General features: G+C 40.8%; 1 pseudogene; it reads right to left on the bottom strand.

Moving 5' to 3' along the window:
* Nucleotides 1-44,198: 44,198 nt before the first annotated feature.
* On the bottom strand, nt 44,199-45,689 carry LOC144226269 (glutamate-rich protein 2-like; annotated as a pseudogene).
* Nucleotides 45,690-60,798: the final 15,109 nt, after the last annotated feature.

Genomic DNA, 60,798 nt, shown 5'->3' with positions numbered 1-60,798 from the left:
CAAAGCGAATCTTGAAGTGGAAAATGGACATTTGTTTCTTAGCCAAGTGGGCCGGTGGACCCAATTACCAGTGGGCCGGAACTGCAGGTAGCAACGCCAGAGACCTGGGTGGTGTTAAATATTCAGGAATTCTGTAAGCACATCGACCATTGGTAGCTGGAAACTTGCCATAGGCAGAGTATTTACACCATGAAAATTGGGTAATATTACAAACTGGCCCTCCTCCTTATTTTTTAGTTCCAAAGAGCCAGTTTACCAGCACACCATTGTCTAGCTCCATGTGGGCAAAATTTACAATCAGCATAGACACCATATTTCATATAAGATAAGGCAACCTGAATTTGCAGTTTCCCCGGTAGCTGTCTTCCTAACCCCTACCGTTAGCGAATTGCCCTGGGGCTGGCAGCTAGGATTCACCTTGTATATGCAGTCCCTCAGACGCGTCTCCTGACAAATTTCCCATTGACACTTGTGCCCAAAATAAGCCCACTGTCTCATTGACCGTGTGTTGCTCTTGTCCCCAGATTCAAAGCTGGCTCCATCCTGACTGCCAAATCGCAGAACTTTAGTATCACAAATGTAAGACAAGCCTGAACAAGTGCATATGAAACCAACAGAAGGGGCACCTGGGTGGCTCAGTCGGTTGAGCGGCTGCTTTTGACTCAGGTCATGATCTCACGGTTTGTGGGTTCGAGGCCCGCATTGGGCTCTGTGCTGACAGCTCAGAGTCTGGAGACTGCTTCGGATTCTGTGTCTCCCTCTCTCTCTGATCCTCCCCTGCTCATGCTCTCTCTCTCTCTCTCTCAGAAATAAATTTAAAAAAAAACCAACAGAAGAGTCTTGAAGAGATTTGCATTAAAGAAAAGAATGCAATAAGGCAGCCAATGAACAAATGCCCTCAGGGATATTGACTTACTGTGTGGTTATTTAAAGAAGGAAACTCTTGTGCAAATTGCCCAAGACGTCTTTCTCCAGGCTCCCGTTATGCGGCTTGGCTGCCGGCTGCCTCATTCCCATCAGTGCACAAAGGCTGGGAGAGAAAGAAACCTCCGTGACTGTAAGTGATTCCCCAGTCCCCTGGCCTCTGCCACCTGTCATAGAGCCGGCTGACGCACCTCCACTGTCCCTTGGCAGCACTCCACCCAGCCTCCTGTCCCATATTTCTTAAGAGGCACAAACTGCATGTGCCTCACTGACCACAAGACAGCACTGGGGGCTGAGTGGGGGTGGGGTACAGTGTTTCCATCCAATAATGCTTCCTGGGCCAGAGAGCCTAAAACAACACAAAGCAAAACTCCGGCTTTCCATAAGGAATTTCGGCATGAAGAGATTTGCTGCTGTTGCGACTACAGCATGATTTCCTGGAACATGATGTCGTCATGAGATCTCACATGCGTCTTCTCCCACGGCAGACCTGGAGTTACTAGTGCACTCACTTAAAATACTAAAAAAACCATATGAGGATGCCAAGATAAATTAAGTCTTGGCACTGACATCTATGGGGATAGAAGCATTTTACAAATTTTAATGCTTTATCTCCTCCTTTTCATTTCCTGTCTTCTTCTTCCTCCTGCCTCCTTGTCCTTCTTTGCCTTACTCAAAATCTGTCTCCTACCCTATTTTATAGCCATTGAACTTCCACTGTCAATTTCCACTGACACTCTAAACTAGGTACTGTGAAAAACACAAAAATGTGTGTTGAGGTGCAAAGCATTTGGCACATGGATACAGCCACTTCCTTCCCTAAGACTAAAGTACTTCATCTTATTCATTGTTCCCTCAACAATCTTGAGCACACTCTTCTTAGCAATGGTGAGTAAAGCCTGCTCCCTTCCTCTGCAGTCTTCCAGGAGAGGAAGATACTTGGGAAACTAATGAGAGCCCGGAAAAATACCTGCTACAAAGTGGTCCATACAACATGCTAAGATCATCGCATGCAGTTTTTTTGAATCACAAGTCACTTTCACTGGGTTAATGCATAATGTCATGTAGTTTTCACAGCGGCCCTAGAAAGGAGGCAGGGGAAAACGTCAGTGTTTTGATCTATTTGTCCCCCTGGACTGAGAACTCCCTGAGGGAGTGTCCTGGTTACAGTTAAGAGAATCTCATAGTTGCAGGAACTATGGAAGGACATCCAGCCTGGCACTTTCCTTATACCAAAAAGGAGACAGAGGTAGGAAGGCACCATGAGATGGTGACAAAAGCAGGGAATTCTACTTGACCCTCTGGTTCCTGTCCCAGCTCTCAGCCATATGCTACACACATTATTTCACATATAACCTCTTTATGCTTTGATATTCTCTTCTGTGAAATAAAATCAACACTATTTCCTCTGCCCATGTTATTGTGCTTTATAAATACTAAATGAGGTGAAGGATGTGAAAACACTTTGTGAAACATTAAACACTATTACAAATATGATAGCTCTTTGTTTCTATCTCACTTAAAGCCTGTCTAATCCTGTTATGCTTGATTGAAAACGTGCTTGCATGTAAGCCCTTTGGAGGCAAGAGACAAATTCCACTGATATTTATATCACCACCTCTGAGTACAGTGGCTGCTAAAATGTTGTTTTAAACATATGTTTTAGATAACAATTACTGGTTGGGTGGATAAAACATAAACACGCTTGCCCAAGGGTAATTCTGAATGTCTCCAGAGCTCTTTCAGGGATAACTCATGAAGATGCCCACTGAGGAATTTCTCTCCCACTTCCATTTCACTTCCTATGATCTGACTACATCAGGGCAAGATAGTCATGGTGTCCCCACTATAGAAGAAAGATCACCTGTGTTTCCCATTGTCCCTTTAGGGTGGTTGAGAGCGAGGGCTTGCCACTCAGATCTCACTTTCAAGAGGGCATGTCTCTTTCCTTTCTTAAACTCCATTCCAATTATTTTGAGGGTTGGCCAAAGACCTTAGGCTGATGTCTTATAGGCAGTGCTGCTGGGATGGATTGGCAGTCGTGGGAAGGGAGCCCTGGGATCTTCAAGATGCAACAGAACCATGGAATGTCTCAGCTACAGGTTATAGTTCCGCTGTTGGGCACACATCCCGATATAGATTCTGCTTGCAATTCTAGCTACCCCAAGAACCACTCCCTGAAAATGATGTGCTCATCCTTATCAGCTATTTGATTAATTCAGGGCTGTTTGTCTATGAAGCACCTGCTCTATCTTGTGCTTTAAATACTGACGTGGGAGTTGTTCTCAGAGGTGGGGGGTTGAAGCCAGGAGAGTGAGTGCCTTCAGGGAGGGTGTCTGAGCAGGCTGGAGTGTTGGAGGAAACTCACTGTTGTTAAGTGGGGCAAGGAAGAGGAACTAGAAAAGGGAGAGGGCAAATTTGAGAGGAGAGTGAGGGAGTGATACTGGGAAAGTGACATGTCATAGAAAGAGAGAGAGGGAGAGGTGAGGTAATAGTGTCATATCCAGTAGAATCATCAAAAGGAACTCTGATGAAAGACCACTAGATGTGGCAATAAAGAGCTCATTAGTAAAATGTAGGAGAAAATGTTCAGCTGTGTGGTGAGTCAAAAGGAACAAGAGAGAGAGGATGTCACTGCCCAGGAAAGTGATGCGGTGGTGGCAATTCATATATTCAAGGGTTTGGACAGGAAAGAATTGTCAACCTGTAGTGAGAAGAGGTATCAGGATCAAATGAAGATCTTGTCAATTTGGGCAAATCTAGGCACACCCGCTATTAAGGAGGGAGTTAGAAGGAAGGGTGGGAAATAATAAATATACATGTCTACCCCCAATTCCTGGTACAGAGCTTCTAAAATCCTTATGATTTCCTAAGTGATAAGACAGTGAGGAGCATCTTTTGTTCTAACATTTGGTCTTTGCCTGGTTTCTGACACAGAGCTCCTAAATCGCTTGGAATGTCTTTTCTTCTAATGAAGCAACTCTGGGTAAGCTTATACATAGCTTCAGGATGAGGGATGGTCACCAGAAAGACAAAGCCATGTTAGAAGCTTGGACCTTTCTGCCATACCTCCCATCCTGCAAGATGGGGAGAGGGACTGGAAACAGTTGATGATCAATCAGCCTATATCATGAATCCTCCACAAATATCCCAAAAGTACTGGATTTGGCAGCTTCTGGCTTGGTGAACAAATGCAGGTACTGGGAGGGTGGGGTGCCTGGAAAGGGCATGGAAGTTTTGTGCCCTTCCCCACATACCTTGTCCTCATCTAGATTTTCCTCTATATCCTTTATTATATCCTTTACAACAAACCAGTAAATGTAAGTGCTTCCCTGAATTCTGTGATCCATCTAGCAAATTAATTAGGGAACCCAAGTAGGCGGTTGTAGGAATCCCAATTTACAGGTGACAACCTAGAATTTGTGATTGGCATATAAATTGGGAGCAGTCTTGTGGGACTGAGCCCTTAGCATGGGGGATCTGAGGCTAACTCCAAGTGGATAATGCCAGAGTTGAGTTGTAGGGTACCCAGCTGGTGTTGCAGAGAATTACTTGATGTGTGGAAAACCCACACATCTGATATTGGAAATATCGTGACTGTGTGGGTAAAGGAAATCATAGAAGTGGCTTCCCGAGACACAGGGGAAGATTCCAAAGGAGAAAATGACTGGAAGAATCCATATTTACAGGAGAGGATGGGCTTCATATGATGGAGGTCAGAAACCTTTTCTTCCTAGACTAAAGCTGTAAAATGAGGGTGCAGATAAAGGATCAGTGAAGTTACATTATCAAAAGCCAACTCCTTCAGAAGACTACAGAAAAACCTGTTAATCAAGTATAGATAAGGGAAGGATTTTATAGGACTTGTGGGTCTGGGTTCACGTGGTTCAATATGGTTCTTTTAAAGGGAGATCTGACTGGAATTGAGCAAAATTCAGGACACGATAGTTAATACTGGTGAACCCAGCAAGGTGAAGGTCAAGTCTCGGATAAGCAAACAGTTGTTTCACAAGTAAACCATCTATTGTCCTGAGAAGAGAACTGTTTGCCCAGATGAGAAATCTATTTGCCCAGACAAAAGCAAGCAGGGTTATTTATTGGTTTATAGCATTTACTTCCTAGACAAGAAATTCCTGGAGAGACTAATTGTCATGTTGACATGACATATATGCTTTAGTGATGTAGGTGGTCCTGATTCTCAACACTGAGGGCCTCCTGAAGTGTAAGCATAAACCAGGAACACTATGGCAGTGGTTTCAAACTTGGCTGAACATCGAAATCATCTGAAGATCTTCAAGTAAGTACTAATGTCTTATTCCCACCCCCAAAATTCTGATTTAGTTGGTATGGGGTGCAACCTGAGCATTAGGCCTTTTAAATGTCCCCACCCACAGGTGATTCAAAATCAAGATTTGGAAACCACTTCACTAGAATTACAGGAGAAAGTAGGGATAAAATCACCATTTTGGTGGTGCTTTGGGGATATAAAAAGAGAACATTGATAAACTACAGCATATTGTAGGTTGAAGTCAGACAGCAGTATTCTAGAATAGGGCTCATCTCTAGCTTCCACCACAGAAGGCAACAGCAGCCCAGGTGTGGCAGCCTCAGTGGGAGGCCAGACAGAGGACACTGAGGCATGGAGCAAGTTCTCTGTGGTGATCAGATTGGGGAGCATGACTTGAACAAGGGGAAGAGCAGACAGCTGAGAAATGTGATCAGAGAGACAGAAGCCTGGTATGGACTTTTCATGAGTGGGGAATCTCTCAAGGGGTTTTGAAAGGGGGAGGCCCAGAGCATGAGGGTGCTGCTTCTCCATTATGTGGAATGAAGGTGGGGGCCTGAGGCCTCATGGAAGAGAAAGAAAAAGACATGTAGTGATGGATGATGATGGGGTGGCCTGCATGGGGAAATAAAAGAACACTGAAGACATGTGGCAGTACCTGCGAGCAGACAGGAGGCCACAACACCACTGATCAGAAGAGCACAATGTGGACAGATGATGTGGAGTTCAAAAGATGAAATAGAAAGGAAGATAGCTGTGTTTGACAGCCGAGAAAAGGCTGTGGGAAGTGAGGGAATCCTGCCTAAGCCCTTTCGCCACTGAGAATGGGTCTCGGGGGAGTTGAAGACTACCCAGGAAAGGGCAGCAGGGGAGACCCAGGAGACTGAGAGACAGGTGAACCGTCGGGCCCAGAGAGGGCAAGAGGAAGGGAAGGGACAAGCTGTCAGTTTAGAATTAAGGTTGGCTTATCTCTGCAAAGCAGGAATTTCACAGAGCACGAAGCACATGGGAGGTGGTAGGAAGGACAGGGTGGTGGGGAGGCAGGCATGAAGCTGGGAGGGAAACAGTGGGAGACAGTGAGGTGAGAGCAGAGCATCAGAATGTCAGGTGGGGAGAGGAAGGAGCAGGTGCAGGGCAGCACTGGGCTGACTGGCAACGGCCTTTGCTTCAGGCCAGGAGGTCAATGAACTCAGAAAAGACGGAAGCATCCACCAGGATATTTTCTCTGGATGTTTTTTCATCTCTTAAAAATTTATTTAATTTTTGAAGAGTTTAAATACCAAGAAAGCTATTAAAAGGGACACCTTTTAGTCCAGCCCCTACCTTTTCAATAGCTACCTTTCCAAAAGCTAACCATTATTTTTAGTTTCTCATTCAGCCTTCACAGAATAAAGGTTGTGTATACATACATAAGCATATAGGAGTACACATTCCTTCTGCCATTTACACACTAATGGCATATCACTGGAGCACCTACTCTTGCACAACTCTAGGGGGTGCCGCTTACATAGAATTCAGTGTGAATAGTGTTCTGGAGTTGTTCAACATGGAAGAATCCCACAATATATGGAGTTATTTTACTTAACAGTATTTTTATATAGCCACTGCTCTGTCTTGGTGTGGATGTATCATAATTTCCTAAATATCCTACCATGGTCATTTTGGTCATTCCCAATTCTATGTTTTATAAACAGTGCTGAGCATTTCATTTTACACACATCTAAGTGCATAAAATGAATTGCTCAAAATGTAGTTACTGGTCAAAGGCTTTCTGCTAGGAGTACATAGGCAAATGTTTTCTGTAAAGAGCCAGATAGTAAATATTTTAGGTTTTGCAGGCCATATGGTCTCTATCTCAATCTCAATTCTGCAGTTGTTGTGCTAGAGTAGCTATAGATAATATATAAATAAATGAGAATGGCTGTATTCCAATAAAACTTTATTTACGGACACTGAAATTTGAATTTCACATCATGCTCATGTGTTATGAAATGCTTTTTTAGGTTGATTTTTGTTTCACCATTTAAAAATGTAAAAATCATTTTTATCTTGTGGACTATCAAAATACAGACAGCAGCCCATGTGGTAACAGCTTTCCCATCTCATTTATGCAATAGAAATGTTGATAAGTATTACCAAATTGACCTTCATATATGTTATCACTTCATACTTCTGCTAACAATGTGTAAGTTGCTATTTTCCCTAAAACCTTATCAACAGAGTGTTATAGTGAGTTTTTGAAATTTTTTGTCAAACAAATGGGTGAAACCAGTATCAGAATAGTTTTAATTTGTGTTTCTCTGAGAATGGAAATATCTTCGTGTATTTCAAAGCCATCTGCTTTTCTGTTAATCATCAGTTTATATCCTTTATTGCATATAAAATTTCAAATATCAAGTTCCTTGTGGGTAAATACTTTTTCTTCTTCTTTTAAAAGTGGAAATGGTTTTATTGTGTTTTCTGATTATAAAAATTATTATGATTATGATTACATTTTCCTGTTATAAAAATTTTAAACAAATATAAAGAAAAGAAAAAGTACTACTCATAATCTCATTCCCAGAAATACCTACTTTTTTTTTACATTTTTTCAGAACATTTTTCAGACATTTGCATATAGGCATGTTTTTAGAAAATATGACTCGTTCAACAAATATTTATGTGTTATGACTATCCCAAGGGTCAGGCTATATACACCATTTTTTAACGTGCCTTTTTCATTTAACAATGGATCATGGAAATTTTATTTTTGGCCTGTCAGCCCAGACAGTTGAGTCAACAAAGTACAAAATATGTTTCAATGAGCAATAATTCAATTCATCTCACCCTCTCTGGACCACTGTGTCTGCCTATTCGGATAGAGATGGCAACTGAACCAATGGCATGGATTGATAGAGTAGGGTTACAAAAAGAGAAAGAACCATTCATTCATCAGATATTTTTTTTTAATTTTTTTAATGTTTTATTTATTTCTAGGAGAGAGAGAGAGACAGCATGAGCAGGGGAGGGTCAGAGAGAGAGGGAATCACAGACTCTGAAACAGGCTCCAGGCTCTGAGCTGGCAGTCAGCACATAGCCCGACGCGGGGCTCGAACCCACTAACCGTGAGATCATGACCCAAGCGAAAGTCGGGCGCTTAACCGACTAAGCCACCCAGGCGCCCCATGGATATTTATTGAGAACCTACTGTGTACAACACTAAATGTTTGGAATATACCAGGAAAAAGATTGAGAAAGTTCCCTGATTTCATGCAGTTCAGTGAAGGAGATAGATAATGTAGGCAAGGGATCCCCATAGTGGGATATGTGTTATGAAGAAAATAAAAAACCAAGTGATGTAACAGAGATCAATGAGGGAGCTGCTTTCAATTGTGTAAACAGAGAATGCCCATCAAGGAGGAGACAAATGAATTGAGGTCTGATGGACAGGAAGGAGCCTGCCAAGTAGAGGTCTGAAAAAAAGAGTTCCAGGCCAAGGAATGGCACATCCAATGAACTTGACTGGGTCTAAGAACAGAAAGAGACTACCAGATGAGCAGAGTCAGAGAATGGTCTAACTAATGATGAAGAGATAGACAATGTCAGTCCATGAAAGCCTTGGCAGACCATGGCAGAGAGTTTGATGTTTTTATTTATTTTTTGATCTTTATTTAGAAAGCAATGGGAAGTCATTGGTAGATTGATGTGATTTGATCTACATTTTTTAAATGTTTATTTATCTTTGAAAGAGAGAGAGAGGGAGAGCAAGCATGAGCCAGGGAAAGGCAGAGAGAGAAGGGGACAGAGGATCCAAAGTGGGCTGTGCTCTGACACCAGTGAGCCCAACATGGGGCTTGAACTCACCAACTGTGAGATCATGACCTGAGCCAAAGTCAGCCACTCAACTGACTAAACCACTCAGGCACCCCAGATTTACATTTTTAAAGAGATGATTCTAGTTTAGAGCTGCCAGAAAAAAATATAGGATATTCAGTTAAATTTTAATTTCAGATAAAAAATCAATAATTTTTTAGCATGAAAAGTAATAATTAATAATATTTTATATAACTAAAAAATTACTCACTGTTGGTCTGAAATGCAAATTTAACTGTGTGTCCTGTATTTTTATTTGCTAATTCTAGCAACCCTACTCTGGCTGTTGTGGAGACTTTTGTGGAAGGTTGGGGGGGTAGGAGCAGGGCAATCCTTAAGAGGCTTTTTGAGAAGTCCAAGGGTCCAGTGGTCTAGAAATGGAGGAAAGTGGATGGATATGCAATCTATTTTGGAAGTAGAGCCCAAAGGACTTACTGACAGATTGCTGCCAGGTAGGAAGGATGGAGAGAGATCAAGGATGATGCCCACCTTTCCAGTACCCGGGTGGATAACTGTAGAGTGATTATGATCTTCTCACTTATTTGTTTGTCTGTTCCACAAAGTCTGCAGATGTGTGACTATTGGATAAATAATAGTAAAACAAAATAAGAAGCAAAGTAGTTTAAGACAACAGTAAAGAAACTCTTTGCTCCACAGAACCAGCAGCCCTCTAATCCCACCTCCTAGAATCAACTGAGATTAGTATACTTAACACCAGTTTATTTATTCTCTCTGTTTCTTTGAAAGACAACTTTAAAATTTTTACTTGGATTAAGGGGAAAAAAGGGAACATAAAATGTTATTCGATAATTAGAATACTCACTAGTTGTATTTTGGCTCTGTTCTGTGGACAGTTTCCCATTATATGGCAAGGGGTAAATGATGCCAGAGAGAAAGTGGGTAAGAGTGGAAGTAGAAAAAACCAAGGCAGGGTAGGAGAGATGCTAAAAAGAACAAGAAGACAGACAAAAGGTGAGAAATTTGATGGGTTTGGCTTCCAAACTGCCTTCTGGAATATTTTCTTATTCAACCAGTTAATTCTAAGGTATTTAAGGCACTTGTTTATATTGCTAACAATCACAGTTTACTAGGCTGAGGAATGGGGTGAGAAGAAATATTTACTGAGCCCTTAACTAGATAACAAGTCCTTTACATAAGTTTTCCGGATTTTCATGGCAATCTGTATTGTAGTTATGTTTATCCCTGTTTTACAAAAGTTAGTAACTTACCCAAGGAGACAGAGTAAATGGTTACCAGGCTTGAGTTTGAACGCAGGTTTGTCATCTGCCTGAATTCCAGGCAGGTAGTGTTTCCTTTATACCATCTTTCTTCAGATGATTTAAAGAGTTTGAATACTATTTATAATAAATTTCTTTGTTGGTTCTTTCCTCCTTCACAGATTCTCTAAATTCCAGAAATAGTCATTCTTTTCACTCCCCTGTTCCCCTGAATGTAAATAAAGATGGTGGAAGCACCAGAGAAGTACATGTTTTAGAATGGCTTTTGTTTTAGGAACAAAAATCTGCCTACAGATTGTGGCTGTTGCTAAGTGGGAGTGGTTGGTTCATTTTTAGAGGGAAATACCTCTTTTTTTAAAGAAGGCTTTAAAGGAATTTTTGGTTGTTTAAGATAAGGCCCAGACTAATTTGAAAAATAGGGAAAGTGGTTAGAAAAAGGTGAACTTCATCTTAATAAAGAAAAAGGGAGTGTTCCTTAACAGAGAGTTGTGGGGTAGGTTTCTGGGGAAGAGAAGTGTTTGTTTTTATAAGTTTGCCTTAATTAGATTTTCACTTTCCTCTGCAGAGTCTGGGACCTGGGGGGTTGGATATGAGTGAAACAATGGATTCCAGCAACCAGCCAGAATCCAAGGAGGAAAGGGAGAGAAAGGACACACTGTGAAAAAGAATCACTAAAGAGGACCATGATATCCAAGAACTTTCTGTGTTCCTTTGTGCTCCGTAATTCACTGTGCTATCTTCATCTTTCGGAAACTGATTGACCACCGCAAAGGAGGAACTGAATACTTGGAGTAAAGCCAGGAGAGAGAAGCAGAAGCCTTCAGAAGCTGTTACTAGGTAGTAAGAAATCACTCTCTGGAGTCCCAGAGGGCAGATATTCTGGACAAGAATGGATTTCCTACTATTGTCCAGGATGCAGACTTGAGTAATTTTGTTTGGTTATTAAAGGAAGCCTGGAAGATGGGGGGTCAGATTATCCTATGTCTGGGAAAATGTTCATGGCACTGTGTGTCTAAGGCAGGAAATTAGACACAAGATGAAATCCAAGAAGGTAGTGTGGTTGGGTTTCTCCCACAGAAGGAGGAGAAAAATCCCTGAATCCCTAGTTATGCAAACAATATGCAAATTGGGGTGATTACATATTTGCTTAGAAAATTTCCGTTACCTCATTTTGGCTTCAAGGGGAGTGGGGACACCAAAAGGGAATGTTTGTCAACAGTCCAGAGTTGTTAGATTTCTCGGAGGGGAAACAAAGGGTAAATTTCGTATCAGACAAATGTCGGGGTTTTAAGCAAGTTTTCCAAATGCCTCAATATCTCCCTTTCACAAAACATACCAAAGAATAATTATGACATGTGATCCATAGACAAAATGAAGCACAAACGGAAAATTCTTTTCTCCCCTATTCATTCTACTGTAAGGGACTTTTTCTCCTTTCTCTTGGCTCAACAATGTGAAGGAAGGGCTTGGATTTTTTCCTGCAGATGAGTTCAGCTATCATTTCTAACCATTTCTCTAAAGCTGGACTTGAATTTGTTGCTTGGGGGTGATGGAGAATGCCTGTTTGATGAGGTGACATATGAGGCTGAGAGCATCCAACAAATGGACCAGCTGCTTCCAGAGATGCAGGTGTGACACCTCCAGTGGGGTCCAGGCAGCACAGCTTAGATCCACCTGGGATGGCTGTCAGCAACAAAAGGTGGGTGTCACTGCCCTAAGGGACTGGCTAGGGAGTCAGAGAGCCACTGTCTCTCCAAGGATCTAAAATTGGGCAAAATGTGCCTCGGGTTGAACTAAAAATCTTTTCTGACCATTAGCTGACCTGATTAGGAGTTAGGCATCTCTCCTTCTCTTAGCCAAAGATGGTGGAATAAGTGTCCTAACAACAGGGATGGTTTACTTTCTGCAGTATGACCGTCTCATTCTGCTGCCCACAGTTCTCCCAATAACTACCAGAAAAGGGTCACGGTCAGAACAAACTTAGCCTTTGGCGTTCAGATTCAATGCATGATTGTAATGAGGTGACAATCCCAAGACCTAGATTAACTAAAGTAAGTTGACCTGATTTTTCTGGATATTTCCCTACTTCTGTTAAAAGTGTTACCATTGCACCAGCAGCTGACTTCAAGACCTTGTGTCTTCCTTCTCTCTCCTCTTTTCTATCTTTGTCTCTCTGTCTCTGTCTCTCTCTCTCTCTCTCTCAGTCCCTGGCCCTGGCTCTGGCTTTCTCTGTCCCTCATCTTTTTCTCTTCCTCTGTCTCTCTGTTCTCCCTAATCTCTCACTCTTTTCCTTCCTTACTTCTCTGCTATTTCCTTTTCAGTATCCTTCAACCTTTCTTCCCTTCTTCACTCCTAGTCCTGCAGCCACACCAGGCAAAGAGCTGTGAGTTGTACTCCTGAAGACTTTAAATATTCTCTCTGCTTCCACCCCATAGCACATATTCTGGGTCCAAGGAGTCCTTTACTCTTCCTGTGGACAACAACACTGGTCTTGGCTTCCAATCTTTTCTAAAAATATTTTATTACACATAGCTACCAAATTATTTTTCCTATAACAAAATTGTAATATTGCCCTGTTTGAAAACTTTCAAGGGTTCCCCATTTCCTGTGAAGGAAAGTCCAAAGTTCTAAGCCTGCACTATTGCAGATCTAACATGGTCTGGTCCTGCCCATTTTTTGCAGCCCTACCTGTCTCTGTCCTCTTTCAGGCATACACTGCTTCTGCCAAAATGTGTGACCTGGGGCGTTTCCTCAAGCTGTATCTTTTGTGTGAAGTTCCACACACAATCCCCCACCCCAGTGCCTGGCCCAATTCCTCCATCTTTACACATCCCAAACCAGCAGGCCCACCTCAATCCTGGACTCCCTGGATATCCCTAGCTAATCTTCTGAGCCCATATACAACTTACTCACATAATGAGGACACCCTAATAGTAGTAAACCAGCTGCTGCTCTTTCTGTCCCACATGCTTACTTACATGGACCTCAGTCTCCCTTTTAAGTCTATCCTATCGATGTTTCCAAAAGTTCCCAGAGTGCTTCATACAGACTCAGCGAACAAGGACACTTCTTCCAGGCTGTCCCATTGCTCTGCCATTTCCCCCCAAGCATCTTCTGGGCATTGCTGCTCCTGCCACAGCAAGGGTGCTGGAGCCCCTACCATGTCAAAGTCATACAGTGTTCTGTGCAAGTTGTAGAAAGGACATGTGGTTTCTCCTTATTGAGGAGCTGGGATCCACTCTATTAGTGAAGTCCCTAAAGAATCTTGTTGATCCCCTAACTGTCTCTGAGACACTGTGAAACAGTTCTGCTTTTAAAAAAATTCTTGATTTCACCATTCTTTTATCATTCTCTCATCATAATTGTAATACTGAGTTATAATTATTCTACCATTAGGATATCTTTCAAATCTACCCATATTTCTCCATCTCCACTACCACTCCCTTATGCAAGCTACTCTTGCATACACCTCTCCCCGAAGCTAATGCATCCATTCTTATTCTATTCCAATCCTTTCTCCTTATAGCAAAGACACAGTCTTATAATGTCAGTCAAATCAGTTTACTCCCCAGATCAAAACCCTTCAACAGATATCACTCATCTGTGGGTAAATGTCTAAGATTAGTAACAAGATTTAGAGGGCATGTAATGGCCTGGCCTCCTCATGCTCCTCCAGCCCCATCTTTTACCCCAGTCGGCTTCCCTCCAATATGTACTCATTTCAACCTCTTTTCATTTTCTCATGGATATCGGCCCCTTTTCTCTTGGGGTGTGTTGTCCAGGCTATTCCTGTGGACTGAAATGCTCTTCTCCCGGCCTCTCCTGGAATTACCATTCTTTACAGCTCAAGTCAAAGGTCACCTTGTCCAAGAGAACAATCCTCATCTACGTCTTTGAAATTTAGTAACTTGTATTTTTTTCTCCAAAGGATTTGTCACAATCTGTACCCATGTATATATGTGTTTATTTGTTCGTCTGTCTCCCCACTCCACTGGGGGAGGAATGTCTCTACTATTCTTTACAGTATCCTCAGTACCTAACATAATGGCTGAGACTCAAAAAACACTACCTGAATGAGTGAATGGAAGAAAAGAGGAAAGAAGGAAGGAATAAATTATTAAAATTTTATAAGAAAATTAAATTTTACTATGAGTCTGAAATCTCTAGCCTCAACCCTATTTTCCCCCATTGAAATAGTTATACAGTGAACACAGCTCTTGCCTTGTGGACATCCAGCCTCTTCCTTCTCATCTCTGTATCCAGCATGTTTTGCCTTCCCTTTCTCTAGCAATGGATACTCAGATTGCCTCCAACTTTTCCATCATCATAAACAATAGCCAGTGTTTAAAATGCTACTTTTAAAATCTCTCAATATGTTTTTAATAAACTTGAATTAGAGTGAGTCATAAACTACCAGCGAGCTTTGAAGGATATCTTTCATGACTTTAATACCTAAATTCAGTATTTCCTGCAATCCTCCAAACATATTTTCAGGTCTTTAAGAAAAATACAAGCATTAAATATGTATATATATAAAATCTCCAATAGGGGGTGACAAAAGAAATCCATTACATATGTATGTGGATTTAGAATATTGACCAACTGAAGAAAAAGCATAACCAAGATGGCCCCTTCTCATCGGATAACCTTCTCTCAAAGAGAAATAAAAGAGGCAGTATAGGCAGTCACACCAAACATTTACCTAATTTCTCAAGTCAGAAACCTAGGGCTTATCCTTGATTCATGCATAATATTATTCTTTCATCATCTGGGGCAAAACCTAGTCATTTAACATTTCTGTCTTGACGTTATTACTACTTTATTCATACAACCTCTGAACTATGACGACTGGCAGGCTCAAAATGAAAACAGCCATAAAATTATCAGAGAATTTTGGCTTTCTGTCAATTCTACAGATATGCAAACATTTCACAAGAGTTGTTTCCAGATTTCACTCAATGCACCCCTCACTTTGCCCATATCCTCTCTCAATCCCTTCTAGCTCATTCCCACACAGCAGCCAGAATAATCATTTTTAAACTTGAATTTGGTTCTGTTGCATTACTGCTTAAGAAGCTCTTGATGGCCTCTTGCCTGAAATCTGTAACCTGCTCACAGGGGCTGGCCCTGCCTGCTGTCCTATCTGCCTCCTACTCTGCTCCTCCATTCATCTCTGCTCTCCCATGGCACACCAGATTCCCAGTTCCTCAAAAGCACTAGAGCCCACGTACTCCCTGCTCTCTCTGCCCGGAAGGTTCTTCTCAATTTCTCATCCCTAACACCCCCACTCCCAGCCTTCTGATCTCAGAGCAAGCATCAGTTCCCCAGGAAAAGACTTCCCTGGGCTCCCATTTACTGTGTGCACAGAGCCTCATTCATCTCCTTTTGGAGCATATAAAATAGATGTAAATTACGGATGTCTCTGCCAGGCTCTTCAGTCTTTGGTCATCCTTGCTAGACTAGAGGATCCAAGATCAAAGGGCGTGGCTAATGTTGCTCACCACTGTGCTCATGGCCCCCAGTAGAAACCAGCACAGAATCAGTACTCAGAAAGCATTTTAAATGGATAAATAAATGAATAATTAGACTACTCCTTTTTTTAAGTAAAATGTTCTATTTACTGTGATGAAAGCCCAATTCCAGTTGAAAAATATTGATGAATTAATCGTAGCTATTCTCTGAGCTTTATGTTTTTTATTGGTTGGGTTCTCTTCTTCTTTACACGCAGACATGGGTTTGTACTATTCTTACTGGATTTGTGTGGAGTGAAACTAGTCAGCAATTGGTGATAAGAGCCAAGCTATAGGACCAGGCAAGAGATTATTGTCTTGGTGATAGTGAATCCCATTGAAGGACAGTGGGTTTTGAGGGAAGATAAGAATTTCAGTCACTGCTATGGTTCATCTAAGTAAGTCTATCATCCAAAAGGCAGAAAATTAGGATTGGATTCAGATTTCAGTGTACAACCATGTGGGCTTCGGTCTAGTTAATGAACACTGGGAACAACCCACCAGACATAGGTGGACCCGAAGTGGTCTCACCTGCATAACATAACTCTGCACCTCTGTCCACATTTGACTGATCCTCCATTAGGTCTCAGTTGGTCAAATTCTCTCTTCCAGAAATTTGATACCAGGAATAGAAAAGCAAGGAGATTGGGAATTAGTGGTTTTAAGTTCACATATTCGCAGTGGACTCTGGAGCCAAATCTGTTCATGATTGTTCAACTCTTGATTCTAGGAGATGTCTTTAACCTTCCGATAAATTTCCCCTTCTTTTTTGCATCCAGTAAAAGCTGGTTTTTGTTATTAGCAACTCAAAGAGCCCCACAACTACAAATATAGAGAAGATACCTCTGTGCAGGTGGTAGGTGAAACTACAAATATGGAAAGGTCATTTTACAAATTGTAGGAGAGAGAATAAGAGGGAAAGAGAGAGAGAGAGAGAGACAGTGAGTATGAAAGAGAAATAGGGAGAGAATGTGAGTAAGAAAGAGAGTAGGCACAAGGGCAACACGAGAGTGAAAGCTACGTGCAGAAAGTGTGAAGAGCAAGTGTGAGAGAGAGAGAAACATGAGTGGGGTGGGGGCAGGAGACAGATTAGAATAAGAGAAAAGTACTGGCATTTGGGGATGTCTAGCAAGGGTGTGGACTGAAAAGTGAAGTTCTGCTGGGACTAAAGTCACATAAAGGTCAAAATTTAAGAAATGTCAGGCTAGATCAATCAATTAATCAAACAGAAAAAAAAAGTCAGTTTAAAAATGGAGGAGAAAATCAGCTTACAATTATTCTGACAGTTATCAGCCATATTCAAAGAACTACGAATAGGGAAATTTCAGATGAGCTTCCTGAGGGGAGTGGGATTTATTTTTTTCTTTAAATATTTGTTTATTTGGGGGGGAGAACACAAGCGGAAGAGAGGCAGACAGATCTGAAGCATACTCTGTGCTGACAGGCTGACAGAAGCAAGCCCGATATGGGGCTCGAACTCACGAACTGCAAGATCATGGCCTGAGCTGAAATTGGACGCTCAACGACTAAGCCACCCAGGTGCCCCGGGATTTATTTTTTTCTGGTGGGGTTTTATTCTCCCCCCCACTTGAGCTTAACCTAGCTTATCATACAGCTTGCAAGGAAATAGGAGGGAGAAAAAGACACATGTGAGGAGGAATCACCTTTAAGAACATAGATCAGAGTACATTTGTTTGAAGATGAAGATGACAGAGGGAAGCTTCATAAATCCTAAGAAGCACAATGTAGGCACCAAACTTGTTTGCTTGTTTTCAAACAATGACATTCTGTCTAGCAATTTCTTCACTGAAAAAACTACTGGATTTACAGAAAGAGATAGCTTTGGGCACATTTATAATATAGACTTACTGGGACACTTCTGGCCTTCCAAGCCAGATTAAATATTTGTAGCAGATATACGCAAAGAAAAAGGTTTTATTGTTTTAGTAATCATCATATACTATAGAATTTCATGGGAAGTGCCTAAAATAACCTCTTGCTCACTTAGGCTGAATAGATTAGCAATCTCTGGCCAGTTTGCTCCACTGACAGAAATGCAGTGCAGAGTTGAGCGTCGCGGTGCTTACAGAATGACAGAGGGGTCTTCTTTCTGCAAGATGCTGCTACCTGTCCAGCCTCTTCTCAAACCTGCTCTCATCTCACCCAGAGTTCCTGCCACACTGGGATTCTTCCATCTCCCAGAGCCCTTGGGAAATGTGTCACCTGTTCTCTCACATGGAATGTTCTTCCACCTGGAGTGCTGTGCTTCAGATCTCCCTCCCCCCCATTCTCAACTTCCCATATATGTTTCATAGCAGGGGAGTTCTTTTCCTTCAGAGCATTCCCCTCAGGTTATAATACACACTTGCTGGTATGATTTATTTGATTGATGCTGTCTGTATCTAGACTAAAAAGCTCTGTGAGGACAAGGGCTGTGTCCTTTTTCACTATTGTATCCCCAGGATCTAGCACAGACTGGAACATAGTAGATGTTCAATAAATACTTGTTAGTGAACAGATAAAGCTAAATAATAAATGCTGCCACCTTTTAACCTTAATATGCTATTTCTAAAAAGACCAGACAGATATTTCTTTCTTCAGGCCTACAAACATACTCAGGAAGGTGGAATCTTTAACATTGTCACCAACTCTTTGCCTGTCTTCCCGCTACGTCTACTCAGGATCCAAGGGCTATCAATGTTGTTTCTGTACTATTCCTCAGTATATTCTCCCCTCTCAGGGTCACTGTCCCAGGAACACCATCACATGGATGACTGCAAATCCTATCCACTAGTCTTGGTTCCCACTTGACCATCACCTCCACAGGTTAGTCTGCTCAAGTTCAGTCTGGGTTTCCATTTGAAATAGTGCCCCACTAATCTCTCCTTCAGCTTCTTCCAACTGCTGATGAAACACTGGTTCTCCACCTTGTATATACTAGAACCACCCATGGAGCTCTGTAGATATACTAGTTCTAATCCAGACACAGATAGATTGAGAATGGCCTTAACCCAGTTTTTACCACAAATCATCTCTCTGAAGACAGACAGGAAGGTACTTCAAGTTTGTCCCTTGTGATAGGCCACTGACTCAGAGAGCCAGCCATATACCCACCAGAAAGCACATCAGTGATTCCCTCACCCACTGGTGTTGCTGTGTGTGGTGGCTATTGTTTCCAGTCCATGTCATCATCTGGCAGACATGGAAAACCCCAGAAAACAACAGTGCCTGAAGTAAAGCAGGAGGTATATCTTGGTGTCAGTGCATAGCTTCCTGAGAAGAGTCCCCACAAGGAAAGCACTGTGGGTGGAAAGTGGAGAAAAAGTATGTAAGAGAGATGTTGCACAAAGTTTTTAAAAGTACATTATGCCAGTGTCTTCTGCCCATTTTTAAATTGGATTTTTTGAGTTTTGGGTGTTGAGTTGTACAGGTTTTTTATATATTTTGGATACCAACACTGTATTGGATGTGTCATTTGCAAACATCTTTCCGCACTCAGTAGGTTGCCTTTCAGTTGTGTTGATCGTTTCCTTTACCGTGTAGAAGTTTCTGTTTTGATGTAGTCCCAATAGTTTATTTTGCTTTTATTTCTCTTCTAGAAAAATGTTGCTATAGCCAATGTTAGGCACATTACTGCCTATGCTCTCTTCCAGTATTTTTATGGTTTCTAATCTCACATTTAGCTCTTCGATCTTTTTGAGTTTATTTTTGTATATAGTCAGTGAGGGACAGACAAATACCATATGATCTCACTCATACATGTTATTTAAGATACGAAACAAATAAGCAAACAAAAAAACAAGAGAAACAAACCAAGAAACTCTTAACTATAGAGAACTCTTAACTATAGAGAACAAACTGATGGTTTCTGAGGGGGAGGTGGATGGGAGGATGGGTTAAATAGGTGATGGGGATTAAGAAGTACACTTGTTGTGACAAGCACCAGGTGTTGTATGGAATTGTTGAATTACTATATTGTACATCTGAAACTAATATAACACTGTATGGTAACTATACTGGAATTAAAATTTTTAAAAAGTACTTTGTGCCCAATTACAGTATGAGAGTGCCTGGCAAAGAGAGGTAAAAGATGTTTCCTCATACAGCAAAACAATGTGCAGAGAAAGCCTCTGTAATTAGGCTTGGAGGTGAGAATGCATAAAAGTACTTAGAAGGGGATTTTTGAAAAGTAATCATCTATCAACCACATCACCTAAGAGTGGGGCCAATACGATTGGTTTTGCCTTATTTGAGATGAGAGGGGAAAAAAAAGAAAGCATGCACCAGCAAAACTACAATAACAATAAAAATAGAGGTCTGACAAAAAAAACAAAAAACAAAACACACACACACACACACACACGCACAACTATGAGGAAAAGGGATAGGGAGCATCATTCATATCATGTAAGAGAAAAACAAGCTTTCAAAAATGATCTCCTGAGGGGCACCTGGGTGGCTCAGTTGGTTGAGTGACCAAGTTAGACTCAGGTCATGATACCACGGTTTATGGGTTCAAGCCCTGCATCGAGCTCTGTGCTGACAGCTCAAGGCCTGGAGCCTGCTTCAGATTCTGTGTGTCTCTGTGCTCTCTGCCCCTCCTCCATTCACTTTCAGCCTCTCTCTCAAAAATGAGTACACATTTAAAAATATATATATATCCTGAAAAATATAAAAAAGAAAATTTCAGAAAACGATTTTGTAAGGTGTAAAATGACTCACTTCATAGCGAAAGAGGGGAAAGCTGTAAGAAAGCTGTTAACTGGCATAAAGAGATTATAGAATCAGATTAAAAGGGAGATGACAAGAAAAGGATTATATAAAAACTCTAAGAATGTGAAAGCAAAATTCAAATCCTCATTGATGGCAATAAAGCATAAAATCAACACTGTTGGAAACTGACAGTGTCGTTGGCAAACTTGAGAATTTCTCATACAAAGCAGAAAAAGTGTGCCGATATCCACTCTTTACTCCCAGAAATTCAGGTTTAATTGACCAAGAGTGGAGCCCAAGCATAGTTTGTTTGTTTTTTTTAATTTTTTTTAATCCTGATGTCCAAGCCACATCTCAGACCAATTACATCAGAATTTCTGGGAATGAAACCCAGCCATCAGTATTTTTCAAAGCTCTTCGGAAATGACAACGTGCAAAGTTGAGAACCACTGCTCTAGAGGTTTGGGAGGAAATATTGTAGCCTGAGGATTTCAGGGTCATTTCTCATTCATGAAGACAATAAGAGACATAGTCAGACTTGCAAGTACTTAAAAAATACCAATATAACTTCTAGAAGAAATAACTTAAAGACATCCTACAACTGACCAAAACATGAAGCTGAAAAGGAACTAAAAACTAGTTACGTTGTATTATAAAAGATGTGTATCTAGTTTGAAATCTCAGTATTGTTCATGAAAAGGAATAATATAATTTTTAAAATATTTTAAAGATAATAAATAAATAAATCCCCATAGATTAATGATGATTGAAAAGTGGGGTTAGTGTAAATACATATATATACATATATATATAATACACATTTACATATATATACATACATTTGTGTGTATTGTGTGTATGTATATGAAAAAGACAATATGAGCAAAAATTTATGAAGGCATTCATACCACTTCATATTCAGAATCCCATAGCATCAGTCAATTTTAATTATTGCTAACTATGATCACTGCTGCAAACTTACATAGTCCATTCAAAAGCTACCATTCATTCTGACAGCTTTCTTCCTCACGTCAAATCTAGCCATATCTCCCAAGGCTATGTCACTTAATTGCTCAGGTCCTCTGCAATTGACAGCCCAAGTCTGGACCACCAATGTAACTTTCCACATTGTAGAATCCAAATACTAGAAACAGGCTATGGCCTTTTTCAATTCTTAAAGTTGTAACCATTTTGGTGAGCCTCTTCCCACAAAGCATAAGTATTAGGGGACTCCAATTCAGGAGTAAAATGTGGTAGGCCACAACAGATTAGAATTCCCATTGGAACAACTAGAAAGAGCCAGACAGACTACAAAAGTTACATTTTTAAGGGTCTCAGAAAATGAGGAAGCAATAAGGGCCACATAAATTACCAGTTGTTTTCTTCTTTGGGGATATTTGACAATTCTGGGCATGGACTGAGAATGAGATTTGTCTTGTAAAGAAGAATTTCTTGAGGAAAGAGAAACCAGAGAGGTTTTTTGGCAGTCACATGGGGCTGGTGAGAGAAACTAAACTTGAGAAGTACTAAACACATAGCTGGTTTTCCCCATGGGATATCTTCTGAGTTCAAGAGCTATGCAAAGGAAGCTGGGAAGTTTGGCTGAATGCTTCCAAAAGGCACAATACAATCTTCCCTAGTTTTATAACACTAAGGATAAAAAGTGGAATTAGAGAAAAAGGTCTTGCCATTCAAACACAGAGCCAGGCACCCCTTAAGGCAACTTCCAGATTTTGAAGTTGTGAGGAGCAAAGAGTGGGAGGATAAAGAGCTCAGTTCAAAACCTCCAAAGTACAGCATTAAATTCCCCAGTCTTTTAGGGCTGAAAAGACAAAGATCCTGCAGGCTTTAATCAAAAGCCCAGAAGAGTTATGTTTGAGGAATAAGGTAAAGAGTGGACTAAGCCTCACTAAAACTGTAACTTAAACCCTATGCATCTCAAAGATAAACCCTTCATCCTATCTGCCTAATGAGGAAAGTGGAAACCCTCTCTAGGGTAAAGCATTATCTGGAGTTTCTGCAGTGTTCTTGTATACAATGCCTGACAAACAAACAAACAAACAAAAATTCAGAGAAACAAGAAAATGTGACTTATAATCATCATCAAGAGAAAAGATAAATAATAGAAGCAGACCTACAGACAATCCATATATTGAAACTAGCAGACAAGGACTTTAACTGATTGATATATTCTAGGAAATAAAAGAAAAAAAGGGGGAATTAATGAAAAGATACGTATTATCAACAGAGAATTGAAATCTATGTAAAAGGATCAAATGGGCATCCTTTAACTGAAATACACAATATCTGAAACTAAGAAAACATTGGCTTCATTAAACCAGACTTAACAGCAGAGAAGACAAGATTACCAGACCCTAAGATAGGACAATAAAAAACATACAAATTCAACCACAAATAGAAAGAATCTATAAAAACAAAACTGAGCAGTAAAGACATATGGAACAAAGTTAAAAGGTCTACCATATTTCACTGGAACACCAAAAGAGGAGAAATAAATTGAAGCAGAAACAACATTTGAAGATATAATGGCCAAAACATTTCCAAAGTTGGTGAGAGATGTTCCACAGATTCAAGAAGCTCAGCAACTTCTAAGCAGGATAAACAAAAAGAAAGACACACAGACATAATTTTGTCAAACTTCTAATAATCAAGGATTGAGAGAAAATCTTAAAACCAGCAAGAGAGAAAACATTAACTTCAAACTAAAGATTGATTTTTCAACATATATTATGGAAGCCAATGGAGATAATGGAATAATGCCTTCAAAGTGCTAAAATAAGAGTATCATTCTAGAACTCTATATTCATTTAAAATATCATTCAAAAGTGAAGGCAAAATAAAGAAATTTTTAGAAAAATAAAAATGAGAGACGTTTTCACCAGCAGACCTACAGTACCATAACAATGACAGGAAATAATCATATGAAAGCATGGAACTGAACGAAGGAATGAAGAGTAGCAGAAAGCATAAATATGTGGGTAAACATAAAATGCTATTGACTATTTCATGCAACAGTAATAATGTGTTGTAGGATTTACAATACATTTAAACCAAATAAATGATAATAGCACAAAGGTTAGGATGAACTATATTAAATCTCTAGAGAAATCCTAAAATAAAAATACAATAATTTATCTAATAATGGAGTCAAGAAATGAAACTTAAAAATATGCCTGATTACAATGAGAAAGGATGAAATCTGGCCATGTGTAGCAACATGGATGGACCTTGAGGGTGTTATGCTGAGCGAAATAAGTCAGACAGAGAAGGACAAATATATGTTTGCACATATAGGAGGATTAGGAGGAACTTGACGGAGGAACAAGGGGGAGAAGAAGGGTGGAAATGGTGGGGGAAAGGGAGAGAGGCAAACCATGAGAGACTCTTGAATGCTGACAAAAACTGAGGACTGATGGATGTGGGGGGGAGGGGGGATGGCATGGAGGAGGGCACTTGTGGGGATGAGCACTGAGTGTTATGTGGAAACTAATTTGACAATAAACTATTTGTAAAAAAAATAAAAAAATAAAATAAAGACATAAAAAAATATGCCTGATTAATCCAAAAAGAGGAACAAATGAACAAAAAACATATGAACAAACAAAAAATAAGTAAGACGGTGGGCTTAAATCCAACTATATCCATTACTCCTTTTAATACCAATAAGCCAAGCAGCTAAATTTTTAAGAAAATGATGCTTAAATTGAATAAATAAAAACACAACTATATGCTGTTGACAATAGAATAACTTTAAATATAGAGATACAGAAAGGGTGAAAGTAAAAGGATAGTAAAAAATATATTGTGCAGACACTCATCAGAAGAGAGCCAATGATAGTACATTCATAGTAGACATTAACAAAATACAGTCTATGCTGGCCTTAAGGGAAGTCTTACATTTTTTTTCATAGAATATAAATATGAAATATGTTCTCTGACTACAATGGAACTAAAATATATATCAATAACAGTAGGTAAGTAGAAAACTCCCCCAAATATTTGGAAGTCATGTAATATGCTTCAAGTTATTTGATCATGTAAGTAACTCAAGGATCAAAGAGTCAAACAAAATTAGAAAACATTATAAACTAAATGATAATACAAGCGACATATTAAACAGTGATGCCAAAAAGGAAGCCTATATTTCCAAATGCATAGTGCATTTTGTGGGTGGGGGTGACGGTGTCAAGAAAGTTAAAAATAATAAACCTAATTCCCATTTCAGACAAATGAAATCCAAAGAAAATAGAAGAAAGGAGATATTAGTGAGCAGAAATCAATGAAATAGATAAGAAACATAGAATAGAGAAAATAAAGCCAAAATTTGGTTCTTTGAAGATATTAATACAATTGATAAACACTTGGTAAAAGTGATCAAGAAAAAAGGATGGGGAAAAACCTAAATGACCAAGATCAGGAAGACAAAGGAGATCATCACTGTAGATATCTAAGAGATAAGGAAATATAATGAACAAGCTTATGTTACTTTATTTTTTAAACTTAGATGAAATGGATAAAACTTTTTTTAATTCACACAACAGACACAAGAAGAAACGTATTTTTGTTGAGTCTGATTAAAGTCAGCTTTACTTAATAATGAGAACCTCTTTTTTTCTTCCTTTATACCAGCACTGGCTAGTAAAACATTTCTTCAAGGATGGAAATGTATTACATCTGCACTGTCAAATAAAGCCCCCAGGATTGGATACGATGGTTTAGGAAGAGAATCTGGACAGAGAGAAGACATCAGGAATAGGAGTTGGTGGAGGAGGAATGGCTGGCTGATGAGGAATAGCCAGTAGAGTAGGAAGACCGCAGATACATGTGTAACACAGAAGCCTGGAAAAGAACATGTCTCAGGAAGGAATAAGTGGTCAGCCTTACCATGTGCAGCTGAGAAATCAAATAAGATGCAGATAGAGAACAGCTGACCCTGATAAGAGCCTGCTGGGTGGTGTGGTGGAGGTGAAAGCCCACTGGACCGGGCTCAGGAGAGAATACGAGATGAAGAACAGATCATGAAGTCAGCTAACTCTTTCAAATAAATTTTCAGTAAAGGGAAACAGAGAGCAGGGCAGTCACTAAATGGTTTGTGGGATCTTTTTTTTTTTTTTTTAAGATGGATTAATTTTGTAATGTTATTTTTATGTGCTAGTGAGAAAGATTCAGTAGAGAGGAAGTCAGTGATACATAAAAGAAAGGAGACAACTGTGGGGTTGACATCCTTGACAGGGGGAGAAGGGACAGACTCCAGAACATGTACGTACATCCCTCCAAGTAAGGCCCTTTGTATTAACACAGAACTGGCTCAGTAACTAAACTGCAATTTGCAAAGGTGGAAACATGAAGCAACATTGTCCTTCCTCCCACCATCTGGTGACTCTAGTACTTCCCTCAGGTTGTACGTCCCTGCTCCTGGATAAAGCTTCTCATGGCTTTACCAGTTACTCAGATAACAACAAAATCCGTCCATTGTGTTTAGAACCCAGTATATTACCAATAGTCCCAGATTTACTGAATTTTAAGTTTCTCCCATCCGCCAGTTCTGGTCTACCACACATATCAAGAAATGGTAAGTGCCAGAGGGAGGAGAGGATATCTCTCCCTTCTTGCCTGCTCATTCCATCTGCCAGGATGACCTGCTAGGTTTTGATTCTTCCAGGGTTCGAGCCACGTAGGAAAAAAAGTTAAGAGGAAAAAAGGCCTTATCTGATTGGTGAGTTATAATTTGGCACCAATGCCCTTTACAGGGTACAGAATTTAAATGCCAGTACTCTCTTCTGAAGCATTTTTACGGATTCTTCAAAGATTTCCCATAGGTAAGAATTTCCCCAATGCAGCAGCTGGACCCCTGTCCTGTGGCTTCTGGTAAATCACCCCCATCTGTTGGGGGACACCTCCAGGCAGTTCTCTTGGGTAAAGTCCATTACAGAATGACCCAGTTTGGTTCCTTCCATGGGGTTATCTGACCAAGGGGAACACCCTTGCCTCACCAAATTCATGGTGAAACTCTCTACTCCATAGCTATAGAGCAACAAGCTAGAGAAAGTCTCTCCTCTGAAAATTTTTAGACGTTCCCTCACATTCCAGAGGACATAATGACAACTTCTCTGTGAACGTCTCTTACCGATCCCCTTAGTGGTTTTGAAATGGCAGAAACACTCCCACTCCCACCCCTAGCTCCCCACTGACAACTCTCTCCAAAGATACCCTCAATCTTAGAATCTCATATCACTCTTATTCTTGCTTGAAGGTAGGCCAAGGACTAATGCCAGCCGAACAGGAGTCATGGTCTCAGCAGACCCTGCATAGGTGGTCCAATCCCTCTCTTTGGGATGCTGGAATATCTGGTTCCCAGATGCGGGGCCTCTACAAAAACTCTGAGAGCAAGAGTCCCATTTTAACAGTTGATTTTGAAATACGTAAAAAGGAGGACAAATATACAGTCAGTGCCCACTGTTGTGGCTGGACTTGGCCCAATTTGCATTTCTTTAATATGTAAAGTTATTTCTTCCAGCACCACACACACCCTTCTTCCTAACTATTGATCTTTCTTTTCTGTTTTATTTTTTTTTAATGTTTTATTTATTTTTAGGAGACAGAGAGAGACAGCGTGAGCAGGGGAGGGTCAGAGAGAGAGGGAGTCACAGGCTGAAACAGGCTCCAGGCTCTGAGCTGGCAGTCAGCACAGAGCCCGACGCGGGGCTCGAACCCACGAACCGCGAGATCATGACCTAAGCGAAAGTCGGACGCTTAACCGACTAAGCCACCCAGGTGCCCCGATTTCTTTTATGTTTTAATGTTTATTTATTTTTGAAAGAGAGAGAAAGCATGAGTGGGGAAGGGGCATAGACAGAGACACAATCTAAAGCAGGCTCCAGGATTTGAGCTGTCAGCACAGAGCCCCACACAGGGCTTGAACCCAGAAGCTGTGAGATCATGACCTGAGCCGAAGTCAGATGCTTAACCCACTGAGCCACCCAGGCGCCCCTAACTATTCATTTTTCTTATACTTCAGAGCAGGAGCAATAGGTGAAAACAGGGTGAGCACATATCATTGCCAAAGCTTCTCACTGCACAAAGGGCACCTGGCTAAGGGGGAAGGAGGTAAGTGAAACAGAACCCACCATGGCCACCAGCTTGGTTGGGGCTGTATTATCCTTGAGGGATATTTGTTTTATTTAATTCACAGAAAGGTGCCTTGGGTTAGCAGAGGCTTTTTGAAAGAAGCTACAGAAGCCTAGGAGTAATCACTAGTACAAACAGAATTATAATGACTCTGGGATAGAAGAGAGAGTGCTCCAATAGTAGTGTGAATTTAACATGATGATGTGACCTAAGAGAGAAAATTCAGGAAAAAAAAAAAACATTGATTGAGGGGGTGAAGGCAAGGAGTGAGCAAAGACAGGGTCAAATAAGAAGGAATGAGTAGTATTTGAACTGAGTTAAAAAGTTAATTAGTTATAGTCAATTTAATGCAAATGGAGGAGATAAGCCATCTAAAGCTATTTTCTTTCATTCTGAAATATTGTTTTGCCTTGGTCTTAAACACTTAAATATGCTACCGAAATGCTTCCAAGCCCCTCTGCACTCACAGGATTCCAGACCCTACCCAGGGGTTTAGCAATGCAATCTGAATATACTTCCCTCCCACTCCTTTCCTGTAATGTTTGACCCGCTGGGGTCAGCCAAAAGACTTGACTCAGGAGGTGGTTCAGTAATGAATTTTATCTGTGTGTACATGAGTGGTAGATCATAGTTGTTTGCATCTCCCTCAGGTTAATACTCAGGAATATAAATCTTAGGAAGGGGGCTTCGGATGTAGCAATGGTAAACTACCATGGTTAGGTGTTTTCTAAGTGTTCTTGGATTGGTACAAGAGAAGGAGGGACTGAGAAAAGGAAGGAGGAAGAGAAAAAGGAAGGGAAAGGAAAAAAGAAGAAAAAAAGAGAAGGAAGAGATATTATGGCATTTAGTCTCCTGAAAATTCTTAGCTACAGTGTTGTCTTCTCTTGGATATAACACAAAACAAATTATTATCCCAAGTGAATATAGAATTTTTTTGCTTTTCATTGTAGATTTTAAAAATTGAGACATAACTGACATATAACAGTGTGTATGTTAAAGGCATACAATGTGTTGATGTGATACTTATATATCATGATTACCACTGTAAGGTTAAACACCTCTGTGAGGAACACAGAATTTTAAAATTCTAATCCATAAGAGAGCAAAAGAAAATACTAAGGTTAATTGACTTATTTGTAGCCTAGAAGATAGGTACATTCTCCCCCGAGTTCTCATGGCATTTAGTGTTCCATGTGTCCCATTATTTACAAAGTTACCCAGTGGCATCCCTGCATTAACCACACCTCTCAGACATGAAAACATTGCTCTCTCGCTACCCTAACTCTAGCACACCAGGGAGGTGCTTTTCTACGATAACTTTCATCTTACCCCATACCTACACAGGATCCTGACAGCTGAGGACAAAACCAGACAGCCTCTGAGCAGATTCATTCCTGATGGGCTCATCCCTAAAAATCTATTCCAGTTGTGAAGACCCAAATCAACTATGAAGAAAGGAGGAATCCGCCCTGGATATAGAAAAGTAGATGTTACCTTCAGTCCTAAGCATAGATTCTCAGTACTGCAGGGACATGAAATATGAAGAGGTCAAGCTCCTTGCCTGATACAGGAATTCCTCTGCAACATACCTGTCAAGTTCTCATCTGTTGATAGAAGAATTTCTTCATAGAAGGGAAAGCCCACTATTATTATTTTTTTAGATCAAAAAAATTGTGGGGTTTTTTAAGTTTATTTATTTTGAAAGAAAGAGCGAGAGCATGCATGTGTGCATGCATGCAAGCGGGGGAGGGGGGGCGGGAGTTGTGGGGCAGAGAGAGGGAGGGAGGGAGAGAATCCCAAGCAGGCTCCCCACTCTCAGCACAGAGCCTAATGCTGGGCTGGATCTCACAACTGTGAGATCATGAGCTGAACCGAAACCAAGAGTCAGACCCTTAACTGACTGAGCTACCCCGGTGGCCCTAAAAAAATTGTTTTAAGTAATCTCTACACCCAAATTGGGTCTTTAACTCACAATCCCAAATTCAACAATCACGAGCTCCACAGACTGAGCCAGTCAGGCATCTCTGAAGGGAAAGCACACAATTATCGTGGAAAGATATTATCAAATTTCCTCTTAAAGTAATCCACTTATGAGAATTACCAATCACTTCCTCCCACTCTCACCAACATTAGACATCAGACATTAGACATTATTGGATTATTTAACTTTGTCAAATGTGATTTACAAAATCAAGTATATGTGAGTATTTGTATAGCTATATCTATACAGATAAAGTTGGTGTTTTAATTTATATTATATTAGCAGGTTTATTGCTCATTAGTATTTCTTTTTTATTTGTTTTTTCCCTTTATTTTTTATACATTAGATATATAAACCCTTTAATCTGCTATATATATGTTGCATATTTTTAAATTTGTCTTTTAACTTATTTAGGACCTGTTTTGCAGTGTAGACATTTTAAGTTTTCGTGTGGTCAAATCTATAGCTCTCTTCTTATAAGACTTGTTGGTTTTATGCTGTGTTTAGAAAGGTCCTTTCTTAGCTCACCTGGTAAAAATACTCATCCTTCTCCGTTGTTGTTATTGACTTTGTGTCAGTCTTTCATTCATTGAAAATTTACTTACCACAGTAAAGGGTGAATATAGGGATCAATCTTTTTTTCTTTTCAAATATTGGAAAAGAGCTCTTAAATACCCCTTCTTCAACCTAAATGACTGAATGAATAACTGAAAAATAGTATTAGCAATTTGTCAGATGGTCTCATTTTCTACCTCTGCTCTGGATCCAGGGCACAGAAGGGATTGAGCGGTTATACCCCTCCCCCATTTTTGTCATATCTTCCCTGAATCCAAATAATAATTAGCTAGCAAAACAGTCTAATGGGAAAAATAGCCTCTCTTTACAGATCTGCAATACTTTTTCAAGTATGGGCTAACTAAGATCTTATCCTAATTTTCTTAAGGAGAAGCTCTTCCCATTCTGAATTCCAAACCAATGATGTGATCTTTGGCAATCTGCTCTGGAAGAAATAAAGTAGCGTTCCATTCCTGGCTGTATTTGGTAGAGGACCTATGGGGTGTGGGTGGATGAAGAAGGCACAGATAATATATTTTCTTTTCCATTCCTGCAGATTTCAGGTGCTCTTCTAAGATAACTGAAAAATCACAGAAATTGTCTGCCCACATGTCCCAAAATACTCTCTTACTGTAACCACACTTGCATTTACACCTATCAAAATGCTTGTAAACAGCTTGGATTAATTCAAATTCCAGGGAAAACAGTGAAGCTAATTTGTGACCAAAAAAAAGAGATATTTGAACTAAAAACATAGTCAATAGTAATTCACAAACTGAAGATAATTTTATGTCAATACTCAATTTGGGAAAAGCAACTCTCTTAGGAATTTCCCTTCTCTCCCCCAATATACAAATAGGCAGCCTATTCGTATGGACTCCACTCTTTACTGTAAATTGAAGACCTTGCATTTTACATCTTAAAATAGATAAGATATTCTGTAAAAGGAAATCTATCTCATAGCAGAGAGTCCCTTTTACTTATGAAAACAGGTATTTATATTTTATATTTAACTATATGGACCCTAAGTACTTATGAGGTTAAAATAAAAAATGTATGTCACTCAGCTCTGTTGGAATTGATCTGCCTTTGATCTTGGACCTTAGACTAAAAGTTCCAAAATTCTAATCCAATTGAAAAATGTTACAATATCAACGCAGCTTTTACCTTTGTAAGCAGATCATTCTGTTTTTTGTTGCAGTGAAAAACTAAAGCCCTTGTGTTCCTTCATGCCCAGAAAAAAGAAAGAAAGAAAGAAAGAAAATGGCTACTTTAAAAAATAATGGTGAATACGCACACCTTGATGGATTTTGTTAGGCCTGGGTCTTTTAGCCATGATTATATATCTTTAAAATGGCCTTTCCTATTTGGTCTAAGTAGTTAAATTCTTAACAGGTTTGGTCCCCAAAATTTGCAAAAAAGAAAATACCAGAATACATCTGAAAATGGGAGTTGGAGAGGAGTAAGTTAAGACTTCGATATTGGAAAAAGCAGTTCTGGTAAAACAAGCAGAAACAAAGAAATATTTGAAGCTAGCGAGCATCTAGTTAACCACAACTAGGGAGCAGGGAGCATGTGGTGCTGAATGAAAAAAACTGTTTGGGAGGTGTCTGACTGGCTCAATCAGTTAAGCGTCTGGCTCTTGATTTCGGCTCAGGTTATGATCTCACGGTTTGGTTCTTGGCTTGTGGGATTAAGCCCTGAGTCGGACTCTGTGATGACGGTGTGGAACCTGCTTGGGATTCTCTCTCCTCTTTGCTCTCTGTCCCTCTGCTACTTGTTCTCTCTCCTTCAAAACAAATAAATAAAATAAAAAAAAAAAAGAAAAGAAAAGAACTGTTTGGTGTATAACTAAAAGTCAGCTAGACTTGCCACCATCTTAAAATAGATTCCAAGCGAAAGAATGAATACCCTTTTTTCAGGAGTTACTGTGTATTCCAAACATTAGTTGTGATAGGCAGAATAATTACCCCTCAAAGATGTCCAGGTCCTACTCCCTAGGACTTGTGAATATGTTACTTTCCATGGCAAAAGGAACTTTGCAAATGTGAGTAAATTGAGGATCTTGAGATATTGAGATTATCCTGGATTAACTGGGTGGGCCCAATATAATCTCGAGAGTCATTACAAGAAGGAGGCTGGACTGTCCAAGTAAGAGCAGAAAATGTGATGAAGGAAGCAGAGAGTCAGAGCCATAGATCTGAAGATGTGACGCCAATAGCTGTGAAGATGGAGGAAGGGACTGCTGAGCCAAGGAATGCAGGCAGAAACTGGAAAAGGTAAGGACTTGGAGTCTCCCCCATCCTTGAGCCTCCAGAGGACGTACAATCCTGCCAACATCTTGATTTCAGCCCAGTGAAACTGACTGTGGACTTCTGACCTCCAGACTGTAAGAAAATGAATTTATGCTGTTTTAAGCCACTAAATTTGGGACCATTTGTAACAGCAGCAGTAGGACACTAATACATTAGTTTAGCCCAAACCAAGTGTAAAATGCATACATTTTCATTCATTTCTAAAGGAGGTCTCCATAGGTGCCTCTTCTCTCTGTGTAAGGAGCTTTGCTAACAGCATTCTGGACAGGTGAATGCTCAGGGCTTGCAGCCTGGAGGAAGCGAGGGGATGGGGGAAGAACAGATGGGCACAAGGGACATATCTGCAGCATCAGAGACCCAAGGTAAAGGGGTCAGGGTCACCACGGTGTATCACTCCCCCAGTAGTGAAAGTTTCAAAGTACTCGAGACCATAGCCAGTAAACAGTGTCAGCTCTAATCCCCGACACGCATTGTTACATTTTTTTTCTTTTTCCTGACCAGACAATAGCAAAAAATTTAAAGAGATTTGCTCTACTCACAAATGTCTCTAGAAATATGTATGGCATGATGTTAAAATGTGCCTGCGGTAGTTTTTTGGGATGTGAAACCATCACAATTAGTCTTGCTCCCATTTCCTAGTGAGATGACCTGCTAGGGATCCCCCAGGGAGGCCTGGCAGACAGCAGACTGTGAACATTCAGTGAGGGCCAGTACCTCCCCACATACCCCATTCCCCAACCCTCACCTCCCCATCCTCCCATCCCCCTAACCTGCCTGACAGGCCTCTGGGTGGCCAGCTCCTGGAGTCCCGGTCTTGGCTGTGTGGAATCTGAAGAATCTGTTGCTCTGCTCAGGTGCACACGTGCTCCAGGGCAGTGTCATTTCTCCCGTGTCTGGTGCTTCCCTTCCTTTCTGGGCTGCACAGAATGCTCCAAGATTTATTTTAGGGAACTTTTTTATTTTAGGCAGCTATGGAGACTTCAGAAGCACAAAAGGGAACTGTTTTCAAAGGGGGTCCTGGGGCAAGGCTGCTTAGCCTCAACTTTTGCTGTGTGGCCTTGAGCAAATTTCCAATCATCTGAGGGTCTCACCTTCTTCATGAATAAAAGAAGACCAACTGCTACTACTATTATAATCTAATTCATTCTAATTCATGTGATTGCCGTGAGGTTCTTAGCCTGAACACTTTCAGGGCTCAATTAATGTTAGCAGCTGGCATTATCATTATTGCTATTGTTCTTACAGCTTTCCTGAGATTTACTTTAACCATTCAGCAGAAGTGTATTCAATTCTCACCTATGCATGGACACCAGAGACATATAGGGGAATAAGCTCCCTTTGCAGCCCAAGAAGAACTCATGTCTAGAGAGAGAAACATACATAAATACATGATGACAGGCTGGCCATACTACCATCATAGAAATACGGTTAAAGAAGACAAGTTAACATGCAAATGACTTGCAGTTCTTTGATCCAAATACATAGGTCACAATCGTAAATTGGGACCCCAGTTGGGTCCACATATTATGTGTGGTCTACTCTACTCAGTAGCTTTGAAAAATTACTTATTAAGGGGAACCTGGGTGGCTCAGTCAGTTAAGCCTCTGACTTTGGTTCAGGTCATGATCTCAGAGTTTGTGAGTTTGAGTCCCGTGTCAGGCTCTGCACTATTAGTGGAGAGCCTGGAGCCAGTTTCGGATTTTCTATCTCCCTCTCTCTCTCTACCCTCCTTCCCTTGCTTATACTCTCTGTCTCTCTCTCTCTCAAAAACAAATAACATTAAAAAATTTCTAAATTACTTATTAGAAAAGATTGCAAAGATGCAGAAAAATACCAGTATTAGTTCAATAAGCACATGTATATTCAGGATCTAGATTAAATCACTGTTAGTGTGCGTGTGTGTGTGTGTGTGTGTGTGTGTTTATGCATAGAGAGAAAGGAATTTTAAGTAAATCACAGACATTCCCACCTATCTCAGCATGCATCTCAAAAAAAATTAAGAACTTCCCTATATATTCACAGCACCATTATCACACCCAAATAAGTTAACTAGAAACTCTTAGTATCATCTAATATACAGTCCATACCCAAATTTCCACAACCGTCCCCAGGATGTCTATTATAATTTTTATGTTCATTACTGATTTTTCAAACCAGGCTCTAAAGACATTCATTGCCCTTGGTCATCAAGTTTGCCAAGTGTCCTCTAATCTTTCTTATCTACAACTGTCCCCTAGCCCTTGTCTTTTATTTTTTTTAATGACTTTGACTTTTTGAAGAAACCAGAATGCTGTGTCTTATAAATAACCCATATTCTGGATATGTTTAATGGTTTCTTTGCAGCACGCTCAATGTTTTTACAAAATATGTTTTTGAATTAGTAACCAACATTTAGAATTCAGGCAATTTTGAGTAAAATTCTGGATTTCTGGCTTCTTTTGAAAAACATCAAAAGATCTGACAGCATTAGGCCAATATTGTTGGCTGGTTACAATTTGTGGCACTGTGTACGAGCGGCTGCCTTTTCAAGAGCAACCATGTTGTCTTCAAGTTAACGCCCAGCACACCTCTTCCATAGGTGTAGCACCTAAAGTCACCTTCGTTTATGACTGCATCAGTTAAGGCTCTCCAGAGAGACAGAACTGGCAGGATATGTATAAAGAGATTTATTTTAAGGGATTGGCTCATGGCATTGTAGAGGCTGGCAAGTTTGAAATCCATAACTTAGGCAGGATTTCAATGCTACAGCCTGGCAATATTCCTTCTTCTCTGGGAAACCTCAGTTTTTGTCCTTAAAGCCTTCAACTGATTGGATGAGGCCACTCATATTATGGAGGGTAGTCTCCTTTACCTAAAGTCAATTGATTATAAATGTCATTGCATCTACAACATACCTTCACAGTAATGTCTATCTAGGGTTTGACCAAACAACTAACTTGGCACCATAGTCTAGTCAAGTTGAAACATATAATTAACCATCACAGTTGATCAGTCACAACTGATCTAAAACCAACCATAAGAATGTTGGTTTTACTTAGCTTTCTTGTCTCAAAGGCTTTCTACTCCTTCATATTAGTTTTCCATTGCTGTGTCGAATGGAAAGTTTAAGCCCCAAATCTAGTGGTTTAAAACAATAAAATTTATTATCTCACAATCTCTACAGGTCAGAAGTCTGGACATGGTGTGGTTAGATTCTCTTCTCAGGGTCTCACCTTGCTGAAATCAAGGTGGGGGGTGAAACTGCATTTTTACCCAGAGCTTTGGGTCCTTTCCCAAGCTCTCTGCATTTTGGTAGTATTCATTCCTTATGGTTGTAGGCTGAGATCTGTCAGCTGGGAACCACATTCATTTCTTAGAAGTCACCCACATCCTTTATCATGTGGCCCTCTCCATTCTCAGATCAGCAAAACACATCAAATCTGAATCCTGCTTCAAATCTCTGCCTTCTTCTGCAACTGGGGACTGTGCCAAGTTCTTCAGCTGGGGAAAACAAACCAACTCTACTTTTAAAAGGTTCATGTAGGGGCCCCTNCTGATTTTTCAAACCAGGCTCTAAAGACATTCATTGCCCTTGGTCATCAAGTTTGCCAAGTGTCCTCTAATCTTTCTTATCTACAACTGTCCCCTAGCCCTTGTCTTTTATTTTTTTTAATGACTTTGACTTTTTGAAGAAACCAGAATGCTGTGTCTTATAAATAACCCATATTCTGGATATGTTTAATGGTTTCTTTGCAGCACGCTCAATGTTTTTACAAAATATGTTTTTGAATTAGTAACCAACATTTAGAATTCAGGCAATTTTGAGTAAAATTCTGGATTTCTGGCTTCTTTTGAAAAACATCAAAAGATCTGACAGCATTAGGCCAATATTGTTGGCTGGTTACAATTTGTGGCACTGTGTACGAGCGGCTGCCTTTTCAAGAGCAACCATGTTGTCTTCAAGTTAACGCCCAGCACACCTCTTCCATAGGTGTAGCACCTAAAGTCACCTTCGTTTATGACTGCATCAGTTAAGGCTCTCCAGAGAGACAGAACTGGCAGGATATGTATAAAGAGATTTATTTTAAGGGATTGGCTCATGGCATTGTAGAGGCTGGCAAGTTTGAAATCCATAACTTAGGCAGGATTTCAATGCTACAGCCTGGCAATATTCCTTCTTCTCTGGGAAACCTCAGTTTTTGTCCTTAAAGCCTTCAACTGATTGGATGAGGCCACTCATATTATGGAGGGTAGTCTCCTTTACCTAAAGTCAATTGATTATAAATGTCATTGCATCTACAACATACCTTCACAGTAATGTCTATCTAGGGTTTGACCAAACAACTAACTTGGCACCATAGTCTAGTCAAGTTGAAACATATAATTAACCATCACAGTTGATCAGTCACAACTGATCTAAAACCAACCATAAGAATGTTGGTTTTACTTAGCTTTCTTGTCTCAAAGGCTTTCTACTCCTTCATATTAGTTTTCCATTGCTGTGTCGAATGGAAAGTTTAAGCCCCAAATCTAGTGGTTTAAAACAATAAAATTTATTATCTCACAATCTCTACAGGTCAGAAGTCTGGACATGGTGTGGTTAGATTCTCTTCTCAGGGTCTCACCTTGCTGAAATCAAGGTGGGGGGTGAAACTGCATTTTTACCCAGAGCTTTGGGTCCTTTCCCAAGCTCTCTGCATTTTGGTAGTATTCATTCCTTATGGTTGTAGGCTGAGATCTGTCAGCTGGGAACCACATTCATTTCTTAGAAGTCACCCACATCCTTTATCATGTGGCCCTCTCCATTCTCAGATCAGCAAAACACATCAAATCTGAATCCTGCTTCAAATCTCTGCCTTCTTCTGCAACTGGGGACTGTGCCAAGTTCTTCAGCTGGGGAAAACAAACCAACTCTACTTTTAAAAGGTTCATGTAGGGGCCCCTGGCTGGCTCAGTCGGTTGAGCGTCCGACTTCGGCTCAGGTCATGAGTTCAAGCCCCACATCAGACTCTGTGCTGTTAGCTTGGAGCCTGGAGCCTAGAGCCTGCATTGGATTCTGTGTCTCCCTCTCTCTCTCTCTGGCTTTATCCTCTCATACTCTGTCTCTTTCTCTCTCTCAAAAATAAATAAACATTAAAAAAAAATTTAGGGATGCCTGGGTTGCTCAGTCAGTTAAGCGTCTGACTTCAGCTCAGGTCATGATCTCACGGTTCGTGGGTTCGAACCCCACATTGGGCTCTGTGCTGACAACTAGTTCAGAGCCTGGAGCCTGTTTCAGATTCTGTGTCTCCCTCTCTCTCCGACCCTCCCCTGCTCATGCTGTCTCTATCTCTCTCTCAAAAATAAATAAAATTTTTTTTTTTTTTAATTTTAAAGGTTCATTTTAAAGCCACCGTCCAACTTTGGCCTAGGTCATGATCTCACTGTTTCCAGAGCCCCATGTCAGGCTCTGTGCTGACAGCTCAGGGCCTGGATCCTGTTCAGATTTGATGCCTCCCTCTCTCTCTCTCTCTGCCCCCCACCCCTCAAAAATAAACATTAAAAATTTTTTAAAAAAATAAAGGTTCATGTAATTAGGTCAGGCCCACAAATAATTTCCCTTAAAGCCAGCTGTGACATATAATATACTCTAACACAGGGATAAGACCATCATAGTTATAGTCCCACATATTTGTTACACGGGATACCTACATGGAAGGGAAAGTGTAGAGTCTTGGGACCCATGTTAGAAACTGCTTACCCCATGCTTCTTTAAGTTATTTGCAAAAGTTCTTATCCTCTATATTCACAGAAATAACAGAGTTATGGTGAGATGCTCAAAAATCAACTGGTGAGCCAAAAACAATTTCCTAATTAGTACAAGAAGATAGCTAGTAGCTGAGCCATGCCTTTCTATACAGGGCTAGGAGTACTTTTAAATAGAGCCTTGCTAAATTATGCATTCTCATAAAGTGCAAAGGGGATCTCCCTTTGTTTCTTTCCACAAACCCTGTCTTCAGAGTAAGAGTTTACTCATCTCTTCCCATTCTGAGCTTTATTGGTAGCTTCTTGTAAAACCAGTCTCAGCTGCACCCAGCCAAGCAAGCATGAAAGGCCTATGAAAGCAAACCAGAAATCAAACAAAAAGCTGCACAGATGCTTTGGCATCATGCTTTTAAAAAGATCACACAAGGGAGAAGACAGAAAAGATCCCAAAGGGGAGCCCACCAATGCATGCATTGATCTCAGAGGGGCTTCTAGTGGGAATTCACATTTCTTAGACTCAGTTACTATTTAGTGTATAGGAAAAGCAGAAGGAAAAGGGAAAGAGGCAACTTTGAAGACTGGATGCAATACCCAAATTCCAGAGAATTGATGACTGGGCCACAAAATATGCAGTCACACTTATAGGCTTTATCATTTCCTAACTCCTTCCTGTGTGTTTTCCAGATCATTTTATAAGGAGAAGTCATGTATGTGTCTGCCAAAACAAACAAACCAAAGCACAAGAACAGCAGCAGCAGTAACACACATTGTTCAAATGTCTATTCAAATGTCTAGTGCATCCAGCTCTGCACTGACAGCTCTTGCCCCAGAATATTTCCCCAGAAACCTTTACAGGAAAGTTTTAAAAAGAAAAAGAGGTGCTTCGATTCCCTTATTTGATTTTTCTTTTATTGGAAAATCTGGAACAACAACTCAAGCATGACAGGGTGAGAAGCACCCATTTTTCCATGGATCCAGCTTATAATCCTATGCGACAGAGAGGAACCCAAAGTATAAAAAATATTTCATGAGTGTTGCACTGCACTTGAGCATAGACTCAGTGGTCTCCCGAAATGAACTGCTGGAAGTCCCCTTGGGAGAGCTTTTCCTCAGTGAGGAGCCATAAATGACACCTCACTTGAAGTGACTGTGATCAGAAGAATTTATAAGGAACTGAAATATTCTCATGAATTTTAATGTTTAACTTAAGCATTTCTTCTCCAAACGAAATCTAAACAGAAACCTTTGCCAGATACCTCTGGTAGCCAGGAGAACGAATAACACAATCTCCTGCCAAGTGTTTGAGATAAAAAGAGACTGAGAACAATGATGTAACCCTCAAGAGAGTTTTTAGATCATGGATTCCTCCTGTCCCGACTTTCTGGGGAGATTTTTATTTCATATATCTAGGATATTTCTTATTACATGTGTTTAATGACAGAGGGCAGGGGGTGAAGGTGACAAAGAATTAACAATTTGGCTTTCTTGTATGGTGCAACCTAAAAAGAAAGACAAGCATAACATGATGAGGGAGAATGTTGGGAACACAGCCAAGGCAGAGGCTGGGAGGAGTCACCAAAAGCAGTAGTCATTCATCATCCCTAACCTCAGAAAATCCTGAGTAAGGGTCTAGAAAGAGAGGCTGTGATTTGTTTGGATTTCAGTTCAGAATCCCTGGAACCAACTTCCTTGCCTTATCTGTAAATTAAAGCTTCTTTCATCATCCAGGCTTTATTTCAAGGGAAGGTAAGAATGAGCATATTATAAACACAAATAAATTGCAGTTCCCAGAAGTTTCCTTTGTGTGCTCCAATATTACCATTACCACTATTTACCATAATCGCATGTCTAAAAGATGGGCTATTTCAATCAACACCTCCTACAAAGTAAATAACTTCTTAGCTCACAGCTTTCATCCATCCAGCATTTCCTTCTTTACTGTACTCTCTCTTCTCCCTCTTGACTAAGGAAAATTAGATTCTCTTCTCTCAGCATTAGTTTTTCATAGGTGCTCACTTCTTTTTCTTTTCTGCCATGACAGCTCCATATCTGACAGGATCCTTTTTATGAGGGCATTTGTCTTTGACTGAAAGATGGAAGTGTGTCTATGGTGTTGGGTTAGAGACTAATAAGGTAAAATTTTGGAATCCCATCTGAAATTTTGAGCTAAGTAATCTATTTGGGGAGGAAGGGTCCTGTCCTTTGCATTGTAGAATGTTTAGCAGTATCTCTGGCCTCTATATTAGATGCTGGTAGGACCACCCCTCCCCATGTGACAACCAAAACTATGTCCAATTGTTAAATGTCCCTGGGGAGCAAAACTATCCCCATTTGAAAAGCACTAGACTAGGGGAATTAGAAGAGAAATGTAAGAAAGGGTCCCTTTGCTTTGATAGTTTAAAATCTTAGGGAGACATAGAATGTTAGATATAGAAGCATCCTTAGATATGATCTTGATCAACTCTTCTTTTTCTGTGTGCATAAACTATGTGAGGCACAGAGACATGGAATGACTTGCTCAGTCAGTTGTACAAGAACATTCCAGGAAAAAAAAGCAGCATGTAAGCAAGTCTAAATTGTATTTGTGTAGACTGCACACACTATGAAAACCTAAAGAAGGGTGAGAGAATAATGTTGGTTGGCAGTGGCATGGAGAAGGTAGGACTGAGCCTCAAACAAGGAGCCCCTGAAAAGTGAGGCAGGCGGGAAGAAGAGGAAAGGGCATGCCAGGCAAGCTTGTGCACGACCGCAGCATGAGCAATGGCTCCAAACTAAGAGTAGAGCATGGAGTATTAGAGGAACAACTCAGAGAGTACCCTAGAATGGTAAGAGGTGAGGCTGGAGAGCTTGAGTGAGTCCAAATTCTGGAGGCCTCTGATTTCCTGGATTAAGTCCCAGCTCTGGGCCAGAGCCCTCCAAAAAACAAAAAACAAAAAAGAGACTTCTGACATCCTCTGGGGGAAAGCAGGAAAATGGGAATATACAAAATGGAAGTTAAGAGATCTGGGTTCTAGTCTCAGCAATTCACTGCCACCTCAATGACTTGGACAAGCCCCTTTACTTCCCTAGGTCTGTATTTGGAAGATAAGGGGTAGAACTGGATAATTTCAGAGGTCCTTTCCAGCTCTCACATTGTATGATTCAGTGAAAACTCACCCCTAAAAATCCCCCCGTAAGATTAGACACACCTGCTCTCACACTACTGGCTAAAGAGCTGTTTGTCACTTGCCCTCACATGTCTCAGCAGGTCCCCTAAGAGGGCCATGAAGTGAGAAGGATGTAACTTCTGGACCAACTGCACATCATACCCATATGTGAACAGTCTGACGAGAGACAGGAAATATGCTGAAGTCCCAAATGCTCCTGATTAGTTGCAGTTTTTCTGTTCCAGAATAAGGCCTGACATTTCTGGCCCTGATTTTTGCTAAACACATGATTGCACAGTTGACTGGGTTCAGGGAAAAAAAAAAAAAAAAAAAAGATGTACAACAGCTGATGAGCAAGTGAACAGAGAACAAGTCCTCTAACATGACATTATCATATCACTTAGTGAACTACAATAGAGCCGGTAGAAGGAGTTAGTATTGTTTGGCATGGATAAGGGCAAATAAGGACAGAATGTAATGAATTTAAAACTTCTTTTCAATGAGGGACACTATGGACAAGATTAAAGGACAGCAAAAAAAAGTGGAGAAAGATATATGCAATGTCTAAAACCAATGAAGGATTGTTAAGTAGAATATTTAGGAAATTTCTGAAGGTCAGTAAGCAATCCCAATAGAAAAATCAACAACAGCTATGTACAGACAATTTCCAAAAGATAAATCATCCAAAGCTAATAAGCATGAGATGTTCAAAATAAGGGATAATCTGGGAAATGGAAAATTCAAGGAATGATGAGATGGTACTTTTCACCTATGAGGCTAGTTAAAATAGAAAAGCTGGATAATGTCGTATGTTGGAAGAAATGTAGGAACTTTCATGTACTGTTGTTGGAAGTGTAAAATGCTACAGAAGGTATGGAAAGCAATCTGGTAGATGATCAACGTACATTAACACCTATGACCTTCTCTAGGTAAACATCTGTATTAGTTTCTTTCTTCGCCTTTGCGAAGTATCTTAAACTTGAGGCTTAAAACAATAGAAATGTATTCTCTCACAGTTCTGGAATTCAGAAGCATGAAATTGAAACACCAGCAGGGTCTCGCTTTTTCAGACACTACAGGGGAGAACCTTTCCTTGTCCCTTTCAGAGTCTGGCAGCTCCAGGTGTTCCTTGGCTGTATAATTCCCATCTTTGCTTCCGTCTTCGTCTGGACTTCTCCTCTTTTTCGTGTTTTTCCTTCTTCTGTCTATTCTAAAGATACCAGTCATTGCATGTAAAGCTCACCCTGATTCAGTATGACCTCGTCTTAACTTGATCACATTTGCAAAGATTCTATTTCCAAATACAGTCACATCCACAGCTTCCAGGTGGATATGATTTTGGGGGGACATTATTCAACCCAGTACAGTTCCCTTTCTGGGCCCCCAAAAGCATGTCCTTCCCACATACAAAATATATTCAACACCCCAATCCCAATATCCCTCCAAATTTTAACCAATTCCAGCATCAACTCTAAGTTCAAAATCTCAGCTAAGTATCATTGACTCAAAAAGTTCCAAATCTCATCATCTAAATCATGTGAATCAGGTATGAGTAAAACTGGAAGTATAGTCCATCCTGGGGCAAAATTCCTCTCCATCTGTGGATCTGTGAAACTAGAAAACAGATATCTGCTTCTAAAATACAATGTTGGACAATTATAGGATAGACATTCCCACTCCAAAAGGGGGAAAAATGAAAGGAATAAAGAGGCCGCTCGTCCCAGGAAAGTCAGAGGGCAAATCTCATTTTCGATTTCAAGGCCTGAGAATAATCCTCCATGATTCAATGCACATTCTGGGCCCATGGCAGCCCTGTCCACTCAGCCTATAATAGTACCCTCAAACCCCCAGGCCCATGGTGGCCCTGTCCTTTGGGCCTGCAAAAGCACCTCAGACTCATCCTTCTTTTTTCTTGAAGAGTCACAAATGTTTGTAGTCAGGTAGTTCTATCAGCCAATCTCCTATATGCCTTATGGAATTTTGGAAGTCTGATATAGCCTTTCTCTCATTTCATCCTGTCTCTGTTCTTTTCAGTCCAAGCTGGTAGTGTTTCTCTGATACAACATCCTCAAAACCTTTGCGGGTCTCTTGTAGGTTTTTGCCTGTCAAGAAAGATCTTTCCTGTATTACACTATCTCTATCCCTAGCTTCTGTAGAGACAGCTGAGTGGATCCATGAGCCACGTGTCTAATTTCTTCAGCAAAAGTTGTGCAGCCAGACCTTCAGCCTTCTCTCAAGAGCACACTTTCCGACAATAAATTTTCTAATTTAAGCTTCCTTCGTAGTCCAAGTAGACTGAGAATATCCCCAACAAGGTGCTGGTTCCTTTTTATTTAATAGTCCCTCCTCAGTTTATCTTTCTTCTCACATTTTACCATAAGCAGCAAGGAGAAACCATGCTGTACCTTGAACACTTTGCTTAGAAATCTCCTCAGTTAGTGGTGCCTGGGTGGCTCAGTTGGCTAAGCAGTCTATTTCAGCTCAGATCATGATCTTGCCATTTGTGAGTTTGAGCCCCACGTGGGGCTCTGTTGTGACAGCTCAAAACCTGGAGTCTGTTTCAGATTGTGTCTTCCTCTCTCTCTCTGCTCCTCCCCACTCACACTCTGTCTCTGTCTCTCAAAAATAAATAAACACTAAAATTTTTTTTAATAAAAAAGAAATCTCCTCAGGTAAATATTCAAACTCAAAGCATACAAATTCTGCTTTCTTTCTCTTTTCTTTTTCTCTCTAGCTTTCTCCTTTATATTTCCTTGGTATACACTAATGAAAATAGATGGAGATTGAACCATCGCAGAAACCTTCATTACCTGTCTTCAAATTCATCAGAGCTTTCTTTACTTAGCTCCTCACTGTTCTCTCCTTCACTCTCACTGCTACTGTCTTCTTCACTATCTTTATCATCTTTCTCAAGATTTTGAGATTTCTCCATCAGCAACATTTCTTCAATAAGTGAGAAAAAATCCTTGGCCTCAGGATTTTCTGATTCATAGATTAGAATCATCTGACATAATTTTTTTGTCAAATGGTAGTCTCGGCTCATTTTTGCTCTCAGGAATCCTGCCATTAACTTTAATGGGGCATGAGTATCTTTATTAAAGTTTGCTGTCTTCATCATTATCATCATCATTGGTGTCATCTTCACCATCATCATCTGTCGATTTAAACAACTTATCATCAATATCCTGAAGGCAACGCTCATTATTTTTCTCCTGCTCTGAAAGGATCTCATCTTTGCTCACTTGACCTGTGCATTCTTTTAAGAAGGAAGATGATCATACCTTACTTAGACTATAGATTTTTTTCTGTATCTTTATTTTCAATAGTCTTTGAAGATACTCTATTTTTAGTATTCTTTAAAGAGCATGTACTTTCAATATTTTTTAAAGAGACTTCCTTCTTTTCTGAGAATCCCCTAGCTATGTTTAGAGAGGCTTGTGTTGGTGAGGTACAAAGTTTGCTTGCCAATCCTGGTTTGCGTCCAGGGAGGCATTTATCTGACATTGCTTCATTTGGTTCAAGCATTAGTTTTTCCTTTGGATCAAACACTAGCAATCTGCCATTGTGTCTATATTTTGGTACCTTTCTGTGTGCCACCTCAGCAGCTGTGGAGCCCTAGAGCCCGAACCTGCTTGTGATTCCCTCACACCGCTTGTCCACAGGAAGGACAAAAAAGATCAGCCCAGCTCACATTTGGCATGAGTTTGGAGCAGGGAGCTGTAGACACAGCATTGCCATGGAGACCTTTTTTTCAAATATTTATTTATTTTTGAGAGAACACAAGCAGGAGAGAGGCAGAGAGAGGGAGACAGAGGATCTGAAGCAGGCTGACAGCAGCAAGCCCAATGTGTGGCTCAAACTCACAAACCTTGAGGTCATGACCTAAGCTGAAATCAGTCACTCAACCAACTGAGCCACCCAGGTGCCCCTGCTTTCTTTTTTTTTTTTTTTTAATGTTTATTTATTTATTTTGAGAGGGAGGGAGGGAGAAAAAGAGAGAGAGAGAATGAGCAGGGGAGGAGCAAAGAGAGAGGGAGAAAGAGAATCCCAAGCAAGCTCCATGCTCAGCACAGAGCCTGACAGAGAGCTTGATCTCATGAACTGTGAAATCATGAGTTGGATCCTCAACCAAATGAACCATCCAGGCACCCTCAAATTCTGCTTTCCATGCAACAAAGAAAACATAATCTGGCCAAGTTTTCTACCACTATATAACAGAGATAACCTTTGCTCCCATTTCCAATACATGTTCCTCATTTCCTTCTGAGCTCTTGCCAGAAGTACCTTTAATGTCCATTTTCCTAACAATATTCTATACATGGCCATAGATGTGTCCACTAAGACCATAGGTGCTTTCTCCACTGTGCTGCTTATATCCTTGTGAGTTTCTCACCAGAATATAGACTTTGATTATAATGAGCCTCAAAATTCTTCTAGCTTCTGCCCATTACCCAATTCCATAGCCATTCCTACAATTTTAGGTATTTGTTACAGCATCATTCCTCTTCCAGGTAGCAAATTCTGTGCTAGCTTCCTAGGGCTGCCTTAAAATGACACTAATACTAAATTGGTGACTTAGAACAATGAAATTTATTCTCCCATAGTTCTGAAGGCCAGAAGTCTGAAATCAAGGCTGTGCTCCTCCTCTGAAGAATCTAGGGGGAAAACCTTTCCTGTCTCTTCCAGGAAAGAGTTCTGGTGGCTCCAGGTGCTCCTTGGCTTGGGTGCATAACTCCAAGATCTGCCTCTGTCTTTCCATGGCCTTCTCCTCTTTATCAGTGTCTTCTCCTCTTCTATCTCTTATAAGGACACTTTTCATTGGATTTAGGGCCTGCCCACCTGTATAATACAGGATGATCTCATCTTGAGATCTTTAATAATTATATTTACAAAGACCATTTTTCCAAATAAGTTCATATGTACAGGTTCTGAGGCCTAGGATATGGTTGTATCTTTTGGGAGGCCACAATTCAACTGACTACAACATCCCAGAAATATTCTCACCTCAGTTCATGTGAGTATAAACCAAAGATATTCACTGCAGCATTGTTTGTGGTGTTTGGAGATGGATGCCCACTACTAGGACAGCACGTAGATACAGTATGGTGAAAGCTCAATGTACCAGAGACATTTACAGCTCACTGAATATGCATGTGCACCCCACATTCCCTAGACCCAACAAAGTTGGTTAGGGCCACATAATGGTGTTGGTCAGTGTGCTGTGAGTGGCACTGACATATGTCCCTTCTAATCTGAGGAACATGATAGTGGGTATGAATTTTCCATGCTCTCTTCTTTCCTGACTCAGCAACCCTGGAAGGAATGTTCCCTGTGCCACAGCTATGAAATACAAGTGGTCCAGATCCCTGAATCACAGCTTGAAAGGGCTGGCTGGAAGAACTGCCGGACCTACAGAGGATTCTGCATAAATGAGAAATACATTTTTATGTGTTAAGCTACTGTGTTTCATTTGGGTGTTGTTACATCAGCATAGTGCAGCCTACTTTGAATAATGTGTAAACCATGAAATATTATCATTTGTTAGGAGCAACAGATTAGAAATACATAGCTCCACAGACAGATGTTAAAAACACAATGTTTAATGAAAATTCAAAAAAGAGAATGAGATATAGAACATAATATCAAATACAATTTTTAAAATAAAAGTACACAAATAAAAATACCCATTTCACAAGAAGACATCCAAATTTTTAAAAATACAATTAGAATGGGGGTGGGAGAGAGGAATGAGAGAGGGGTGAAAAGGAAATCAACCCTTCTATCAAATAAGGGATTTGCCAGTTCTTATTACAATAATATTCCAAGATCTGAGGAAGATGATTAACCAGAGAGAGAGTCTCCTCCTCAGGGCCAAGACAGAAGCTGGGGTAGTGCCCCAGAAAAAAAAAAGAAAAACAGTAGAGAAGCTTGGGATCTGCTGAGACTTTAAGCAGTGAGAATGAGAAAGAAAAGAGCCAACAAAGGGACCTGGGGAGGAGAAAGAGTTAGAAAAGCTGAGAAGGTAAATTGACCAGATGAAGCGTAATAGGATTCTGACAAAGAATGTGGCTAGGGGAGTGAAAATGAAGATATGGATAATGGCATTGGACTATAAATAAAACACAATTAAATCCAATATCTCTAGCAAGTCCCACAACTCCACCATGATATGCTTCCTTCATCTCTCCTTGACCCACTACTCTTCATACAGTAGTATCTCAGACTTTTTCAAAGTCTCAGGGGCCAAACACTTGCAGTTCCCTTTGTCTCAAACAATTACCTCTCCCCACACACACCATGTTTCCATGGCCCTTATCATTCAAGTAGCCCCTCTGAGAGGCTCTCTCTGACCACACTTCCTAAACTGGCCTTCCCTCCATTCTCTTTCCCATTCCTTTACTTTCTTGATTGCCTACTTATTGTCTAAAAGTAGAGTTATCACTTCACTATCATCTCTGTCTGCACAAAACCTCAAGCTCCATGAAATCAGGACCTGTCTGGCTTATTCCTTACTGTATGCAGAGTGGCTGGAACAATGGATGGCACATGGTAGGTGACTCTGATAAGTTTGGCCCAATTGACAGGGTGCATAGAACTGCTATTAACAAGTGAGACTGGAATAGGGAGCAAAGGAGGATGTTTTGAGAAATAGACAATGAGTTCAGTTTTGTCCATGTTGAGCTTTGATGGAGCCCATGACGCACCCAACTATATAGCTTTCCAATAGGTCATGAGTCAAAAACTGGGAGAGACCGAAAGATATGAGAGCTGCTGGCAGTCACAGTTGAAAGTAGAGGAAGAAAAATACTTTTTCCTCTACCCTCTTAGGTTCATTGACTAGAGTTCTGAGAATCATACTGACAAAAGACAAATGAAAGGAGAAAAGACATACAAATTTCATTTGATGTTAATTTTTATGTAACATGAGGGCCTTCTTAGAGAAGAGGTGAAGAACCAAAGAAGTAAATAGGCCTTAGAGCTTATACATCAATTTTAACAATAACAACAAAAAAATGATGAATTGTAGAGATGTAACAAGACAAAGGAAACAGTTTTGGGGGCTTCTGGGGATTGCAAGCTATGGGGAAGTAAATATATAAAGGAAAGTAATGGAAGATAAAGGTTATCTTAGTAAGGTTTTTGTGCTGACTTTTCATCTTCTTCATGGCAATTAAACTTCCCCAGGAGACGGGACTTATGGCTGTCCTTATTCCTCAGGCATTTCTGCTTTTAGTCAGATAAAAGAATCTCTAGAAGATTTCTTTCTATATCTATTGAATATCAAATGTCTTTAGCTCAAAATAATTTTTATGCCAAATTGGCATGTTTGGGGGTGGTATATTCTGATTCCCTTCAAAACCATGAGGAGAGAATAGGTAGTAGAAAAAGAGAGAACAGAGGGGCTGCACCAGTTTACATTCCCACCAACAGTGTAGGAGGATCAAGAAGATGTGATTTATCTACACAATTGAATACTACATGGCAATGAGAAAGAATGAAAGCTGGCCATGTATAACAACATGGATGGAAATTGAGGGTGTTATGCTAAGAGAAATAAGTCAGGCAGAGAAGGACAGGTACCATATGTTTGCACGTATAGGAGGATTAGGAGGAACTTAACGGAGGACCATGGGGGAGAAGAAGGGGAAAAACAGTAGGGAGAGGGAGGGAGCAAACCATGAGAAATTCTTGAATGCTGAGAACAAACTGTGGGCTGATGGGGGTGGGAGGAAAGGGAAGGGAGGTGATGGGCATGGAGGAGGGCACTTGTGGGGATGAGCACTGGGTGTTATATGGAAACCAACTTGACAATAAACTATTTTTAAAAAAACAAGAAAAGAAAAAGAGAGAACACCACAGTTGAATGAGGTCATAGCATACAATGCTTGAGCCCCACTGTGGAACCTAATCTCAGATTCCAAGAGATCTGCCTCTGAAATCCACAACTAAGCAAAAGAATATAGCATCAAGATTTCAGCACATTTGCTCCATTGTCTGGCACAGTGGGATAGATGCAATTCCTGCCATCCAGGGAGCTTACGCTTAGCTAAAATATTCCATGTATGCTGAAATTAGGGGATGCACAGCTGGGTCCCTGGAACAGCAACTTGAAATCCCTGCTGCCTTAAAGCCATTGTTCTATCTTAGAGTCCCCTCAACAGAGCCATTTGGTTACCTGAGGCTGCAGAGATTGAAACATTGCAGGAGCCTAGGAACACATCACTTCTGAGCAGAAAGTTCATAGTTCTAATCAGATCAAGATAGCCTTTAAATAAGTCACATCAACCACAGTCTTCTTAACCAAAAGTTCTAGACTCAGGACAAGTTGTCAACAGACACACTGAAAGAAGAGAGGAAATGCTGAGCCTAGAGACTAAACCAGTTCTCATCCTTTGGTGCATACTAGAATCATCAGGGGAATATGTTAAAAAACAGACACACTACCTAAGTCTCTCCTCACACCAATTATAATTTTTTTATTTAAAAGAAATTTTTTAAACGTCTATTTATTTTTGAGAGGGAGATAAAGAGAGAAAATGTGAGTAGGCAGGGGAGGGGCAGAGAGAGACGGAGAGGAGACACAGAATTTGAAGTAGGTTCCAGGTTCTGAGCTGTCAGCACAGAGCCCAGTGCAGGGCTTGAACACATGGACTGCAAATTCATGACCTAAGACTGAAGTCGGATGCACAACCGACTGAGCACTTAGGCACCCCTCTCCTCACACCAATTAAATCAGAACCTCTGGTGGGTAAGGATGTTCTTAAAACACTACAAGATTCTAATCAGTCATGGATGAGAAAAAAATGGTTTTGAAACATAAAATGCATCGCTGGAAGATGTTCCTTTCTTCCTTCCCTCCTCTCTTTCCAGGAAATAGAAGACATAAAAGCAATCTCATCATGTATGCCTCACCCAGGCCAGACTTGGGTGATCAGCACCCCTTGGAGCTCTGCCCATGATTAGTGGTTGAATGAATCAGTCATCTCCTGTTCCCAAAGAGTCAGTGGGGGGAGAAAGGTCCACAGGGAAACCAGAGGGAAGGAGGGAGAGTAGATCGGGTCCCACAGACAGCACGGTAACTTTGGTGGCTGCTGACTTGTTCTATTGGTATTTCCCTCCATCACCACCCCCACCTCGCTCAACCTTCCCACCTTCCCTTTGCCATAAGTGATGAACTTAAGAACTCTAGATACCACCAGTAAGAAGTCAAGTCCAGAATTAATGTTGGGGCTTCTTTAAAACAATGAGTGGCTTAAAATCCCAGGAGTGGGAATCATGCTGGCCTTAAATGCTGTGTTGGATGATAATTAAAAGCATTTGACACAATCCACCACTCCATCCTTCTTAAAGCCACCTTCTTAGTGAAAGTTCTCCTGTGTTTCTAAATAATGGCTCTCTCTCCATTGCCTTTACTGCTCCTTTTCCTTTTCACACTAGCCTCACACTTTCCTTGAAGGATCCCTGAGGCATCTCTGTAGGCTCTAAAATTCCTCAGGACAGCATGAAACGTAATTCAGCTCTATCCCCTCATTTTATAGGACTGAAAATTGAAGCCCAAAGAGGGTGAGTGATCTTCCCAAAGTCATGATTAGTAATAGGGTCAAGAGTAGGACTCATGTTTCCAGACCTCCATCTGTATTCACTGCTTAATTTGCCTTAACACTGACTTGACACGAGAAGAAAAACACCAAAAGCTGTTGATTTGTGTGAAGCTCTTCCTTTCTAGTCTCCTAAGTCCTTGCTATTCAAAATACAGTACATAGACCAATAGTGTAAGCCTCACCCAGACCTACTAAATGAAACAGAATCTGCATTTTAACCAGATCACTAGGTGATTCTAAGGAACATTTAAATTTGACAAGTACTTTTCTAAATTAGCATTTGGATATTCAATCATGCAGAGATTCAAGTACTATTTAACACACACTGTATAAAGCAGGGTGATAGCCGTTGAGAAGGTAATCGCACCAAAACAAAACAAAACAAAACCACCACAAGTAGAATTTAATTATCTTAAAAATTTCAGGAATAACAGCAAATTGAGGTATTTTGTTGGAAAGCAATGATACATGAGGGTCTGATAGCTTGATTTCTATATCAAATAATTCTGGATTTAAATATTATAATAACTTAAAAAATAAAAATATAAACACCATCATCCTGGTATTAAGTGCATATGTAAATTCCAATGTTCTCAAACCATTCTTCACTGCAATTCAATGCCGTAGCTGGAATCAAAGCCACCATGATGTAGGACGGACTCTGTTCCAGTGAAGGACTGAGCACCAGTTCCGTGCTGGCTACTGTAAAACTCCTGGCACAGAATATCTTTACTAACGTAGTCATTGCTGCACCTTTCCCAATTTCCTTGATCTTCCTGTTGTTGTCAAAAAATAATTTCTGGTATGGATTTAAGCAGGCCCAAAACACACCTGATGTCTGCCAACTTCCCCTCCCCCTTTTCTTATTAACACTGTGTTTCACATTAAGAGTTTTGGCCTTTCCTTGTCTCTTGGCAACAGAGTTTCTAGAGGAAGTGCAAGAGCAAGGGCATACACAAAGACTGTAACATAACAAAGGCAGAGAGGATAAAGGTATCCAGTGTGAAACATAAAACCTGTGAATGGGCCCCTTTGGGAAAATAAGAGTATTCATCAAATCCCAGGCATTACAGCTCCTGTGCTCTCTGCTCTAGCACTATTTTTGTGTGCTCAAATAATGGCATTTGTAACAATCTAGGTAATTCTAACTGACTGCTGATTGTAAATAAGATCAAGGGTTAACTCACAGAAACAAAAGCCCTTAGAATAAATATACTTGGAAGGAAAAGCAACATATGTACAAAACAGTAATGTCAATGAAAGCCAGGATGTGACACTAACCACGTGAGGGACAATGATGAAATGTGTGACAAATTCTCAAGGGAAAGGTCCAGACTCAAGCAAGAAGAAAATTGTATATTTCTTTCTGCAGACTGGCCTCTTTTTTTGCTTATCTATAGTTATGGTGGGCAGAAGATGGCCACCTCACAGCTTTTCAGTCTACACATTATAGATGAAACTATAGAGAACGCCCATCTCTCATGGTCATGACCACAAAAACCAACACAGAAAATGATTGGTCTGATTTGCATCAGGCAAATCACCCACCCTTGTGCCAATCAATCTGCCAAGGCTAGGATCTGTCAGCAATGCCTGACTGCCTGGGGAGCATATGCAGGAGAGGGATCACTTCCTAGAACAGGGAATTTACTATACTGGCTTATGAGCAAACAGATACCCAGATACCCCAGGAGGTGCACATCTATGAGACAGAGACTTGTGACAAGTCCAAGTCTCAGCACCAAGTCCAGGAGTGGCTGCCTCTGAGCTGGATGAACCTCACTGTCAGAGTTGCTCACTGGCAGAGGGGCAACATTTAATAGATACTCAGGGGGAAGAGTCACCTGAGGCTAAAATGCTGGAGTTCTCTCAAACCCTTTCTTTTATCTCTCAAGTCTGCTTACTAATCTGTATCTGGTCATGTCCTGTCACCTCAGTGCCTTCCTCTGGAACCTACCGTGTCCCACACTCCCTACTCATTAGTTTGGGCACCTGTCTTCTGGTGCATATACATCCAGACCAGTGTCAGGAAAAGCTGTCTAGCCCTTAGTCCAGCTTTCTGTTTCCTCATTCCAGTCCCTTTCTGGGATTTATTCTCTAAAGGATAAGCAAAACGGGATTATTCAAATACTGAATGTTAAAATGCAGGTTCCCCTACGGTTCCAGGTAGGTAAGGCCTGAAGTGAATCTGGGTCATGCTCTGAACCAGTTTTGGTATTTTGATAAAGACACTATCCAATAAAGTTGCTAACTAATGTAAATTATATGCTGATTATAGGTAATAAATTACTCCCTGAGCATGAGCTCAGGGATTTGAATCCCCAGCCCAAGCATCAAACATATGACCTAAATGCTTTTATGTGTGCCATGAAGGAAACTCTATTTTCTGTAGCTGCAGGGCTGAAATTGTTTAAAATTAAATGTAGAACTTCCTCCTATGATGTGTTGAACTATAACACAATTTCAACTCTCAGACTCTCAGGTAGTCTGCTGTTAAAGTGAGGGCATTGACTGGGAAAGAATAGGATCCTGTAAATTGGGATGGGGACAAGAAGGAAGGCTCTGATGAAGCGAGGGACAATAAGTTCCTAAATTCTGATTAAATTCTGGTGAGCCTTCTTTGCCAGTGGAATAGGCACTACCCTAGGACATTGGCCTCTCCACCCTTAGTGGTATAGGCTTTTCCACTTCTGAGGGGATTAGCTCTGCACTGTACCCACTTCTGAGGGGATTAGCTCTGCGTTGCCCAGGGAAACGGTAATGCTCCCCTCCCTTGAGGCAGCTGCCATGCAAGGCAATGCTAATTCTCCTCAGTACCCACCTCCACCACTCTTCTTTCCTTCGTAGTGGGGAAGTGCAGAAGTGCACTATATTACAAAACAGCAGAATTCTCTAATTTATACAAAGAGAAATGAGGGAGACATCGGGCGGTATGGATGCTAAGGATATGGAATAACGGTAGGAGGAGCAGAAAGTTATAGGCTCACCAAGCAGAAATTCTACACTTAATATTGCAGCTTGGGGGAGTGATAAAGGGCTCTTAGAGTTTGGTTGGCTGAAACATGGATTAAAAGGTGACCCATGTTTGGAGAGTGAATTAGAAATGCCTGATCTAGGGGTGCGTGGATGGCTCAGTCGGTTAAACCTCGAACTCTTGATTTTGGCTCAGGTCATGATCTCACAGTTGGTGAGTTTGAGCCCTGCATAGGACTCTGTACTGACAACACAGAACCTGCTTGGGAGAGATTCTCTCTCTCCCTCTCTTTCTGCCCCTACCCTGCTCGTGCTCTCACTCTCTCTCAAAATAAATAAACATTAAAATACTTTAAAAAGAAAGAAAAGAAATGCCTGATTCCTTAATTTAATGTAGAGGAAGAGATTTAAAGGTAGAGAGATTGCTACATTATACTGCATGGATTTCTCATTTGGGGCCTATTCACCCACACTGGGAGGGTCCAGAAGACATATGTTTCATCACTATGAGAAATAAGTTTGTGAGGGGAGCCCTTTCTCTGTAGGCCAGACTTTACAGTGGGAACTACAGCCACTCAATGGGGAAACCTAAATTCAGTGGGAGTAATTGGACCCTGAAGTGGCAGGATTTAAGTGACAGCACTCACCAGTCAAAGGTAAAGGGGGCATGATTACCATATGGATAGCAGAATCAAAGCACAAATCAGAATTGTCTGACTCATGCAGATCTATGGCATTGGCTACTTGATCTTAGCGTTTCTAGAAGTGAAATAGTTAGGAAGTTTACTAAAGTCTTACTTGATCTGTACACATAGAAAAGTTCTAAATCAAATGAATAAAAGTCTAACCTGAATCAAAAAAAAAGAGGGTCATGGTCCTTCAGTCAATTCCCAGATTTGTTTATAGACCTAGAACCCCTTGAAGGAAGGAAAGGCTTCATTCCCCTTGAGGAAGGACCATGGTATACTAACAAAAATTTATACTACTGGGGCATCTGGGTAGTGCAGTCAGTTAAACATCTGCCTCTTAATCTCAGCTCAGATCATGAGCTCATGGTTTATGAGTTCGAGCCCTGAATAGGGCCATACGATGATGGTCCAGAGCCTCCTTGGGATTCTGTTTCTCTTTCTCTCTGCCCTCCCCTACTTGTGTGCTTACTCGCTCTCTCTTTCTCTCTCTCTCAAATAAATAAAATTATACCGCTAATCTTTCTCCCAGCCTTCCTCAGAGGGACCTACAAGCTTTTTTCAGGGTATACATGCATTACAGAAAAGAAAATCATTAGACCTTTCAGGAACACTCTCCAAGTAGACACTAATCCAGGAGGCTCAAACATCAGTGTGGTCTACCAGTCAGAGTAGGGGCTTGTGGAGTCGAGTGATCAACAGTGGGCCCAGGGGGTCTCTGAACCCACCCCACGATGATTTCTCCAGGTCCAGAATTCATAGTTGGATGTGGCAGAATCCTCACATTAGTCCCCTGACCTGTGGAGTCAGGGCCATTATGGTGGGAAAAGCCATATGACAGCTACTAGAACTGACTCTACCTAAGAAAAATAGAAAAATAGTAAATCAAAAGCAACACTGCATTCCTAAAGGGATTGTAAAAACTAGTGCCACCATCAAGGACTCGAAGGATGCAGGGGTGGTGATTCCTACCTCATCCCCATTCAATTCTCCAATTTGGCCTGTGCAGAAGACAGATGGATCTTGAAGAATGATAGTGGATTAATGTAAGCTTACCCAGGTGGTGACTTGAATTTCAGTTGTTGAAACAGATATGGTTTCATTGCTTGAGCAAATTTAACACATCCCCTGGTACTTGGCATGCGGCTATTGACGTGACAAATGCCTTTTTCTCTATCCCTGTCCGCTATGCCCGCCAGGAACAGTTTGCTTTCAGCTGGAAAGGCCAAAATTATACCATCATTGTCCTACCTCAGAGGTACATCCAGCCCTATGCCATAATTTTGTTCATAGGGATCCTGTTCACCTTTCCCTTCTGCAAGATATCACACGGCCCCATTATATTGATGACATTGTGCTGATTGGACCTAGCAAGTAAGAAGTGGCAACTACTCTAGACCTACTGATAAGATATTTGCATACCAGAAGGTGGGAAATAAATCTAACCAATATTCAGGGGCCTTCTACCTCAGTGAGATTTGTAAGGATCCTGTGATATGGGACATGTTGAAATATTTTTTCTAATGTGAAAGGTAAATTGTTACATCTGGCCCCTCCTACAGCCAAGAAAGAGACAATGCCTTGTGGGTTTCTTTGGGTTTTGGGGCCAACACATTCCTCATGTAGGTGTGTTACTATGACCCATTTACTGAGTGACCTGAAAAGCTTCTGGTTTTGAGTGGGTCCCTGAAGAAGAGATGGCTCTGCAGCAAGTCCAGGCTGCTGTGTGGGCTGCTTTGCCACTGGGGCCATATGGCCCAGCAGTTCCTATGGTGCTTGAAGAGTGCTTGGCAGGGGTCCCTGGGTGGCTTAGTCAGTTAAGTGTCCAAGTTTGTGTCATGATCTCATGGTGTGTGAGTTCAAGCCCTATGTTAGGCTCCTTGCTGTCAGTGCAGAGCCCACCTCAGATCTTCTCTTCCCCCCTCTCTCTATCCCTTCCCCACTCCTACTTGTGCTCTCTCTCTCTCTCTCTCAAAAATAAATAAAAACATTTTAAAAAATTTTTTAAAAAGAGTGCTTGGCAGGTTGAGATGCTGTTGTGAGCTGTTGGCAGGTCCCTATACATGAACTGCAGTACAGACTCTTAGGACTTTGGAGCAAAATCCCACCACCCTCCACAGACAAACTCTCTTCTTTTTAGAAATAGCTCTTGGCTACGCTACTGGGCCTTAGTAGAGACTGAACACTTAACCATGGACCACCAAGTTACCATGCTACCTGAGCTGCTCTTCATGAACTGGGTATTATGGGTATTATCTGACTGAGCAAGTAATAAAGTTCAGTGGGCACAGCAGTGCTCCATTATTAAGTAGACATGGTGTATATGTGATCAGGCCCAAGTAAGCCCTGAAGTCACAAGTAATTTACATGAAGAAGTAGCCCAAATGTCCAGCCTCCCCCGTCATGCCACATGACCTTCTCTCTTCCAACCTGCATGGCCTCATAGTGAGTTCCCTATGACCAGTTGACAGAAGGTGTAAAATTCAGGCCTGGTTTATATAGAAGGTTCTACATGATGTGTAGGCACCACGTGAAAGTGGACAACTGCAGCACTACGATCTCATTCTGGGACATCCCTGAAAGACAGTGGTGAAGGGCAATCCTCCCAGGGGCAAAACTCTGGACAGTACACCCATTTCTCTTTGCCTGGAAAGAGAAATGACCAGATACGTGACTATATACTGATTCATGGGTCATGGTCAATGGGTTGGTTGGATGGTCAGGGACTTAGAAGAAACATGATTAGATAATTGGTGACAAAGAAACTTAGGGAAGAAGTGTATGGATAGACCTCTCTGTATAGGCTAAACAAAGGAAGATATTTGTGCCCCATATAAATACTTACCAAAGGGTGACCTCAGCAGAAGAAGATTTTAATAACTGAATGAACAGAATGAACCATGCTGTGAATACTGTAAGTCTCTGTCCCCAGTCACTACTGTCATTGCCCAACGGATTCATGAACAAAGTGGCCATAATGGCAGGGATAGAGGTTCTACATGGGCTCAGCAACGTGAGATTCCACTCACCACAGCTAACCTGGCTAAGTCCACCACTGAGTGCTCAATCTATTAGCAGCAGACACTGACACTGAGTCTCCTGTTTAGTACCATTCCCTGAGGCGATCAGCCAGCTACCCTGTGGCAGATTGATTATATCATGGAAGGGACAGTGTTTTGTTCTTACTGGAATAGACACTCTAGATAGAGAGTTGCCTTCCCTGCATAGAATGCTTCTCTCAAAGCAACCATCCATGGACTTTCAGAATGCTTTATCAATCATCATGGTATTCTACATAGCATTGCTTCTGACCAAGAAACTCATTTCACAACAAAAGGAATTATGGCAATGGGTCCATGCTCATGGAATTCACTGATCTTACCATGTTCCCCACCATCCTAAAGAAGCTGGCTTAACAGAACATTAGAAATGCCTTTCGAAGACTCAGTTACAGTGCCAGCTTGGTGACAATACCTTGCAGGGCTGAGGCAAAGTTCCCCAGAAGGCTTAGATATGGTGCTATTTCTCATATAACCAGGATTCATGGGTCCAGAATCAGGTGTGTAAATGAGAGTAGCACTGTTTTCTATTACCCCTAGGAAACCACTACCAAAATATTTGCTTTCTGTTCCCGTTAACTTATGCTCTATCAGCCTAGAGATCTTAGTTCTGAATAGAGGGACACTTCTAGAAAAAGACACAGCAAAGATTTCATTGAACTAGAAATGCCATCTGGTCAATTTGGACTACCCATGTCTTGAAATCAACAGGTAATTAAGGGAATTACTATATTGGCTGGGGAAACTGGACTGCTACTCCACCATAGAAATAAGGAAGGGTATATCTGGAATACAGGAGATTCCTTAGTGCTTCTCTTAATATTACCTTGTCCTCTGATTAAGGTCAGTGAAAAACTACAACAACCCATTTCAGCCAGAGCTACTAATGGCCCAGACCCTTTAGGAATAAAGGTTTGGGTCACCTTACTAGGTAAAGAATGATGATCAGCTGAGGTGCTTGCTGAAGATAAAGGGAATACAGAATGGGTAGAATAAGAAGATAGATGTAAATACCAGCTTTGACCACATGTTATCGTCATGAGTATTTCCTCCATTATGCCATGAATACACTTTGTGTTTGTGTGTGTGTGTGTATGTGTGTACCTTTGTGTTCTTTTCTCTCTTGTTCTCTTATGTAAAATAAGATATATTGACTTTATAACAGTATTTAAGTATTACTAATTTTACATCATAGTAGTTAAGTTGTAGGATATCGAAAAGAGTAAACACTGTTTAAGGACTTTACCTCCTCTTCTGGGAAAGAGGTTAGTGAATTTTCAGTCCTATGCAGGATAGTTCTATCACACTGGGCAGAATTATGACCTTGTCATTGTCTTTATTTGCATATTAAGTGTGGTTTAAGGAGATGCATGTGGGTGCCAGCTTGATAAAGTGGGGACTTGTGATGATTAACTTTATGTGCCAACTTGACAGGATTACAGGGTGCCCAGATATTTAGCTAAACATCATTTCTGGGTATGTCTGTGAAGGTATTTCTGGATGAAATTAGTATTTTAATCGGTGGACTTGGGAAAGCAGCATGCCCTCCCCAATGCGGGTGGGTGTCAACCGATCCACTGAGGGCCTGAATAAAATAGAACAGTAGAGGAAGAATTTGACCATTTCTTCCTGATTGCTTGAGCTGGGACATTGATCTTTTCCTGCTTTTAGCATTCCTCATTTTCAGACCTTGAAACTTGGACTGGAATCTATATCATTGGCTCCCCTGGTTCTGAGTTTTTGGATTTACACTAAAATATACCACTGGCTTCCTTGGGTCTCCAGCTTATGGATGGCAGATTATGGGACTTCTTAGCCTCTATAATTACATGGGCCAATTCCTTATAATAAATTTCTTCCTATATGTATATCCTATTGAGCTGTTTCTCTAGCAAACCCTGACTAATACAGCCTGTTAGCTGGCTCCCCTCATGATCCCAAGATGGCTGCTCCTCTAATGAGCCTAAGATAGCTGCCACAGTCCTACGAGTCAAGTATTGGCATCCCCAGGATAGTTCCTCAGGAGAGTTTCTTTTTATTAAGGAGGAAAGTATTTCTCAGAAACCTCCAGCAGACTTCCCCTTACTTCATTGGCCAGAATTGCATCACACACCCATGCTTAAGTCAATCACAGGCAAGAGGAATAGACCACCATGATTGGCTTAGGGCAAATAGAATTCACTCCCAGGGCTGAGAAGGGGCCAGTTTCCCCTGAAGTATCTGACTATCTGATACCCCAAATTTTGGAGTTATATTAACAATTAATGATGTCCACCACAGCTCCAACTTCTAGGAAGGCACTTCCAGTCTAAAAAGAAGATGCCTGTCTTACCAAACAAAAGTAAAGCCAGGATTAGGAAGTTGATTTCACCCAGCCACCTGTCCTGCTCAAGCTACAAGGTGTAATGTGTTAAGCTTTTGAGACATAGGGTAGATAATAATTTAAGGACTATGGAATTGGATGGCTATTGTATTGGAGGACAACAATGAAAGTCTAAGTATGATTAATTACTAATTAAAACTAAATGTTAATACCAGAAGTCTTCGTTGGAAGCATATAAAGAAACTCTCATATCCTGCAGCCAGAGAGCAGAGAAATCTGAGTGTAAGATTCAGGACTTAATTATAAGAATAGCAGAGCCCCAGAGGAGATTAAATTCTCAACCCAGAAGATATTCCCCATCAGAATCTGGTCTCTGATTAGGAAGGGGTGAGCCGCTGGGACTTGGGATAGAAACACCTCTATTGATGCATTTAAAAATCTCAAAGCCCCAGATTTCTCTAAACATTTTGGGTCTGCAGAATTGGTTTATCCCTTCTGCCAAAAGGTTGCACTCAACGCTTGCCTGAAGACAAGGCAGAGGATCTTCTTGCAAAACAATACATGCTGCTCTGTGGAAGACAGACCCAGAGGTGGTCCCAGTTTCCTGAGATAGCCACTCTTCTGTAGCCTCCTTTTGCTCTGAATGGAACTGACATTTTTAACCAATAGGATATTGTAAAAATGCCCAAGTGTAACTTATGAAGTTAGCTCATAAAAGACTTGTTGCTTCCTTCTTCTTTTTTTTTTTTTTTTTTTTTTTTTT

The sequence above is a fragment of the Crocuta crocuta genome, unplaced genomic scaffold (genome assembly GCF_008692635.1).
Source record: "Crocuta crocuta isolate KB4526 unplaced genomic scaffold, BGI_CrCroc_1.0 scaffold62, whole genome shotgun sequence".
Lineage (NCBI taxonomy): Eukaryota > Metazoa > Chordata > Mammalia > Carnivora > Hyaenidae > Crocuta > Crocuta crocuta.
This window is presented reverse-complemented; position numbering and strand designations above follow the sequence as displayed.